At 34.2% G+C, this 72089-nt stretch overlaps 2 protein-coding genes across 2 annotated transcripts; both read right to left on the bottom strand.

Moving 5' to 3' along the window:
• Positions 1-29719: 29719 nt before the first annotated feature.
• Positions 29720-34815, bottom strand: LOC143250400 (uncharacterized). The gene is made up of 3 exons (XM_076500853.1): positions 34705-34815; positions 31574-31651; positions 29720-30425 (listed from the first exon to the last, which is right to left on the bottom strand). The coding sequence occupies exons 1-3, from the start codon at positions 34714-34716 to the stop codon at positions 29970-29972; spliced, it is 546 nt and encodes a 181-aa protein (XP_076356968.1). The 5' UTR covers positions 34717-34815; the 3' UTR covers positions 29720-29969.
• A 29248-nt stretch (positions 34816-64063) lies between these two features.
• On the bottom strand, positions 64064-66658 carry LOC143250216 (uncharacterized). Its single transcript, XM_076500702.1, has 3 exons — positions 66413-66658; positions 65681-65758; positions 64064-64889 (listed from the first exon to the last, which is right to left on the bottom strand). Exons 1-3 carry the CDS (start codon positions 66419-66421, stop codon positions 64305-64307), a joined length of 672 nt encoding a protein of 223 aa, XP_076356817.1. The 5' UTR covers positions 66422-66658; the 3' UTR covers positions 64064-64304.
• Positions 66659-72089: the final 5431 nt, after the last annotated feature.

Raw genomic sequence — 72089 nt, 5'->3', positions numbered from 1 at the left:
TTCAGTCTTTATGAATGGTGGAAATTTGGTGAAATTGTTTGTTGTTTGTTTTGAATTTCGCGTAAAGCTACACTAGGGCTCCCTTCGCCAGCTATCCCTAATTTACCAGCGTAACACTAGAGAGAGGGCACCTACCGCCAATAATATTTTGAATCTTACTGTTCGTTAGGTTATTAATTAGTATAGGTATAAAGGTGCTCCTTTATAAAGGTTTAATTTTGGTTTTAGTTGTTGTATAAGTAGGGCTTCTTTGAGTTTTGCTTTTGTTTATATTTGTTTCCCTATTTAGTAACATAGATGTTTTCTATGGTTATGTTGTGTTTATTTTATTTGTAGTGTTCAAAAACGTGTGAAAGTGTTTTTTGTGTTCTTTTAATTTAGTTTCCATTTTTCTACTTGTTTCTTCAATATAGAAGTCGTGGCAGTTGTTGTATTGTATTTTATAAATTATGTTGGTGTTGTGTTTGTCAGTGTAGTTTTTACACAGTATGGCCTTTAGTTTTGTACGTGGTTTTTGAATACATTTGGTATTAACTGGAATGTCATATTTTGTTACTAATTTTTGCCAAATGTTGGTTATTTGTTTGCTGATGTCAGGAATATATGGTATACAGCAGTATATGCTTTCGTAATTTTTTAAATCGTGGGATATATTTACTTTTGTTGGTTGTTTTTGCTTTCTGTCTAGATGTGTGCGTATAATGTTTTCTACGGTTTGTGAAGGAAACTTATTGATGTTTAAGAGTATTGTTTTATTTTGTCTAATTCGTCGTTAATTTTATCTGGCAAGCATAGTTTTATGGCTGTGTTTATTTGGTTTCTTAGTATGTTGAGTTTTTGCTTTGAGTTTCATGTGCTGAGTCCTGGGGAATGTATAGTCCAGTATGGGTGATTTTTTTCTGTTGATTTCTGCTTTGAATTTTGTATCAGTTTCAGTGATCTTGAGGTTAAGAAATGCTATTTGGTTAGTTTTTTCCTGTTCACAGGTGAACTTAATGTTGAGGTGTATCGAGTTAATGTGATTGAAAAAACTAAGTGTGTGTTCTGTAGATGTGAATCCAGCAATTGTATCATCAACATACCTGTACCAGTATAGTGGTGGGTGTAATGTATCATCAACATACCTGTACCAGTATAGTGGTGGGTGTAATGTATCATCAACATACCTGGACCAGTATGGTGGTGGGTGTAAGGCTGAACTGATCGCTTGTGATTCAATCTATGTCATAAAAATGTTAGCTAGAACTGGTTACAAAGGATTCCCAATACTTAGGCCATTTATTTGTAGATAATTTTGGTTATTGAACGTAAAATTAATTTTGATGGTAGTAAATTCTGTAAGGGTTGCTAATTGGTTGCTGGAGATGTGTACCAATGGGTTGGGGTCTTGGATATAAAGTTTTAAAGCTATCTTACAGGCTTCAGTCGTTGGGACTTCTGTGAACAGAGAAATTACGTGAAAACTGTTCATTAAGGCTTTGTGCTTCAGTTGGTCAAGAATATATTTAAAGTTAAAATTCTTTGAAAAAGGGGCCGGTTGATGTTACATATTTAGAAAAGGCTCACACTATATATTTACCAAGGCTGTAGTTAAATGATTCGTAGGTTGACATTTTGGGTCGTAGTGGACAATTGGGTTTGTGAGGTTTGGAAGTGCCGTATAGTCGTGATGTGCATGAGTCGGTAAGATTAAAGGTTTTCTGATATTGTGTTGTTTTTTTCACTTGTAGTAATATTTTGTTTGACTGGTTTTCGTGTGTTTTTGTTGGTTTGTGTTTATTAGTTTAAATTTGTTTGGATCTGATAAGATGTTCTTGATTTTTTGAATATATTCATTTGTGCTCATTTAAACTATACCATTGGCTTTATCTGCTTTATAGTACAGCGATAATACAGCGGTATATCTACAGATTTACAACGCTAAAATCAGGGGTTCTATTCCCCTTTATGGGCTCAGCAGATAGCCCGATGTGGTTTTGCTATGAGAAAACACACACTTATCTGCTTTAAGAACTTTGTTAGATTGTTCATAAAATTAATGTCTTTTCGTGTGAGGTTGTTTTTTTAGTTTTCTTTTCTGTGAAATTATGCTGATGGTTTTGTGTGACAATTCTTTGAAAAAGTTGTTTATTGTTTAAGATACTGTTTTGAGGTATTTCGGGGAAATAGAAGTTTACAGTTCTACCTGGAAAGATAGATTGTTGGTTGTCGAGGGAATTGTTGTTGGTGTTGTCTTCTTTCTATTGGTTGTTTTCCATTGTTTTGTTGCTGGTTTCGGTTTGTGTAGAATGGATCACCAGTCTTCTAGCTACGTCTTCCAGACATTTCAATATATGGAATATTTCTAGATGTTACTGTGAAGTTGGGTCCTTTGTTCAATAGATGTATTTCTTCATTGCTTAATTGTCCGTCTGATCTGTTAATTACGAGGTTAGTTGGTGGTTCGTTGTGTTGGCGTCTTTTTTGTTGTTGCCACCTTAGTTTATCTAGTTTCTTGTTGTTGCCACCTAAGTTTATCTACTTTCTTGTTGTTGCCACCTTAGTATATATAGTTTCTTGTTGTTGCCACTTTAGTTTATCTAGTTTCTTGTTGTTGTTACCTTAGTTTATCTAGTTTCTTGTTGTTGCCACCTTAGTTTATCTATTTTCTTGTTGTTGCTAAATTAGTTTATCTAGTTTTTTGTTGTTGCTACCTTAGTTTATCTTGTTTCTTGTTGTTGCCACCTTAGTATATATAGTTTCTTGTTGTTACCACCTTAGTTTATCTAGTTTCTTGTTGTTGCCACTTTAGTTTATATAGTTTCTTGTTGTTGCTACCTTATTTTATCTAATTTCTTGTTGTTGTCACCTTAGTTTATCTAGTTTCTTGTTGTTGCCACCTTAGTTTATCTAGTTTCTTGTTGTTGCTACCTTATTTTATCTAATTTCTTGTTGTTGTCACCTTAGTTTATCTAGTTTCTTGTTGTTGTCACCTTAGTTTATCTGGTTTCTTGTTGTTGCTACCTTATTTTATCTAATTTCTTGTTGTTGTCACCTTAGTTTATCTAGTTTCTTGTTGTTGCCACCTTAGTTTATCTAGTTTCTTGTTGTTGCTACCTTATTTTATCTAATTTCTTGTTGTTGTCACCTTAGTTTATCTAGTTTCTTTTTGTTGCCACCTTAGTTTATCTGGTTTCTTGTTGTTGCCACCTTAGTTTATCTAGTTTCTTGTTGTTGCCACCTTAGTTTATCTGGTTTCTTGTTGTTGCCACCTTAGTTTATCTAGTTTCTTGTTGTAGCGGACCATCTTTCCCTTGTCATTCCTACTATTCGTTTGATAGATGTTGTGTTGTACGAGTCCATAAATGTCTGGTTGAATGCAGCAGGCCAGTTGATAGTCTAGATTCATTTTTTGTTTCTGTAGGCCATTTAGTTCTTTATATTTCCAGTTTAACATGGTTTTTAGTAGTTTTTTATATAAATTATAGATAATATTCGTTTGTTTGTTTTGGATTTTCGCGCAAAGCTACACGAGGGCTATCAGCGTCACCCGCCCCTAATTTAGCAATGTAAGACTAGAGGGAAGGCATCTAGTCATCACCACCCACCGCCAACTCTTAAGCTACACGTTTACCAATGAATAGCGGGATTGACCGTTATATTATAACGCCCCCACGGCTGAAAGGGCGAGCATGTTTGGTGCGAAGAGGAATCGAATCCGCGACCCTCAAATTACGAGTCAAACACCTCAACCCTCCTGGCCTTATAGATAATGTTTGTGCTCTGATTAAAATACTTGGATGGTTTTATCAACACAAAATCAGGGATTAGTTTTTCCTTTCTTCACTGTTGGATGAAATTAATGTGATTTCTTCTATTAACGATTTTTGGTTTAAGTTTCTTAGTTTCGTTAGGATCGCACGAGCGTGTACAATAGTGAACGAATATAAATATTTAATTATTACTGTTGAATCTAATTAGTCATTCCCTGTAAATTTTACCCGAAGGAAAATAATAAACATAACATTTATGACTGAACTAGTCAAATCTTTTAATGTATACTGTGAAATAAGGTAAGTTTAGAAGCATATTGGAATTCAAACACATAACACAGAACACTAAGAAATACTGTACACATACGGAGAGCTCAGATTGTGTAGATTTGTGCTTAACTTCAAACAACCAGATCGATAGGGTACAGGTCCCCATCGGCTTTTAAAATGCATTTTATAAAATAATCAAATCTCTTGTGAATCTACGATTTTTTTTTCCTCTAATAACAACTGTAAAATAATTTTTTTTTAAATATCACCAATACTTTATCTTGTCACACTAACTAATAATATGTCAGCCTTTGATTTGTTTTAAATTTTGCGCTAAGCTGCATGAGAGCTATCTGTGCCTAATTTAACAGTGAACAATTAAAATGAAGACAGCGATTCAACATCACTCACCGCCTACTTTATGTAGCACTCTCGCGCTAAAAGAGAGAGCATGTTTTGGTGAGACGGGGATTCGAATCCGCCACCCACTAATTACTGTCGAGCGTCTTAGCTAGCCACCAGACCAAGACTTGGGAGTTGTCTCTGTATTTTACACAGGAAATAAGTGTTGTCGCTTGTTTTGAGGCCCGGCACGGCCAAGTGTGTTAAGGCGTTCGACTCGTAATCCGAGGGTCGCGGGTTCGAATCCCGGTCGCACCAAACATGCTCGCCCTTTCGGGTGTTGGGGCGTTATAAAGTGACGGTAAATCCTACTATTCGTTGGTAAAATAGTAGCCCAAGAGTTGGCGGTGGGTGCCTTCCCTCTAGTCTTACACCCCTAAATTAGGAACAGCTAGCGCAGATAGCCCTCGTGTAGCTTTCTGCGAAATTCAAAATCAAACAAAGCTTGTTGTGATGACAGTACTTTACACGGCGATATAAACAAAAAACTACACGATGGGTAACTTGAATGTTGGTGCCACTTTTAGGTTGTCATGGCATGGTTCAACTGTTCTTCATCTAATGATTGGTGTAGTAATTTCTATGTATTTATATAAGTAACATGATTTTAATTTAAAACAACCAGATGATTACGTTAATAGGAACTTACTTAGGGCGTCTCTTACCAAGGTAGTTTCTCATTAAATGTAACAATAGAGCTACACAAGCATAGTGCCTGTCAAGGAGAAATACACATTTACCATTTTAACTTTTCAACTAATAGAGGGCGTCTGCATTTTTTCCACGAGTAGTATTTTCAAATAAGGCCTAACTTCTAGATTACTCCTTCTCTAATGTAATTAGATCTCTCAGATGTCCAGTATTATTTGGAAACACCTAATAATATTTATTTATTACAGTCGAATCTTATTAACCATTCCCCGTAAATTTTACCCGAAGGGAAAGAATAAACATAACATTTATGACTGAATTAGACAAATCTTTTAATGTATACTGAGAAATTCATACAGATAAGTAGACTGGTTTCATTTGGTAAAGGTGAAATATAGCTTCGTGTGAGATACCTCAGGGAGGATTATATCATATTCTTGAAACGGATCATCTGACGTTGTCATAAAGTTCGAGTTTTTATCTAACAGCAACTTCCAAGTGTGTTACTTTCTGTGTCGATATCTCAGGTTTTGACAAATATTACAGTAAACGTGTAGGAAACTTATTATCACATTCTATAGGGTAAAGGTAACGGTTCTAGTATCTCTCAACCTATACACATTAGTAAGACCAGTTACTGACATTCAGTTCTTTGACTGATATTCAAGTTCCCTACTTCAGTAGCCAGAGGAACTTATACCCCACTTCATATTGTTTCCTTCATTATCCTATCTAACAGATTAGTTGTTGTTTTAATTACATGGTGCATGAGTGAAAGTTTCGTTATGAGATATTTCTAAGATTGCTTGTAAAACATAAACATTTTTCGACCACCTGTGCAATATACCACATGAAATCTGGATGTTCTGAAATTGATATTACACTAATTGTAACAGTCAGCTTCTGGTGCAGGTCAAAATCTATAACATTGATAATAGTGTATCTAGAAGTGATACACAACAACATTGATGGATGTGAGTCTACAAGTGATACACAATAACATTGATAATAGTGTGTTTAGAAGTGATACACAACAACATTGATGGTTGTGTGTCTACAAGTGATGCACAATAATATTGACGGTTGTGTGTCGAGAAGTGATATACAACATTGATGGTTGTGTGTCCAGAAGTGATACACAACAACATTGATGGTTGTGTGTCTAGAAGTGATGCACAATAACACTGATAGTTGTGTGTCTAGAAGTGATAAACAACATTGATAGTTATGTGTCTAGAAGTGATGCACAACAACATTGATGGTTATGCGTGGAGAAATGATACACAATGTTATGTGTTTTATCCCGACTGACTAAATTGTGCACTATTATGTAAACATCACAGTAGCTTGCTTGTATTGCACTCTGTACGTTTTATATAATGGAAACATTACACCAACCCTTACTGTGTTCTACTTTGTACAGATTAAATATTCTACTTCGTGTTTTGTTTCAAAACGTGTATTGCTGCATTTGAAATGTGCTTTTATTATTTGTCTCACTACATCATTACAATTCACAGTATGGCTTTAGTTAAGATAGAAACTCGTCGGGAAGAATTTTGCTTTCACTGATTCGAGTTGCAGACATAAAAAAGTTGTATTTGTTACAAGTTCAGACACTTGTATTAAACCAGAAGCGGTCTCATTCAGAGAAATCTAAAGGATACGTTGTCTTAGTATGTTTGTTTTATTTTAACTTATCTTTGTACAAGAGACTTTACCCAGACATTCGTCACATTGAAGAGGAAATTCACTGAGCAACCACACTGTAATGGATTTTATGTTTTCATATCTTCTTCCTTACTTGTATAAACCATTTGTTCTTTACTGGTATATGCCCTTATCACACCTTGTTCGTCACTTGTACGTTCCATTTTTACACCCTATTGAAAACATTGGTCTTCTAATAGCTTCCTATTTAAGAAATAGTGTATTATTTCATTTCTCTCTTTTGATGGCAGCATTGTGTATTTTACCTGTAATAATATATGTTATACAAAATCAAATGTTATCTCTTTAATGGAAAATTCATTTCGTTCTGTTTACAGAATACAGTGTGGGTGATTCATTATTTACGTTCTGTATACAGAATACAGTGTGGGTGATTCATTATTTACGTTCTGTATACAGAATACAGTGTGGGTGATTCATTATTTACGTTCTGTATACAGAATACAGTGTGGGTGATTCATTATTTACGTTCTGTATACAGAATACAGTGTGGGTGATTCATTATTTACGTTCTGTATACAGAATACAGTGTGGGTGATACATTATTTACGTTCTGTATACAGAATACAGTGTGGGTGATACATTATTTACGTTCTGTATACAGAATACAGTGTGGGTGATACATTATTTACGTTCTTTATACAGAATACAGTGTGGGTTATTCATTATTTACGTTCTGTATACAGAATACAGTGTGGGTGATTCATTATTTACGTTCTGTATACAGAATACAGTGTGGGTGATTCATTATTTACGTTCTGTATACAGAATACAGTGTGGGTGATTCATTATTTACGTTCTGTATACAGAATACAGTGTGAGTGATTCATTATTTACGTTCTGTATACAGAATACAGTGTGGGTGATACATTATTTACGTTCTGTATACAGAATACAGTGTGGGTGATTCATTATTTACGTTCTTTATGCAGAATACAGTGTGGGTTATTCATTATTAACTGAAGAAGCGTTGTTTTTTATATTTTTTTCATTTTCTTTTATCTCTGACAAACAAGTAAACCTTATACAAACCTTTGTTTTATTTGACAAACTGGTTTTCTCCAGTAATATCTAAGGAGATACAGTCAAGTTCAGAAATTAAAAAACAAAGAGCAGCCATAGAGTAATATTATTGGACAATAACTTCCGGAAGTTACATCTGACGGAAGTAAATAAATTATAATATTATTGGACAATAACTTCCGGAAGTTACATCTGACGGAAGTAAATAAATTGTAATATTATTGGACAATAACTTCCGGAAGTTACATCTGACGGAAGTAAATAAATGGACTCTACATCTGAATTAGACACTTAAACAGAGAAATTACAAAATTCATAACAAGAAAGTAAATGTAATTAATATGAATTGAAATATGGCTTTGTGTGTTTGTGTTTTTCTTATAGAAAAGCCACATTAGGCTATCTGCACCGAGTATGGTGTTGAATAATGTAAAACGAAAAATTAAAACAAATTAGAAAAATAAATATAATACAAGTAAAAGAAAATTACTAATATTTTAAAATACGGTTATTGTGTCTGACAGATGTGTCGGAACTGTTCGGAAATCACTACGACGATAAGTGTTTAGTTCCAGCTTCAAAACCTGCCACAACGTGTTGTACACGTTTTCCACAAGAACATTTCTATTTCAGCACATATTAACAAAATAAACAAACCTTTAGAATGTATAACTGGTTATTGTTTGTTCTTGAGTCATATTGGGCTGTCTTGTTTGTTTGTTTTTGAATTTCGCGCAAAGCTACACAAGGGCTGACTGCGCTAGCCGTCTCTAATTTAGTACTGTAAGGTTAGAGGGAAGGCATCTAGTCATCACCACCCACCGCCAACTCTTGGGCTACTCTTTCACCAACAAATAGTAGGACTTACCGTCACATTATAACGCTTCCACGACTGAAAGGACAAGCATGTTTGGTGCGACGGAGATTCGAATCTATGAATCTCAGATTACGAGTCGAACACTTTAACTCACCTGGCTATGCCAGGCCTGTTTGGACTATCTACTATGTCCGTTAAAGGTAGTCAAACCCCGGTTTAAGCGTTCTGTAAACTAATTCTTGACCCATCGAAACTCAGTGTTTTGTTGTCATTCTTTTAATTAGGTACAAACCTACACATTGGGTTATCTGTGCTCTACCAGTCACGGGCATAGAAACACAATTTTTAGTAGTATGAGTCCAAAGACATACCGCTGTGCCACTGGAGGAATGCGGTGAAGTTATATCATTACTAATGCATTTTCTATTATAAAATATATATATAGTTACGAACAATAACTCGGTGTACACACGGGTTATATATATATATATAATTATGAACAATAACTCGGTCTATACACGGGTTATATATATATATATAATTATGAACAATAACTCGGTATACACACGGGTTATATATATATATAATTATGAACAATAACTCGGTCTATACACAGGTTATATATATATATAATTATGAACAATAACTCGGTATACACACGGGTTATATATATATATATAATTATGAACAATAACTCGGTATATACACGGGTTATATATATATGTAATTATGAAGAATAACTCGGTCTATACACGGGTTATATATATATATATATATATATAATTATGAACAATAACTCGGTCTATACACGGGTTATATATATATATATATATATATATATATATAATTATGAACAATAACTCGGTCTATACACGGGTTATATATATATATATAATTATGAACAATAACTCGGTATACACAGGGGTTATATATATATATATATAATTATGAACAATAACTCGGTCTATACACGGGTTATATATATATATATAATTATGAACAATAACTCGGTATATACACGGGTTATATATATATATGTAATTATGAAGAATAACTCGGTCTATACACGGGTTATATATATATATAATTATGAACAATAACTCGGTCTATACACGGGTTATATATATATATAATTATGAACAAAATCTTGGTATACACACGGGTTATATATATATAATTATGAACAATAACTCGGTCTATACACGGGTTATATATATATATATAATTATGAACAATAACTCGGTATACACAGGGGTTATATATATATATATATAATTATGAACAATAACTCGGTCTATACACGGGTTATATATATATATATAATTATGAACAATAACTCGGTATATACACGGGTTATATATATATATGTAATTATGAAGAATAACTCGGTCTATACACGGGTTATATATATATATAATTATGAACAATAACTCGGTCTATACACGGGTTATATATATATATAATTATGAACAATAACTTGGTATACACACGGGTTATATATATATAATTATGAACAATAACTCGGTCTATACACGGGTTATATATATATATATATATAATTATGAAGAATAATTCGATATACACACGGGTTATATATATATATATAATTATGAAGAATAACTCGGTCTATACACGGGTTATATATATATATATAATTATGAACAATAACACGGTCTATACACGGGTGCTTTTTGTTTTTATAATATACAAAATTTGTTTGTTTGAATCCCAAGTGATTTCTAAGATGTGGGAACAGCTGCTCTGAGAAAACAAAACAAACATAGCGATATTTGGTATTCTCTGGTGAGAACAAAGTACATTCTCTGTAATATTATTGTACTTGTTTTTTTCAGAGTTTACTTTAACCGGATAGATTTTGTTTGCTGTGATATCCACTACATAAATCTTATTTAATCCACGATTTGTATTATTCAGACGGCCCCACTCTTCAAAGTATGCGTGTGTCTGGGGAACTGAGAAGCGACTCAGATAACAGAAATATATAAAATCGAATAAAAGTGGACGTCTTTAAAAGAATAAAAAACACTTTAAACTATTCCATAATCCTGTTATAAACGTTAATGGGATGAGTTGAGTGTCTTTAGGGTTAATATATATAACACTAAAACGACACACGTATTGGAAACAATATAAATCGAAAACATAAAATGTTTTTAATACATAAAAAAGGCTTCAAATTGGTTGTGTTTCTTGTGTGTTCTCTATGTAGGCTAAAAACTTTAGTTACAGATATCTTAAACTATAACTTCGTTCAGAAGTTGTTGGAGATAGAAATTATATTGTAAAAGCATCTAAAAATACACTCTTACCTTCAACATGTACTCAAAATTCCAATTCAGTTCCTTATCGGGATAACTAGAACAGCACAGTTTCTTCACCACATATTCATGGTTCATGATGTTGAAATAAATCACCGTAACCTCTGTATAAACAACTCATGTTTCAAACTAATTTCATCACAGACGGCACCAGACTTTCTTCGAACCAACATTTTAAAAAGACAGTTTCTTTCGACAATCATTAAAAGTGTGACTTCTACAAGCTAACATCAACATAGAACACCAGACTTTCTTTGAACCAACATTTTAAAGAGTGAGACATGGTGAAAATACTCTGGATAACTATTGTTGTGACACACGATCATCAGAAACAACAGGACTGAACATGGTGAAATTACTCTGTACGGCTATTGTTGTGACACACGATTATCAGATAAAACAGGACTGGACATGATGAAATTACTCTGCATGACTATTGTTGTAACACACGGTCATCAGATACAACAAGACTGGACATGGTGAAAGTACTCTGTATGACTATTGTTGTGACACACGGTCTTCAGTTACAACAGGACTGGACATGGTGAAAGTTTTCTGTATGAATATTGTGGTGACACATGGCGATCAGATACAACAAGACTGGACATGGTAACTTAGGTTAGGACTGCATGCTGTTGATCCATATATTACATTTTAATATAACAGTATAATATTGTGGTGACACATGGCGATCAGATACAACAAGACTGGACATGGTAACTTAGGTTATGACTGCATGCTGTTGATCCATATATTACATTTTTAATATAACAGTATAATATTGTGGTGACACATGGCGATCAGATACAACAGGACTGGACATGGTAACTTAGGTTATGACTGCATGCTGTTGATCCACATATTACATTTTTAATATAACAGTATAATATTGTGGTGACACATGGCGATCAGATACAACAAGACTGGACATGGTAACTTAGGTTATGACTGCATGCTGTTGATCCACATATTACATTTTTAATATAACAGTATAATATTGTGGTGACACATGGCGATCAGATACAACAGGACTGGACATGGTAACTTAGGTTATGACTGCATGCTGTTGATCCACATATTACATTTTTAATATAACAGTATAATATTGTGGTGGCACATGGCGATCAGATACAACAGGACTGGACATGGTAACTTAGGTTATGACTGCATGCTGTTGATCCACATATTACATTTTTAATATAACAGTATAATATTGTGGTGGCACATGGCGATCAGATACAACAGGACTGGACATGGTAACTTAGGTTATGACTGTTGATCCACATATTACATTTTTAATATAATTACAGGCAGGTAGTAAAGTAACCCGTCCATAAGTTATTAATTTTAGAAATTGAATACTTATTATGGTAGCTATTTATTATGAAAGATACTATTTATCAAGACATTTTATGCCTCAGAAATAACCCGTCATCATAGGATGCACCACCTTGGTAATTAGGGAGACATCAGAATCCAAATTTTATAACGAAACTTAAAAGACCTCTTGCCTCACAACCGTATAACCAAATCCTTGATAAGACTTAACTGGATATTTTTTCGAGTTTTGTCAGTTTTTCAAAATTTGAATTTGCCTCTCCTGTAAAAAATTGTCCTTAGAGTGACCGTTGACCTAATATAATGTTTTTCAATTAATTCTAGTGAGATATTCGATCCTTGCATCAAATATGGACAAAATGTAATTGGTTCTCACACAAATCCAGGACTGCCAATAATACCCCAGCATGGGGAAAAGACAAAAATGGAATCTCATTTTTCCAAATACTCTCTGAACGATTATGTGAGTTCATCTGAGAGACCGTTTCTCTATCTGTCTGACAAATTACCATTTCTACTTCAAATTCCACAGAACCTTATTTATGTGACAAGACACGGGAAGTTCGATCTGTAGTTACAAACAGATTGAAGACACAGGAAATTCAATCTGTAGTTACAAACAGGTTAAAGACACAGGAAGTTCGATCTGTAGTTACAAACAGATTGAAGACACAGGAAATTCAATCTGTAGTTACAAACAGGTTAAAGACACGGGAAGTTCGATCTGTAGTTACAAACAGATTGAAGACACAGGAAATTCGATCTATAGTTACAAACAGGTTAAAGACACGGGAAGTTTGATCTGTAGTTACAAACAGGTTGAAGATACAGGAAGTTCGCTCTGTAGTTACAAACAGGTTGAAGATACAGGAAGTTCGATCTGTAGTTACAAACAGGTTGAAGAAACAGGAAGTTCGATCTGTAGTTACAAACAGGTTGAAGACACAGGAAGTTCGATCTGTAGTTACAAACAGGTTGAAGACATAGGAAGTTCGATCTGTAGTTACAAACAGGTTGAAGACATAGGAAGTTCGATCTGTAGTTACAAACAGGTTGAAGACATAGGAAGTTCGATCTGTAGTTACAAACAGGTTAAAGACACAGGAAATTCAATCTGTAGTTACAAACAGGTTAAAGACACAGGAAGTTCGATCTGTAGTTACAAACAGATTGAAGACACAGGAAATTCAATCTGTAGTTACAAACAGGTTAAAGACACAGGAAGTTCGATCTGTAGTTACAAACAGATTGAAGACACAGGAAATTCGATCTATAGTTACAAACAGGTTAAAGACACGGGAAGTTTGATCTGTAGTTACAAACAGGTTGAAGATACAGGAAGTTCGATCTGTAGTTACAAACAGGTTGAAGATACAGGAAGTTCGATCTGTAGTTACAAACAGGTTGAAGAAACAGGAAGTTCGATCTGTAGTTACAAACAGGTTGAAGACACAGGAAGTTCGATCTGTAGTTACAAACAGGTTGAAAACATAGGAAGTTCGATCTGTAGTTACAAACAGGTTGAAGACATAGGAAGTTCGATCTGTAGTTACAAACAGGTTGAAGACATAGGAAGTTCGATCTGTAGTTACAAACAGGTTAAAGACACAGGAAATTCAATCTGTAGTTACAAACAGGTTAAAGACACAGGAAGTTCGATCTGTAGTTACAAACAGATTGAAGACACAGGAAATTCAATCTGTAGTTACAAACAGGTTAAAGACACAGGAAGTTCGATCTGTAGTTACAAACAGATTGAAGACACAGGAAATTCGATCTATAGTTACAAACAGGTTAAAGACACGGGAAGTTTGATCTGTAGTTACAAACAGGTTGAAGATACAGGAAGTTCGATCTGTAGTTACAAACAGGTTGAAGATACAGGAAGTTCGATCTGTAGTTACAAACAGGTTGAAGACACAGGAAGTTCGATCTGTAGTTACAAACAGGTTGAAGACACAGGAAATTCGATCTGTAGTTACAAACAGGTTGAAGACATAGGAAGTTCGATCTGTAGTTACAAACAGGTTGAAGACATAGGAAGTTCGATCTGTAGTTACAAACAGGTTGAAGACATAGGAAGTTCGATCTGTAGTTACAAACAGGTTAAAGACACGGGAAGTTTGATCTGTAGTTACAAACAGGTTGAAGATACAGGAAGTTCGATCTGTAGTTACAAACAGGTTGAAGATACAGGAAGTTCGATCTGTAGTTACAAACAGGTTGAAGACACAGGAAGTTCGATCTGTAGTTACAAACAGGTTGAAGACACGGGAAGTTCGATTTGTAGTTACAAACAGGTTGAAGACATAGGAAGTTCGATCTGTAGTTACAAACAGGTTGAGTGATTTACTTGCACAAAAAAGGATGTTTCAGATAAACATTTTATCTTAAGTTTTGTTTCAAATTATAGATATTGATCAGCCACGGGCTCTGTTTACTCATGATACTAGGTCGACAAAATATTGAGTAGAATGATATATATACCATTATCCGCTCAGCTTCTTTTGAAGATCATTATATATGTATATTGAAAAATATATTATTATTTAGGGCTAAACTTTACTTCAATCGATACTAACATATAATAAACATATAATGTTACTATACAACATAATGATTTTACAAACTTTCATAAATTTTTAATATGTTGTAAAAAACCTCTGCCTAAATATATGGCCAGGTGAATAGAGCGCTCAACTCGAAATCCGAGAGTCGAAAGCTAGAATCCTCGTCACATCTAACATGCTCCCCCTTACAGCAATGGGAGAGTTGTTATGTGCGGCCAGTCACAATATTAGTTGATAAAAGAGTGGCCAAGAGGCGTAGGTGAAAGATGAAGACAATTAGCTGCCTTCCCTCAAAATCAGGGACGACTAGGACAAATAGCTCTCCTATAGCTAGAGACGACTTGGACAATTAGCTCTCCTGTAGCTAGGGACGACTTGGACAATTAGCTCTCCTGTAGCTAGGGACGACTTGGACAATTAGCTCTCCTGTAGCTAGGAACGACTTGGACAAATAGCTCTCCTGTAGGTAGGGACGACTTGGACAATTAGCTCTTCTGTAGCTAGGGATGACTTGGACAATTAGCTCCCCTCTACCTAGGAACGACTTGGACAATTAGCTCTCCTCTACCTTGGGACGACTTGGACAATTAGCTTTCCTCTACCTAGGGACGACTTGGACAATTAGCTCCCCTCCACCTTGGGACAACTTGGGCAATTAGCTCTCCTGTAGCTAGGGACAAATTGGACAATTAGCTCTCCTGTGTGATATTCATAACAAGTTATATATACATCAACATTTTGTTTACACACCTATTAAAGTGTGTCCGCATCGGATAAACCAAAACTGAATGTTAATAGTGATAATCTTCTATAGAAGTTACACCGTTCTTATAATTAGTTTTGTCTGTGACTTTTATACGTCACCCATACGGTTTGTTGCAGGCTAAGATATGTCGTACTGTTTATCCTACGGTTTGTTGCAGGCTAAGTTATGTCGTACTGTTTATCGTACGGTTTAATATTTTGGTCCCGTTGCTGCAAGGTTTATCACTCACTGTAAAATTCTGAAAGTGACCGTCAAAGCTCACTATTCTATTATAGTGTGCTGGAAGTGGACGATAGGTAGTCTTTACCAGCTGCCTTTATATTACTCTCTCAAATAAGCACTTATACAATTTTACGCAAAAATGTAAAGGAAAACAAGGATTGCGTTTCTGTCTCTATCCAATTTACCGTCTAATTTCCAAGTCATGACATTGAATGACCTCAAGTGACCGATCTGTGTATCGTAATGCTACAAACACGATCTAACCTTGAACTCGGGGAACATAAGACTACACGTAACTGACAAATAATGATATTGAAATTTCGCTTGCTAGTTACTTCATTACTGATTTGAAAATAAAATAGTTCGTTATTTATCAACGGTTACTGCAACACTGCCTTTATTGTCTATATTGTGTGAAATAGAGGTGCCTTTAGAAGTCGCTAGGAACCAACATGTTACTACTGACTACAGCAAAACATGAACGAACATGTTACTGTTAGTGAAAGTAAGGTTTTAACCAACATGTTTAAGATATAAACGAACATGTTAATCTCTACAGAAAAAACATGAAGCATTATGATACTTTAACTAGAGCAAGACATGAACCAACGTGTTATTGTTGACTAGAGCAAGACATGAACCAACGTGTTATTGTTCACAAGAGCAACACATGAACCAACGTGTTATTGTTGACTAGAGCTAGACATGAACCAACGTGTTATTGTTAACTAGAGCAACACAGGAACCAACGTGTTATTGTTAACTCAAACAAGACATGAACCAACGTGTTATTGTTGACTAGAGCAACACATGAACCAACGTGTTATTGTTGACTAGAGCAAGACATGAACCAACGTGTTATTGTTAACTAGAGCAAGACATGAACCAACGTGTTATTGTTGACTAGAGCAAGACATGAACCAACGTGTTATTATTAACTAGAGCAAGACATGAATTAACGTGATATTGTTGACTAGAGCAAGACATGAACCAATGTGTTATTGTTAACGAGAGCAAGACATGAACCAACGTGTTATTGTTGACTAGAGCAAGACCTGAACCAACGTGTTATTGTTAAATAGAGAAAGACATGAACCAACGTGTTATTGTTAACTAGAGCAAGACATGAACCAACGTGTTATTGTTGACTAGAGCAAGACATGAATCAAAGTGTTATTGTTGACTAGAGCAAGACATCAACCAACGTGTTATTGTTGCCTAGAGCAAGACATGAACCAACGTGTTATTGGTAACTAGAGCAAGACATGAACCAACGTGTTATTGTTGACTAGAGCAACTAATGAACCAATGTGTTATTGTTGACTAGAGTAAGACATGAACCAACGTGATATTGTTGACTAGAGCAAGACATGAACCAACGTGTTATTGTTGACCACAGTAAAACATGAACTAAAGTGTGATTGTTGACTAGAGCAACACATGAACCAACGTGCTATTGTTGACTAGAGCAAGACATGAACCAACGTGTGATTGTTGACTAGAGCAAGACATGAAGCAACGTGCTATTGTTGACTAGAGCAAGACATGAACCAACGTGTTATTGTTCACCACAATGAAACATGAACCAACGTGTTATTGTTGACTAGAGCAAGACATGAACCAACGTGTGATTGTTGACAAGAGCAACACGTGAACCAACGTGTGATTGTTGACTAGAGCAACACATGAGCCAACGTGTTATTGTTGACTAGACCAACACCTGAACCAACGTGTGATTGTTGACTAGAGCAAGACATGAACCAACGTGTTATTGTTGACTAGAGCAAGACATGAACCAACGTGTGATTGTTGACTAGAGCAAGACATGAACCAACGTGTTATTGTTGACTAGAGCAAGACTTGAACCAAAGTGTGATTGTTGACTAGAGCAACACATGAACCAACGTGTTATTGTTAACTAGAGCAACACATGAACCAACGTGCTATTGTTGACTAGAGCAAGACATGAACCAACGTGTTATGGTTGACCACAGTAAAACATGAACCAACGTGCTATTGTTGACTAGAGCAAGACATGAACCAACGTGTTATTGTTGACTAGAGCAAGACATGAACCAACGTGTTATTGTTGACAAGAACAACACATGAACCAACGTGTGATTGTTGACTAGAGCAACACATGAGCCAACGTGTTATTGTTGACTAGACCAACACATGAACCAACGTGTTATTGTTGACTAGAGCAAGACATGAACCAAAGTGTGATTGTTGACTAGAGCACCACATGAACCAACGTGTTATTGTTAACTAGAGCAACCCATGAACCAACGTGCTATTGTTGACTACAGTAAGACATGAACCAACGTGTTATTGTTGACTAAAGCAAGGCATGAACCAACGTGTTATTGTTGACTAGAGCAAGACATGAACAGACGTGTGATTGTTGACCACAATAAAACATGAACCAACGTGTTATTGTTGACTAGAGCAAGACTTGAACCAAAGTGTAATTGTTAACTAGAGGAACACATGAACCAACGTGCTATTGTTAACTAGAGGAACACATGAACCAACGTGATATTGTTGACTAGAGCAAGACATGAACCAACGTGTTATTGTTGACAAGAGCAACACATGAACCAACGTGTGATTGTTGACTAGAGCAACACATGAGCCAACGTGTTATTGTTGACTAGACCAACACATGAACCAACGTGTTATTGTTGACTAGAGCAAAACATGAACCAAAGTGTGATTATTGACTAGAGCACCACATGAACCAACGTGTTATTGTTAACTAGAGCAAACCATGAACCAACGTGCTATTGTTGACCACAGTAAAACATGAACCAACGTGCTATTGTTGACTAGAGCAAGACATGAACCAACGTGTTATTGTTGACCACAATAAAACATGAACCAACGTGTTATTGTTGACTAGAGCAAGACATGAACCAACGTGTTATTGTTGACAAGAGCAACACATGAACCAACGTGTGATTGTTGACTAGAGCAACACATGAGCTAACGTGTTATTGTTGACTAGACCAACACATGAACCAACGTGTTATTGTTGACTAGAGCAAGACATGAACCAAAGTGTGATTGTTGACTAGAGCACCACATGAACCAACGTGTTATTGTTAACTAGAGCAACCCATGAACCAACGTGCTATTGTTGACTACAGTAAGACATGAACCAACGTGTTATTGTTGACTAAAGCAAGGCATGAACCAACGTGTTATTGTTGACTAGAGCAAGACATGAACCAACGTGTGATTGTTGACCACAATAAGAGATGAACCAACGTGTTATTGTTGACTAGAGCAAGACATGAACCAACGTGCTATTGTTGACTAGAGCAAGACATGAACCAACGTGTGATTGTTGACCGCAATAAAACATGAACCAACGTGTTATTGTTGACAAGAGCAACACATGAACCAACGTGTGATTGTTGACTAGAGCAACACATGAGCCAATGTGTTATTGTTTACTAGACCAACACATGAACCAACGTGTTATTGTTGACTAGAGCAAAACATGAACCAAAGTGTGATTATTGACTAGAGCACCACATGAACCAACGTGTTATTGTTAACTAGAGCAAGACATGAACCAACGTGTGCTTGTTGACTAGAGCAACACATGAACCAACGCGCTATTGTTGACTAGAGCAACACATGAACCAACGTGTGATTGTTGACTAGAGCAAGACATGAACCAACGTGTGATTGTTGACTAGAGCAAGACATGAACCAACGCGCTATTGTTGACTAGAGCAAGACATGAACCAACGCGCTATTGTTGACTAGAGCAAGACATGAACCAACGTGTCATTGTTGACTAGAGCAAGACATGAACCAACATGTTATTGTTGACTACAGTAACAAATGAACCAACGTGTTATTGTTAACTAAAGCAAGGCATGAACCAACGTGTTATTGTTGACTAGAGCAAGACATGAACCAACGTGTTATTGTTGACTACACCAACACATGAACCAACATGTTATTGTTGACTAGAGCAAAACATGAACCAAAGTGTGATTGTTGACTAGAGCACCATATGAACCAACGTGTTATTGTTAACTAGAGCAACACATGAACCAACGTGCTATTGTTGACTAGAACAAGACATGAACCAACGTGTTATTGTTGACTAGAGCAAGACATGAACCAACGTGTTATTGTTGACTAAAGCAAGGCATGAACCAACGTGTTATTGTTGACTAGAGCAAGACATGAACCAACGTGTTATTGTTGACTAGAGCAAGACATGAACCAACGTGTGATTGTTGACTAGAGCAAAACATGAACCAACGTGTTATTGTTGACTAGAGCAAAACATAAACCAACGTGTGATTGTTGACTAGAGCAAGACATGAACCAACGTGTTATTGTTGACCATAGTAAACATGAAACAACGTGTGATTGTTGACTAGAGCAAGACATGAACCAACGTGTTATTGTTGACCATAGTAAAACATGAACCAACGTGTGATTGTTGACTAGAGCAAGACATGGACCAACGTGTTATTGTTGACCACAGTAAAACATGAACCAACGTGTTATTGTTGACTAGAGCAAGACATGAACCAACGTGTTATTGTTGACCACAGTAAAACATGAACCAACGTGTGATTGTTAACTAGAGCAAGACTTGAATCAACGTGTTATTGTTGACCAGAGCAGGACATGAACTAACGTGTTATTGTTGACTACAGTAAGACATGAACCAACGTGTTATTGTTGACTAGAGCAAAACATGAACCAACGTGTGATTGTTGACTAGAGCAAGACATGGACCAACGTGTTATTGTTGACCACAGTAAAACATGAACCAACGTGTGATTGTTGACTAGAGCAAGACATGAACCAACGTGTTATTGTTGACCACAATAAAACATGAACCAACGTGTTATTGTTGACTAGAGCAAAACATGAACCAAAGTGTGATTGTTGACCGCAATAAAACATGATTCAACGTGTTATTGTTGACAAGAGCAACACATGAACCAACGTGTGATTGTTGACTAGAGCAACACATGAGCCAACGTGTTATTGTTGACTAGACCAACACATGAACCAACGTGTTATTGTTGACTAGAGCAAAACATGAACCAAAGTGTGATTATTGACTAGACCACCACATGAACCAACGTGTTATTGTTAACTAGAGCAACACATGAACCAACGTGCTATTGTTGACTAGAGCAACACATGAGCCAACGTGTTATTGTTGACTAGACCAACACATGAACCAACGTGTTATTGTTGACTAGAGCAAGACATGAACCAAAGTGTGATTGTTGACTAGAGCACCATATGAACCAACGTGTTATTGTTAACTAGAGCAACACATGAACCAACGTGCTATTGTTGACTAGAGCAAGACATGAACCAACGTGTTATTGTTGACTAGAGCAAGACATGAACCAATGTGTTATTGTTGACTACAGTAAGTCATGAACCAATGTGTTATTGTTGACTAAAGCAAGGCATGAACCAACGTGTTATTGTTGACTAAAGCAAGACATGAACCAACGTGTTATTGTTGACTAGAGCAAGACATGAACCAACGTGTTATTGTTGACTAGAGCAAAACATGAACCAACGTGTTATTGTTGACTAGAGCAAAACATGAACCAACGTGTGATTGTTGACTAGAGCAAGGCATGAACCAAAGTGTGATTGTTGACTAGAGCACCATATGAACCAACGTGTTATTGTTAACTAGAGCAACACATGAACCAACGTGCTATTGTTGACTAGAGCAAGACATGAACCAACGTGCTATTGTTGACTATAGCAAGACATGAACCAACGTGTTATTGTTGACTACAGTAAGACATGAACCAACGTGTTATTGTTGACTAAAGCAAGGCATGAACCAACGTGTTATTGTTGACTAGAGCAAGACATGAACCAACGTGTTATTGTTGACTAGAGCAAGACATGAACCAACGTGTGATTGTTGACTAGAGCAAGACATGAACCAACGTGTTATTGTTGACCATAGTAAACATGAACCAACGTGTGATTGTTGACTAGAGCAAGACATGAACCAACGTGTTATTGTTGACCATAGTAAAACATGAACCAACGTGTGATTGTTGACTAGAGCAAGACATGAACCAACGTGTTATTGTTGACTACAGTAATACATGAACCAACGTGTTATTGTTGACTAGAGCAAGACATGGACCAACGTGTTATTGTTGACCACAGTAAAACATGAACCAACGTGTGATTGTTGACTGGAGCAAGACATGAACCAACGTGTTATTGTTGACTACAGTAAGACATGAACCAACGTGTTATTGTTGACTAGAGCAAGACATGAACCAACGTGTTATTGTTGACTAGAGCAAAACATGAACCAACGTGTTATTGTTGACTAGAGCAAAACATGAACCAACGTGTGATTGTTGACTAGAGCAAGACATGAACCAAAGTGTGATTGTTGACTAGAGCACCATATGAACCAACGTGTTATTGTTAACTAGAGCAACACATGAACCAACGTGCTATTGTTGACTAGAGCAAGACATGAACCAACGTGTTATTGTTGACTAGAGCAAGACATGAACCAACGTGTTATTGTTGACTAGAGCAAAACATGAACCAACGTGTTATTGTTGACTAGAGCAAAACATGAACCAACGTGTGATTGTTGACTAGAGCAAGACATGAACCAACGTGTTATTGTTGACCATAGTAAACATGAACCAACGTGTGATTGTTGACTAGAGGAAGACATGAACCAACGTGTTATTGTTGACCATAGTAAAACATGAACCAACGTGTGATTGTTGACTAGAGCAAGACATGAACCAACGTGTTATTGTTGACTACAGTAATACATGAACCAACGTGTTATTGTTGACTAGAGCAAGACATGGACCAACGTGTTATTGTTGACCACAGTAAAACATGAACCAACGTGTGATTGTTGACTAGAGCAAGACATGAACCAACGTGTTATTGTTGGCTACAGTAAGGCATGAACCAACGTGTTATTGTTGACTATAGCAAGACATGAACCAACGTGTTATTGTTGACTAGAGCAAGACATGAACCAACGTGTGATTGTTGACCATAATAAAACATGAACCAACGTGTTATTGTTGACTAGAGCAAAACATGAACCAACGTGTGATTGTTGACTAGAGCAAGACATGGACCAACGTGTTATTGTTGACCACAGTAAAACATGAACCAACGTGTGATTGTTGACTAGAGCAAGACATGAACCAACGTGTTATTGTTGACCACAATATAACATGAACCAACGTGTTATTGTTGACTAGAGCAAAACATGAACCAACGTGTGATTGTTGACTAGAGCAAGGCATGAACCAACGTTTTGAAGTGTCTAGTAACTTTACAGAGCGGAAGTTAACACAACATAATTTTTAGAACTGTCTTGTAGCTATACAGATCGGAAGTTAACACAACATAACTTTTAGAAGCGTCTAGTAACTATACAGATCGAAAGTTGATACGACATAGCTTTAACAAGTGTCTAGTAACTATACAGATCGGAAGTTAACACAACATAACTTTTAGAAGTGTCTAGTAACTATACAGATCGAAAGTTGACACGACATAACTTTAACAAGTGTCTAGTAACTATACAGATCGAAAGTTAACATAGCATATCTTTAAGAAGTGTCTAGTAACTATACAGATCGGAAGTTAACACAACATAACTTTAACAATTGTCTAGTAACTTTTCAGATCGGAAGTTAACAAAACATAACTTTAGCAAGTGTCTAGTAACTATACAGATCGGAAGTTAACACAACATTACTTTTAGAAGTGTCTAGTAACTATACAGATCGAAAGTTGACACGACATAACTTTAACAAGTGTCTAGTAACTATACAGATCGAAAGTTAACATAGCATATCTTTAAGAAGTGTCTAGTAACTATACAGATCGGAAGTTAACACAACATAACTTTAACAATTGTCTAGTAACTTTTCAGATCGGAAGTTAACACAACATAACTTTAGCAAGTGTCTAGTAACTATACAGATCGAAAGTTAACACAGCATAAATTTAAGAAGTGTCTAGTAACTATATAGATCGGAAATTAACACAACATAACTTTTACAAGTGTCTAGTAACTATACAGATCGGAAGTTAACACAGCATAACTTTTACAGTTTACTCTTCTCATTACAGATGGCAGCAGGGAGTTGAAAAAATGTGAACTCAGAGTTACCCAATGGAGTCTGCTCACCAGGGTATTGAGCTCAGAGTTACCCAATGGAGTCTGCTCACCAGGGTATTGAGCTCAGAGTTACCCAATGGAGTCTGCTCACCAGGGTATTGAGCTCAGAGTTACCCAATGGAGTCTGCTCACCAGGGTATTGAGCTCAAAGTTACCCAATGGAGTCTGCTCACCAGGGTATTGAGCTCAGAGTCACCCAATGGAGTCTGCTCACCAGGGTATTGAGCTCAGAGTTACCCAATGAAGTCTGCTCACCAGGGTATTAAAACCCCTTTTATAGAATTGAAAAGAAGTGAAACTTTTCCATGAGTCGATTTGGGAAGAAGTATGAGTGTTGTTTAGATTAGTGTAAATGGGATACGTAAACAATTGTGTTTCTTATAGTCTGGAAATGGTTCTCATTTTGTTGTAGTATATGATTCATTGGGCTATGGATCACAGAATCCACTTCTATTTTATTGAAGTGTAGGCACGTTATGAAAGTGGTTTGAATCAAATAATCTTTCACAGTAGTTATATAAGTGGTCCGAATGAGAGACTCTTTCAGACATTTGTAAATGTTTTCTCTGTTGTAGTACTTTGGAGTAGGGCCTCTGTTGTAGTACTTTGGAGTAGGGCCTCTGCTGTAGTACTTTGGAGTAGGGCCTCTGCTGTAGTACTTTGGAGTAGGGCCTCTGCTGTAGTACTTTGGAGTAGGGCCTGTGTTGTCTGGTACGTGTAATCCACGTTCGTTGAATATCTTTTTATATTAAAAATTACTTATTTTATTAGTTTCATTTGTAACACTACAAATGATTGTAGAACGGCATGGTGGATTTGTTAATTTAAAGTAAGAAATTTTATTTTTTTGAATAATTTATTTGTTTATTCATGTGTGAGTGTGTCTTATAGCAAAGCCACATCGGGCTATCTGCGGAATCCACGTGTATTCATACAAAAGTATAGTAAACAGTGAAGGGTTACTTTCATTGTTATTGTTGGTATTTATATTTACAAGGGGTTCAAATAAGATCTGCTACGAGCATAGCCACATCTGAGTCAATTGTTTAATCTATACGGTTAGATACAGAATTTGGTTCTGTTGTTGAAACTATACTGTTAGATACAGAATTTGGTTCTGTTGTTGAAACTATACTGTTAGATACAGAATTTGGTTCTGTTGTTGAAACTATACTGTTAGATAGAGAATTTGGTTCTGTTGTTGAAACTATACTGTTAGATACAGAATTTGGTTCTATTGTTTAATCTATACGGTTAAATACAGAATTTGGTTCTGTTGTTGAAACTATACTGTTAGATACAGAATTTGGTTCTATTGTTGAAACTATACGGTTAGATACAGAATTTGGGGTTTCTATCGTTGAAACTTTACGGTTAGATACAGAATCTGGATCTATTGTTGAATCTATAGGGTTGGATACAGGATCTGGTTCTATTCATCAAATGGGAACTTCGTTACCCAGTGGCTCAGCGGTGACTCTGCGGACTTACAACGCTAGAAATCGGATTTCAATACCCGTGGTGAACAAAACACCTAGAGCCACTTGTATAGCTTTGTGCTTAACTTCAAATAAATGAACAGATAACAAGTGGTAATACATTTAAACAAGTAGCAGCAATATCTTGTAAATAACATCCTAAAATAAAAATATAAACTTTTTTGGTACAGAGGTGTTTCTTTAATAAGTGCGTTCCTCACAAAGTATTGAGTTAATAAAGTATGTTATTTGTAATACTTATAAAACGGTGAAAGGTTTAATTAAATATGTCAAATACGATTTTTTATTTAAAGTAACGTTAAAATTTATGTCCAATATTAGGCTTTTTGAAAATTTTGAGTTTCATCAAATACATATTTGTCATGATTCGACCCAGTATGCAACATTATTTATTTCAAGAACATTTCAGTAGAAACGATTTTGTATATCAACATTGTAGTAGTAATCTTAAAGTAATATATATGTATATATAAATTCCTACTCTGTGAACATCACTTTATCATCATTTCTTACATAAGAAAATCCGTTAACATCACTTGATGTACATCTCTTACAGCAGATAATCTGTCAACATTCATTCATGATCAGTTCTTACACAAGATAATCTGTCAACATTCACTCATGATCAGTTCTTACACCAGATAATATGTCAATATTCATTTATGATCAGTTCTTACACAAGATAACCTGTCAACATTCATTCATGATCAGTTCTTACAGCAGATAATCTGTTAACATTCATTCATGATCAGTTCTTACAGCAGATAATCTGTCAACATTCATTCATGATCAGTTCTTACACAAGATAACCTGTCAACATTCATTCATAATCAGTTCTTACACAAGATAACCTGTCAACATTCATTTATGACCAGTCCTTACACAAGATATTCTATCAACATTCATTCATGATGAGTTCTTACACAAGATAACCTGTCAACATTAATTTATGATCAGTACTTACAGCAGATAATCTGTCAACATTCATTCATGATGAGTTCTTACACAAGATAATCTGTCAACATTCATTTATGATCAGTTCTTACACAAGATAATCTGTTAACATTCATTTATGATCAGTTCTTACACCAGATAACCTGTCAACATTCATTTATGATCAGTTCTTACACAAGATAATCTGTCAACATTCACTCATGATGAGTTCTTACACAAGATAACCTGTCAACATTCATTCATAATTAGTTCTTACACCAGATAACCTGTCAACATTAATTTATGATCAGTTCTTACACCAGATAATCTGTCAACATCACTTAATTATCAGTTCTTACACCAAATAATCTGACAACATCACTTAATTATCAGTTCTTACACCACATGTCCTGTTAATATACCTTAATGTTAATTTCTTTCATTAAGAAACCTCTCGGTGTCTCTTGACAGTTAGGAATCATAGAATTCCCTGATATATATTTGTTACACTAAACTACATTTTAGTATAATCTAGAACTTAACTTTCGAACACTTAGTTTTAAATAAATTAATTAATTAACAAATTTTCTGCGATTGATACACTTTCCATTTTTTGTTACAGCTTCAAACAGGTAACTTTGAAATTAAAACTTTGTGTCATTTTTGAAAGTTTGCCCGGCTCGACCAGGTGGTTAAGGCACTCGACTTGTAATTTGAGGGTCGCGAGTTCGAATCGCTGTCGCACCAAACATGCTCGTCCTTTCAGCCCTGGAGGTGTTTTAATGTTTCGTTCAATCCCACTATTCGTTGTTAAAAGAGTAGCTCAAGAGCTAGCGGTGGGTGGTGATGACTAGCTGCCTTTCCTCTAGTTTTACGCTGCGAAATTAGAGACGGCTAGCGCAGATAACCCTCGTGTAGCTTTGCGTAAAATTCAAAACAAACAGACAGACAAATCTTTGAAAGTCATTTTACTGCAATAAGTCGCTACTTGTTGAACAATTTGAATAAGAACACGTGTCACGTAACTAAAGAAAACACGTGTCACGTAACTAAAGAAAACACGTATCACGTTACTGAAGAATACACATGTTACGTAACTAAATAATTATTTGTTCTAACCAGGAAATAAACCGTGTTCATCTTTGAAAACGGAATACTTTACACGTCATATTGTAGCTGTAACAATGAAGTTAGATATAAACAAAAAACGGTAATATGTGTGTTAGTAAAACTGGGCACAACAGGTAACGTGCTTGTCAGTAGAGGTTTACATCAGAATTATGGTTTACTGTTAATATGAGGACAGTAGTTTACAAACTAATATTAATGTACTGGGAATTGGGTGTTTTGAACTCGCAATCTGCTCGTCGCCGGTTTGAATCCCATTACTAAACATGCTTACCTTTTTAATCTAGGGTCGTTATAGCATGACGGTCAATCACAATTTCTAGTGGTAAACAGTAGCCCAAAAATGGGCCGTAAGTAATTTTGACAAGGTGTCCTCCTTCTAGTTTATCGCAACCTGATGAGATAGTTCTTAGTTTACGGATTTATAGCACTAAAATCAGGGATTCGATTACCCTCAGTGGACACAGCAGGTAGTTTCTCAAAATTATCGACAGCTAGTGGAATTAGCCTTTTGAATGCTTGGCGAGAAATTCGATAAATAAAACGACACGATGGATTAAAGTTTAACCTGTTATTATGGAGCCTGATGAAGCTGATAGGTCACTGTGTTTCCTGCTGTAACAAAGAATAGGTTTATACGAAAAGTTATAACTGCTCCATATTAATAAATAAAATATAATCTAGATAAACTAACTTTTATTAGTTGTTTTTAACCCTAATATACATATATATACGCTCTTCCTTGATAAGACTAAACTAACTAGTCCTAACTTGATAAAATAAAATTACCTAGTCCTAACGTAATCAATAACATCAAACTAACTAGTCCAAACTTGATAAGACTAAATTAACTAGTCATAATTGATGACATCAAACTAAGCAGTCCTATCTTTTCAAGATAAAACAGCATCAACTGTCTATTACACAAGATCGGATAACAGGGAGTATTTATACTCCAGTTCGGTAAAAAGGGATTTTTACCGACCAGATCGTGTAACATCTTTCCGGAATAACATCAAACAACGTAAATTACAAGCCCAAACCAGGTAGGTTCTTTAAGAATACCAAGCCAGGTAGGTTCTTCAACAAGACCAAGTCAGATAAGTTATTTAACAAGACCAATCCAGATAGGTTCTTTAACAAGACCAAGCCAGGTAGGTTCTTTAAGAATACCAAGCCAGGTAGGTTCTTTAAGAATACCAAGCCAGGTAGGTTCTTCAACAAGACCAAGTCAGATAGGTTCTTTAATAAGACCAAGCCAGGTAGGTTCTTTTAAAAGACCAAACGAGATAGATTCTTTATCAAGACCAAGCCAGATAGGTTCTTTAAAAAGACCAAGCCAGGTATGTTTTTTAAAAAGACCGAGTCAGATAGGTTCTTGAACAAGACCAATCCAGTTAGGTTGTTTAACAAGACCAAGCCAGTTAGGTTATTTAACAAGACCAAGCCAGTTAGGTTTTTTTACAAGGCCAAGTCAGTTAGGTTCTTTTACAAGACTAACTCAGGTAGGTTCTTTAAGAAGAAGGGTTCATAATATCTGTTCTCCCAGGTCGTGAATCAGGATTAAAAGAATTCCTTTTTTTTAAAAAAGAAACAAATATTACGAAATCAATTTACATAAAATTTTCCGTAAAAACGTATTTACTTAAATGAACACTAATTGTCAAAACTATACGTCTAAGTTCTAGACGTCTAAGTTCCTCAGATTCCTTAGCGAGTTCAAATAATAACAAATATTTTAGTAGAAATTTAATGTCGATAAATAATAAATATTAAGTTAAATAATTTGGAAAAAAAAAAGAATTTTTTTGACAATATATTCTTAAAAGTGAGATCCTTTCGATGAACGACGTTTGTTTATGAAGTTAATTTTGAAATAAAATTATACATAAATACAATTATATTTTGATGCGGGTATTAAATGTGTGAAAGAATGCTTTAACTAAAGACAGTCGATTTACTTTCATATTTTCACGTAGAAGATTCTTAAGAAATGTTTTGTTTCGGAGTACACTCCGCCGTATCATCAATTACTGCTACGAATTTAAACAATAATAAATAACATAGAGTCAGAGTTTCGTAAACAACTAACTGTTAGCTAATATTTATTGCAATAAATAATTCCACAACACATATTCAAACTAAACTTTTCTGTACAGACGAATAGTCCGTTCGTTTTGGGACGTGATGCGAAGCAAAGCAATTTGAAATTTTTCCGTTTTAAAACAGTCGTGCCGATCAGTTCAACATTGAAAGCATCCTTATCACCAGCATGTGCCCAAGCAGTCGGTGTTTGTCTTTTGGGAAGGTGGTTTTTCCGGTTTATTAATACCAAGGTTTCTTCCAGTATTCAGGATAAGCTGGATAGGGGTAGCCGGCTTTAAGAGCTGGAACCACAGGTGCGGTTACAGGAACCTTAGGAACGGCTGGGGCGGCTGGAACGGCTGGGACAGCAGGAACGGCTGGGACAGCTGGAACTGCTGGGACAGCCAACTTTTTAACGACGGGAGCTGGAGCTGGAGCTGGAACGGCTGCAGAGTTGATCTCGACATCAGCGGGGTTCTGGTTGGCTGTGCCGGCCTCATTAGTAGAAACTGAGGCACGGAAACCTCCCTCGTCAGCGGTGTATTCTACTTGACGGAAGGTACCCCAAGGGTCCCAGTAACCGTAGGAACCAGTTACTCTGCCGGCACCATCACCACTCTCCTGGCGTTGTAGCCTTGTTCCGAACTCGTCGACGGTGTCATAGCCAGTGTCATAAGGTATGGGGACGTCTATGTCCTGAAAACATCGTTATAACATACTGATTATTTACAGAAGGGTATGTCATCTTTACGTTACATACTGATTATTTACAGAAGGGTATGTCATCTTTACGTTACATACTAATTATTTACAGAAGGGTATGTCATCTTTACGTTACATACTGATTATTTACAGAAGGGTATGTCATCTTTACGTTACATACTGATTATTTACAGAAGGGTATGTCATCTTTACGTTACATACTGATTATTTACAGAAGGGTATGTCATCTTTACGTTACATACTGATTATTTACAGAAGGGTATGTCATCTTTACGTTAAGACGGTCTCTTAGTTATAAGTGTTTATTGTTAAGAACAAACAACGTTTATTTTAGTTTTATTGTAACCTACGTGGACCAATTCAATAAAATCTAATACTCGTATTTGTTTATGAATTGAGTGTATAAAACAAATGAACCTTCAACGTATATATCGACTTGTTTTTGTCGCATTGTTAATAGTATGAATGGAACATCAGTTATTACTAATTATAACGCCAATATAAAGTTCTTTATCCAAATTAAACAATTTGGTTTAGATTCGGCCTGCCAGTCACTCCTTACAATGTAGTGACACAGTTTCCGGGATTCAAGGTTAAAAATATTTACTTCCATTAAAAGGTTCTATTTGTGAAATTAAAAAAAAAACAAAAACACACACACACTCGACTGACAAAGATGTTAGGTTTAGGTGGTTGACAACACAGAGATCCTTTGGGTCCGATTAGTTTAGGTTTAATATGGTTGAATTGAGCCTTCGTCGGCCATCTCAGTCAACAGAACCCATGATAACCGCGTAGTAAATATACATATCTGAAGAACCAGCTATTTCATTTCTCAGCATGTGCGATAACCAGCGTGCTTCTATGAGATTTCAGTTGGGATATAGGTTTAAATCCCTTCTAGCGATGAAAGTAGTGTGAATTCAGCCAATTAAGATTTCAAATGGTTATTCAGAATTTCGGAAAAAAAAAAACAACTCAAAAATCTTTAGTTTTAGAATCATCCAGAAAATGTGTTTCCTTGAGTCGCGGTCTGTGTGTTTAATCGAAACAAAAGAGAGTAATTATTTTAAATATCTAAGATTAAATATTAGAACAAGGTTTAAGTGAAACAGACTTACAGGTGCAGGCGCGACAACGTGACCAGGATATATATATCCTGCGAAAGATCCCACGACGAGAGTAAATAAAATGACGGCCTGAAACCAACAAACATGAAATTACGTGCATGAATAAGACGTCTTACAAACACAACACGGTTAAAAAACAACTCGATGGATTTGTAAATTATTTTTACATGTAGAAATAAATACATCACTTGATGTATATTGCAACATTGTAATGTAGTCAACATTTGAACATAAGAACGTAGAAGTTACACTTTATACACTGAGGGAGAATTTAAGCACAATAGGTCAAAGGTCACATCTTAAAAATCATTGGGTTGAACTTAAATGATTGACATCATGGAGTAATTACATTATAAACTGGCAGACAACAGCTTACAACCATGATGGAATAGTTTATTTGTGGGGAAACGTAGGGACGGTTTCATACCTGAAGAACCTTCTATCTAACACTCGTAGTACGTTTTCCCATAGATATATCACTTCGTCATGGTTGTGAAACGTTGTGTACTTATATGTGATTAAATAAGAATAACGTGATATCTCATTCAGAAGTAGTTATACGTTAAACAGTAGAGTTGAAGTGAAATGTTACGCAATAAACAATATCGTAGAGGTTATATGTTACGCATCGAATAGTAGTTACATGTTAAACAGTAGAGCTGAAGTTACATGTTACATAACAAACAACAGTTACATGTTAAACAATACGGTAAAAGTTATATGTTACATATCCTATAGTAGTTACATGTTAAACAGCAGAGTTCAAGTTACACGTTACACATTATACAGTTGTTATATGTTAAAGAAGAGGCTAGACGTTACATATTAAGCGGCAGAGTTCAAGTTACATGTTACACATTATATCTAGTTATATGTTAAACAAGAAGGTAGAGGTTACATGTTACACATCAAACAATAGTTCATGTTACACATTAAGCAATACTTACGTGTTACATATCATACATCAGTTGCACATATATTATTCATTATCATTCACTCACTCTTAGATCTAAAAAAATTCAACTTCTCTCTCGTCAATTTAAGTAAATACTGTAATATTTAACAAACAGTCTGAGGAACATATACCACTTGGAAACAGTCAAGGAACATTAACTACCTGGAAACAGCCTGAAAAACATTAACAACTTGGAAACAGTCGACGAACATTAACCACTTGGAAACAGTCGAGGAACATTAACTACTTGGAAACAGTCTGAAAAACATTAACTACTTGGAAACAGTCTGAGGTACATTAACACTTGGAAACAGTCCGAGGAACATTAACCACTTGGAAACAGTCTGAGGAACATTAACCACTTGGAAACAGTCGAGGAACATTAACCACTTGGAAACAGTCAGAGGAACATTAACAGCTTGGAAACAGTCTGAGGAACATTAACACTTGGAAACAGTCTGAGGAACATTAACCACTTGGAAACAGTCTGAGGAACATTAACCACTTGGAAATAGTCGAGGAACATTAACTACTTGGAAACAGCCAAGGAACATTAACTACTTGGAAACAGTCTGAAAAACATTAACCACTTGGAAACAGTCTGAGGAACATTAACCACTTGGAAACAGTCGAGAAACATTAACACTTGGAAACAGTCTGAGGAACATTAACCACTTGGAAACAGTCGAGAAACATTAACACTTGGAAACAGTCTGAGGAACATTAACCACTTGGAAACAGTCTGAGGAACATTAACCACTTGGAAACAGTCGAGAAACATTAACACTTGGAAACAGTCTGAGGAACATTAACCACTTGGAAATAGTCGAGGAACATTAACCACTTGGAAACAGTCGAGGAACATTAACTAGTTGGAAACAGTCGACGAACATTAACCACTTGGAAACAGTCGAGAAACATTAACACTTGGAAACAGTCTGAGGAACATTAACCACTTGGAAACAGTCTGAGGAACATTAACTACTTGGAAACAGTCGAGAAACATTAACACTTGGAAACAGTCTGAGGAACATTAACCACTGGAAACAGTCTGAGGAACATTAACCACTTGGAAATAGTCGAGGAACATTAACCACTTGGAAACAGTCGAGGAACATTAACCACTTGGAAACAGTCGACGAACATTAACCACTTGGAAACAGTCTGAGGAACATTAACCACTTGGAAACAGTCGAGAAACATTAACACTTGGAAACAGTCTGAGGAACATTAACCACTTGGAAACAGTCTGAGGAACATTAACCACTTGGAAACAGTCGAGGAACATTAACTAGTTGGAAACAGTCGACGAACATTAACCACTTGGAAACAGTCTGAGGAACATTAACCACTTGGAAATAGTCGAGGAACATTAACTACTTGGAAACAGTCTGAGGAACATTAACACTTGGAAACAGTATGAGGAACATTAACACTTGGAAACAGTCTGAAAAACATTAACCACTTGGAAACAGTCTGAGGAACATTAACACTTGGAAACAGTCTGAAAAACATTAACCACTTGGAAACAGTCTGAGGAACATTAACCACTTGGAAACAGTCGAGGAACATTAACCACTTGGAAACAGTCAGAGGAACATTAACTGCTTGGAAACAGTCTGAGGAACATTAACCACTCGGAAACAGTCTGAGGAACATTAACTGCTTGGAAACAGTCTGAGGAACATTAACTGCTTGGAAACAGTCTGAGAAACATTAACCACTTGGAAACAGTATGAGGAATATTAACTAGTTGGAAACAGTATGAGGAACATTAACTGCTTGGAAACAGTATGAGGAATATTAACTAGTTGGAAACAGTATGAGGAACATTAACCACTTGGAAACAGTATGAGGAATATTAACTAGTTGGAAACAGTATGAGGAACATTAACCACTTGGAAACAGTATGAGGAATATTAACTGCTTGGAAACAGTATGAGGAACATTAACTTCTTGAAAGTGTAATTATTAGAAAATTTACGCCAGCTTGTATCAAAACATTAATCCATATGATTTAGGTAAATCTGAACAGTGACTGTAAAACAACTACCATAGGAACTTAGTATGGTCTGAGGTATTCGAACACCCTGTCATAATTTTCGTAGCTTACTACAGTCAGATAATTGTGGGTATCTTTAGTCAGTTATTTCGATAAAGCTCCTACCTTTGAAAGCATGGTGAACCACAACTCCCTGAGATTAGGTATGCTAGAGTTATTGGACTGTGAGTGAAGATAGATACTTATATAGTGTGGACAATATGGGTCGAAGTGTTGTCTAGCAGCCCCACCCTCCTCTGACACGCTTCTCATCAGGTTGGTGGTTTATTCAAAGAGCAAATCACCTCAAACGATGAAAGTCTTACGTCATTACAATCTTATGTGGCATGTGCTTCAGCTATTCAATTATTACCAGAATCCATCCCTTACGGCTTAGAAAACAAGTCTTACAAAGCCGAAGTCTTGTGTTATTCTTCGGCCAAAAATTGGGCGGGGTTTGGACTGTTTGCCACAAGAGACTTGTCTGTTGTTTTCCTAGCGAACTCCTATTTTAGACAATAGTTCACCAGCCACGATTATGGTTTTAATCTATATTCTATTTTATTGAAGCAATCCACGCCCTTTAAATATAGGGGAAAAACGAATTTTATTTTTACAAACTGAGTTAACCCTTTTTTATTCGATTCCATGAACGGATTTACTTTCTTGATATTTCTGGTTAAAAAACCATTTTAGAAAGTGTAGAATTTTTTTTTATTTTTCTTCTTAGTATCAAATCATATTGACTTCACTAAACACCAAAGGAAACATATTTCTCATGTGTATATTAAGTTTATTCGAGTCTTCTAATGTTTCTAAAACAAGTGTAAAAACTGTTGAACGATGGCTATAGTTCTTAGAAGTCACCTTAAGCGTTAAGTAGGAAAGTAATTATAAAATCTGGCTGATAAAGAAAAATTACTGAAGAGGTTTTAAACACTTACTGAGCATAAGAAACTAGAGCCTAATGTGTGTTCTAATCAAAGTTTGGTTCATCTTATAATGAGTGTTGTAATCACAGTTTGGTTCATCTTATGTGTTGTAATCATAGTTTGGTTCATCTTATGTGTTGTAATCATAGGTTGGTTCATCTTATGTGTTGTAATCATAGTTTGGTTCATCTTATGTGTTGTAATCATAGTTTGGTCCATCCTATAATGTATGTTGTAATCATAGTTTGGTTCATCTTATAATGTATGTTGTAATCATAGTTTGGTTCATCTTATGTGTTGTAATCATAGTTTGGTTCATCTTATGTGTTGTAATCATAGTTTGGTTCATCTTATGTGTTGTAATCATAGTTTGGTCCATCCTATAATGTATGTTGTAATCATAGTTTGGTTCATCTTATAATGTATGTTGTAATCATAGTTTGGTTCATCTTATGTGTTGTAATCATAGTTTGGTTCATCTTATGTGTTTTAATCATAGTTTGGTTCATCTTATAATGTGTATTGTAACCACAGTTTGGTTCATTCTACATACAAAAACAGTACTATGTCTCCATCATGAAGAAACCTCGATGAGGATGTAATATGATGAAGTCGAAAACAAGAGGAACATTCGAGATCTTCCTAGGAAGACGCCTGAAACTATACAGCTGATGAGTTAATGTTGAAACATTAACATATTCTGAAGAATTGTGTTGGTTTGTACCTGAGCACAGAACTACATAATGTTCTGGTACTGAAACCGGTTTTTAATGTGATGAGCCTCCAGGCTTACTGAACTACGAGAGATAATGGTGAACAGCTATTGACCAATACATCCAAAACTTATGATAAAAATCATGTAAACTGTCTACATTTGAGAAACTAACGCGCTTGAATAATACATTTTAACGTCTTATAACACATATTCAAGTGATACTTTCTTCCTTATTCTCAAACCCAACCGACAAATTATGGTATTAACATATTCTCATTGAAACAGGAGACAGATCTGAAAAGTTAATCTCACAATCTCTCAATTTTAATACAAAACAAAAAATAACGAAGAATTTAAAGAAAAATGAAACACTTGTAATTTACATTATTTTATTAACAAAGTTAAACAATTAAGTGCGGAATTTAGTAAAGATAACAAGTCCAAACACTGTTCCATTTAACATATAAAATCACTTCATTTCCACTGTATTAACAGTAAACTCACAAATGTCCAATTAGGCTTAGCTTTAATGATCGTTTTTCCCTTTCATGTAACTTACGGAACTAAAACAATTCTTTTCTCATAAACAATACCCTTCACTCGAATGTATGAGAAACACTGACACTAATGACTCTAAAGAATGATTAATGTTTTACATTTTGAATGTATAGGGAACACAAACATTACATCACTCCATATATAGAATGGTTAATGTTTTACATTTTGAATGTATAGGAAACACAAACATTACATCACTCCATATATAGAATGGTTAATGTTTTACATTTTGAATGTATAGGAAACACAAACATTACATCACTCCATATATAGAATGGTTAATGTTTTACATTTTGAATGTATAGGGAACACAAACATTACATCACTCCAAATATAGAATGGTTAATGTTTTACATTTTGAATGTATAGAGAACACGAAAACTAATCACTCCAAGAAATGACTAATGATCTATATTTACAATTTATAGGAAATACTGATCACTCCAAGGAATGCTTAATGTTTTACGTTTAGAAGGTATAGCACACACTAACATTACATTACTCCAAGGAAGGGTTAATGTTCTACATTTAGAAGGTATAGCACACACCAACATTACATTACTCCAAGGTATGCTTAATGTTTTACGTTTAGAAGGTATAACACACAATAACATTACATTACTCCAAAGAAGGGTTAATGTTCTACATTTAGAATATATATAAAACGCTAACACTAATTACTCCAAGGAATTGTTAATCTTTAATTTACAATGGAGAAGACACAATATTTTACATCCCTGCAAGGAATGCTTCATGTTCTACATTTTGAATATATAGCAAACATTAACATTACATCACTTCAAGGAATAGTTAATGTTATACATTAAGAATGTAGAGAAAGTCTTACACTTATTACTCCAAGGAAAGCTTAATGTTCTACGTTTAGAATGTATAGGAAAATTAACATAACATTACTCCAAGGAATAGTTAATGTTCTACACTTAGAATATCTACGAAATACTAACATTACATCACTTCATGGAATGGTTATATTCTACCTTTAGAATGTATAGGAAAAACTAACACTAATCACTCCAAGCAAGAATTAATGTTCTACATTTAGAATGTATAGGAAACACTTATATTACATTACCTTGATGTTCTAAAATTAGAATGTATGGGAAACGCTAACATTAATCACACAAAGAAATGTTTAACGTTCTACATTTATAATGTAGAGGAAACACCAACACTAATCACTCCAAGGAATGGTTAATATTTTATAATTTGAATGTATAGGAAACATTAACATTACATCACTCGATGGAATAGTTAATGTTCTATACTTGAAATGTATAGGAAACTAACACTAATCACTCAAAGCAATGGTGAATGTTCTAAATGTAGAATGTACAAGACACAATAACCTTACATCACTCCAAGGAATGGATAATATTCTACACTTAAAAAGTATAACAAACATTAACATTACATATCTCAGAGGAATTGATTATGTGCTACATTTAGAATTTATTGGAAACACTAACCCTAATCTCTCCAGGGCATATTTATGTGCTACATTTAGAATTTATTCGAAACACTAACCCTAATCTCTCCAGGACATGTTTATGTTCTACATTTAGAATGTGTATGAAACACTAATACTAATATCTCCAGGGCATGTTTATATTCTACATTTAGAATGTGTATGAAACACTAACACTAATCTCTCCAGGGCATGTTTATGTTCCACATTTAGAATGGGTATGAAACACTAACCCTAATCACTCCAGGGCATGTTTATGTTCTACATTTAGAATGTGTATGAAACACTAACACTAATCTATCCAGGATATGTTTATGTTCCACATTTAGAATGTGTATGAAACACTAACCCTAATCTCTCCAGGGCATGTTTATGTTCTACATTTAGAATGTGTATGAAACACTAACACTAATCTCTCCAGGGCATGTTTATATTCTACATTTAGAATGTGTATGAAACACTAACACTAATCTCTCCAGGGCATGTTTATGTTCCACATTTAGAATGTGTATGAAACACTAACACTAATCTATCCAGGATATGTTTATGTTCCACATTTAGAATGTGTATGAAACACTAACCCTAATCTCTCCAGGGCATGTTTATGTTCCACATTTAGAATGTGTATGAAACACTAACCCTAATCTCTCCAGGGCATGTTTATGTTTTACATTTAGAATGTGTATGAAACACTAACCCTAATCTCTCCAGGGCATGTTTATGTTCTACATTTAGAATGTGTGTGAAACACTAACCCTAATCTCTCCAGGGCATGTTTATGTTTTACATTTAGAATGTGTATGAAACACTAACCCTAATCTCTCCAGGGCATGTTTACGTGCTACATTTAGAATTTATTGGAAACACTAACCCTAATCTCTCCAGGACATGTTTATGTTCTACATTTAGAATGTGTATGAAACACTAATACTAATATCTCCAGGGCATATTTATGTTCTACATTTAGAATGTGTATGAAACACTAACACTAATCTCTCCAGGGCATATTTATGTTCTACATTTAGAATGTGTATGAAACACTAACACTAATCTCTCCAGGGCATGTTTATATTCTACATTTAGAATGTGTATGAAACACTAACACTAATCTCTCCAGGGCATGTTTATGTTCCACATTTGGAATGTGTATGAAACACTAACACTAATCTATCCAGGATATGTTTATGTTCCACATTTAGAATGTGTACGAAACACTAACCCTAATCTCTCCAGGGCATGTTTATGTTCCACATTTAGAATGTGTATGAAACACTAACCCTAATCTCTCCAGGGCATGTTTATGTTTTACATTTAGAATGTGTATGAAACACTAACCCTAATCTCTCCATGGCATGTTTATGTTCTACATTTAGAATGTGTGTGAAACACTAACCCTAATCTCTCCAGGGCATGTTTATGTTTTACATTTAGAATGTGTATGAAACACTAACCCTAATCTCTCCAGGGCATGTTTATGTGCTACATTTAGAATTTATTGGAAACACTAAACCTAATCTCTCCAGGACATGTTTATGTTCTACATTTAGAATGTCTATGAAACACTAATACTAATATCTCCAGGGCATATTTATGTTCTACATTTAGAATGTGTATGAAACACTAACACTAATCTCTCCAGGGCATGTTTATATTCTACATTTAGAATGTGTATGAAACACTAACACTAATCTCTCCAGGGCATGTTTATGTTCCACATTTAGAATGTGTATGAAAAACTAACCCTAATCACTCCAGGGCATGTTTATGTTCTACATTTAGAATGTGTATGAAACACTAACACTAATCTATCCAGGATATGTTAATGTTCCACATTTAGAATGTGTATGAAACACTAACCCTAATCTCTCCAGGGCATGTTTATGTTCCACATTTAGAATGTGTATGAAACACTAACCCTAATCTCTCCAGGGCATGTTTATGTTTTACATTTAGAATGTGTATGAAACACTAACCCTAATCTCTCCAGGGCATGTTTATGTTCCACATTTAGAATGTGTATGAAACACTAACCCTAATCTCTCCAGGGCATGTTTATGTTTTACATTTAGAATGTGTATGAAACACTAACCCTAATCTCTCCAGGGCATGTTTATGTTCTACATTTAGAATGTGTGTGAAACACTAACCCTAATCTCTCCAGGGCATGTTTATGTGCTACATTTAGAATGTGTATGAAACACTAACCCTAATCTCTCCAGGGCATGTTTATGTGCTACATTTAGAATTTATTGGAAACACTAACCCTAATCTCTCCAGGACATGTTTATGTTCTACATTTAGAATGTGTATGAAACACTAACACTAATATCTCCAGGGCATGTTTATGTTCTACATTTAGAATGTGTATGAAACACTAACACTAATCTCTCCAGGGCATGTTTATGTTCTACATTTAGAATGTGTGTGAAACACTAACCCTAATCTCTCAAGGGCATGTTTATGTGCTACATTTAGAATTTATTGGAAACACTAACCCTAATCTCTCCAGGACATGTTTATGTTCTACATTTAGAATGTGTATGAAACACTAACACTAATATCTCCAGGGCATATTTATGTTCTACATTTAGAATGTGTATGAAACACTAACACTAATCTCTCCAGGGCATGTTTATATTCTACATTTAGAATGTGTATAAAACACTAACACTAATCTCTCCAGGGCATGTTTATGTTCCACATTTAGAATGTGTATGAAACACTAACCCTAATCTCTCCAGGGCATGTTTATGTTCCACATTTAGAATGTGTATGAAACACTAACACTAATCTATCCAGGATATGTTTATGTTCCACATTTAGAATGTGTATGAAACACTAACCCAAATCTCTCCAGGGCATGTTTATGTTCCACATTTAGAATGTGTATGAAACACTAACCCTAATCTCTCCAGGGCATGTTTATGTTTTACATTTAGAATGTGTATGAAACACTAACCCTAATCTCTCCAGGGCATGTTTATGTTCTACATTTAGAATGTGTGTGAAACACTAACCCTAATCTCTCCAGGGCATGTTTATGTGCTACATTTAGAATTTATTGGAAACACTAACCCTAATCTCTCCAGGATATGTTTATGTTCTACATTTAGAATGTATATGAAACACTAATACTAATATCTCCAGGGCATATTTATGTTCTACATTTAGAATGTGTATGAAACACTAACCCTAATCTCTCCAGGGCATGTTTACGTGCTACATTTAGAATTTATTGGAAACACTAACCCTAATCTCTCCAGGACATGTTTATGTTCTACATTTAGAATGTGTATGAAACACTAACACTAATCTCTCCAGGGCATGTTTATGTTCCACATTTGGAATGTGTATGAAACACTAACACTAATCTATCCAGGATATGTTTATGTTCCACATTTAGAATGTGTACGAAACACTAACCCTAATCTCTCCAGGGCATGTTTATGTTCCACATTTAGAATGTGTATGAAACACTAACCCTAATCTCTCCAGGGCATGTTTATGTTTTACATTTAGAATGTGTATGAAACACTAACCCTAATCTCTCCATGGCATGTTTATGTTCTACATTTAGAATGTGTGTGAAACACTAACCCTAATCTCTCCAGGGCATGTTTATGTTTTACATTTAGAATGTGTATGAAACACTAACCCTAATCTCTCCAGGGCATGTTTATGTGCTACATTTAGAATTTATTGGAAACACTAAACCTAATCTCTCCAGGACATGTTTATGTTCTACATTTAGAATGTCTATGAAACACTAATACTAATATCTCCAGGGCATATTTATGTTCTACATTTAGAATGTGTATGAAACACTAACACTAATCTCTCCAGGGCATGTTTATATTCTACATTTAGAATGTGTATGAAACACTAACACTAATCTCTCCAGGGCATGTTTATGTTCCACATTTAGAATGTGTATGAAAAACTAACCCTAATCACTCCAGGGCATGTTTATGTTCTACATTTAGAATGTGTATGAAACACTAACACTAATCTATCCAGGATATGTTAATGTTCCACATTTAGAATGTGTATGAAACACTAACCCTAATCTCTCCAGGGAATGTTTATGTGCTACATTTAGAATTTATTGGAAACACTAACCCTAATCTCTCCAGGACATGTTTATGTTCTACATTTAGAATGTGTATGAAACACTAACACTAATATCTCCAGGGCATATTTATGTTCTACATTTAGAATGTGTATGAAACACTAACACTAATCTCTCCAGGGCATGTTTATGTTCTACATTTAGAATGTGTGTGAAACACTAACCCTAATCTCTCAAGGGCATGTTTATGTGCTACATTTAGAATTTATTGGAAACACTAACCCTAATCTCTCCAGGACATGTTTATGTTCTACATTTAGAATGTGTATGAAACACTAACACTAATATCTCCAGGGCATATTTATGTTCTACATTTAGAATGTGTATGAAACACTAACACTAATCTCTCCAGGGCATGTTTATATTCTACATTTAGAATGTGTATAAAACACTAACACTAATCTCTCCAGGGCATGTTTATGTTCCACATTTAGAATGTGTATGAAACACTAACCCTAATCTCTCCAGGGCATGTTTATGTTCCACATTTAGAATGTGTATGAAACACTAACACTAATCTATCCAGGATATGTTTATGTTCCACATTTAGAATGTGTATGAAACACTAACCCAAATCTCTCCAGGGCATGTTTATGTTCCACATTTAGAATGTGTATGAAACACTAACCCTAATCTCTCCAGGGCATGTTTATGTTTTACATTTAGAATGTGTATGAAACACTAACCCTAATCTCTCCAGGGCATGTTTATGTTCTACATTTAGAATGTGTGTGAAACACTAACCCTAATCTCTCCAGGGCATGTTTATGTGCTACATTTAGAATTTATTGGAAACACTAACCCTAATCTCTCCAGGACATGTTTATGTTCTACATTTAGAATGTATATGAAACACTAATACTAATATCTCCAGGGCATATTTATGTTCTACATTTAGAATGTGTATGAAACACTAACCCTAATCTCTCCAGGGCATGTTTACGTGCTACATTTAGAATTTATTGGAAACACTAACCCTAATCTCTCCAGGACATGTTTATGTTCTACATTTAGAATGTGTATGAAACACTAATACTAATATCTCCAGGGCATGTTTATGTGCTACATTTAGAATTTATTGGAAACACTAACCCTAATCTCTCCAGGACATGTTTATGTTCTACATTTAGAATGTATATGAAACACTAATACTAATATCTCCAGGGCATATTTATGTTCTACATTTAGAATGTGTATGAAACACTAACCCTAATCTCTCCAGGGCATGTTTACGTGCTACATTTAGAATTTATTGGAAACACTAACCCTAATCTCTCCAGGACATGTTTATGTTCTACATTTAGAATGTGTATGAAACACTAATACTAATATCTCCAGGGCATATTTATGTTCTACATTTAGAATGTGTATGAAACACTAACACTAATCTCTCCAGGGCATGTTTATGTTCCACATTTGGAATGTGTATGAAACACTAACACTAATCTCTCCAGGATATGTTTATGTTCCACATTTAGAATGTGTACGAAACACTAACCCTAATCTCTCCAGGGCATGTTTATGTTTTACATTTAGAATGTGTATGAAACACTAACCCTAATCTCTCCATGGCATGTTTATGTTCTACATTTAGAATGTGTGTGAAACACTAACCCTAATCTCTCCAGGGCATGTTTATGTTTTACATTTAGAATGTGTATGAAACACTAACCCTAATCTCTCCAGGGCATGTTTATGTGCTACATTTAGAATTTATTGGAAACAGTAAACCTAATCTCTCCAGGACATGTTTATGTTCTACATTTAGAATGTCTATGAAACACTAATACTAATATCTCCAGGGCATATTTATGTTCTACATTTAGAATGTGTATGAAACACTAACACTAATCTCTCCAGGGCATGTTTATATTCTACATTTAGAATGTGTATGAAACACTAACACTAATCTCTCCAGGGCATGTTTATGTTCCACATTTAGAATGTGTATGAAAAACTAACCCTAATCACTCCAGGGCATGTTTATGTTCTACATTTAGAATGTGTATGAAACACTAACACTAATCTATCCAGGATATGTTTATGTTCCACATTTAGAATGTGTATGAAACACTAACCCTAATCTCTCCAGGGCATGTTTATGTTCCACATTTAGAATGTGTATGAAACACTAACCCTAATCTCTCCAGGGCATGTTTATGTTTTACATTTAGAATGTGTATGAAACACTAACCCTAATCTCTCCAGGGCATGTTTATGTTCCACATTTAGAATGTGTATGAAACACTAACCCTAATCTCTCCAGGGCATGTTTATGTTTTACATTTAGAATGTGTATGAAACACTAACCCTAATCTCTCCAGGGCATATTTATGTGCTACATTTAGAATTTATTCGAAACACTAACCCTAATCTCTCCAGGACATGTTTATGTTCTACATTTAGAATGTGTATGAAACACTAACACTAATCTCTCCAGGGCATGTTTATATTCTACATTTAGAATGTGTATGAAACACTAACACTAATCTCTCCAGGGCATGTTTATGTTCCACATTTGGAATGTGTATGAAACACTAACACTAATCTATCCAGGATATGTTTATGTTCCACATTTAGAATGTGTACGAAACACTAACCCTAATCTCTCCAGGGCATGTTTATGTTTTACATTTAGAATGTGTACGAAACACTAACCCTAATCTCTCCATGGCATGTTTATGTTCTACATTTAGAATGTGTGTGAAACACTAACCCTAATCTCTCCAGGGCATGTTTATGTTTTACATTTAGAATGTGTATGAAACACTAACCCTAATCTCTCCAGGGCATGTTTATGTGCTACATTTAGAATTTATTGGAAACACTAAACCTAATCTCTCCAGAACATGTTTATGTTCTACATTTAGAATGTCTATGAAACACTAATACTAATATCTCCAGGGCATATTTATGTTCTACATTTAGAATGTGTATGAAACACTAACACTAATCTCTCCAGGGCATGTTTATATTCTACATTTAGAATGTGTATGAAACACTAACACTAATCTCTCCAGGGCATGTTTATGTTCCACATTTAGAATGTGTATAAAAAACTAACCCTAATCACTCCAGGGCATGTTTATGTTCTACATTTAGAATGTGTATGAAACACTAACACTAATCTATCCAGGATATGTTAATGTTCCACATTTAGAATGTGTATGAAACACTAACCCTAATCTCTCCAGGGCATGTTTATGTTCCACATTTAGAATGTGTATGAAACACTAACCCTAATCTCTCCAGGGCATGTTTATGTTTTACATTTAGAATGTGTATGAAACACTAACCCTAATCTCTCCAGGGCATGTTTATGTTCCACATTTAGAATGTGTATGAAACACTAACCCTAATCTCTCCACGGCATGTTTATGTTTTACATTTAGAATGTGTATGAAACACTAACCCTAATCTCTCCAGGGCATGTGTATGTTCTACATTTAGAATGTGTGTGAAACACTAACCCTAATCTCTCCAGGGCATGTTTATGTGCTACATTTAGAATGTGTATGAAACACTAACCCTAATCTCTCCAGGGCATGTTTATGTGCTACATTTAGAATTTATTGGAAACACTAACCCTAATCTCTCCAGGACATGTTTATGTTCTACATTTAGAATGTGTATGAAACACTAACACTAATATCTCCAGGGCATATTTATGTTCTACATTTAGAATGTGTATGAAACACTAACACTAATCTCTCCAGGGCATGTTTATGTTCTACATTTAGAATGTGTGTGAAACACTAACCCTAATCTCTCAAGGGCATGTTTATGTGCTACATTTAGAATTTATTGGAAACACTAACCCTAATCTCTCCAGGACATGTTTATGTTCTACATTTAGAATGTGTATGAAACACTAACACTAATATCTCCAGGGCATATTTATGTTCTACATTTAGAATGTGTATGAAACACTAACACTAATCTCTCCAGGGCATGTTTATATTCTACATTTAGAATGTGTATAAAACACTAACACTAATCTCTCCAGGGCATGTTTATGTTCCACATTTAGAATGTGTATGAAACACTAACCCTAATCTCTCCAGGGCATGTTTATGTTCCACATTTAGAATGTGTATGAAACACTAACACTAATCTATCCAGGATATGTTTATGTTCCACATTTAGAATGTGTATGAAACACTAACCCAAATCTCTCCAGGGCATGTTTATGTTCCACATTTAGAATGTGTATGAAACACTAACCCTAATCTCTCCAGGGCATGTTTATGTTTTACATTTAGAATGTGTATGAAACACTAACCCTAATCTCTCCAGGGCATGTTTATGTTCTACATTTAGAATGTGTGTGAAACACTAACCCTAATCTCTCCAGGGCATGTTTATGTGCTACATTTAGAATTTATTGGAAACACTAACCCTAATCTCTCCAGGACATGTTTATGTTCTACATTTAGAATGTATATGAAACACTAATACTAATATCTCCAGGGCATATTTATGTTCTACATTTAGAATGTGTATGAAACACTAACCCTAATCTCTCCAGGGCATGTTTACGTGCTACATTTGGAATTTATTGGAAACACTAACCCTAATCTCTCCAGGACATGTTTATGTTCTACATTTAGAATGTGTATGAAACACTAATACTAATATCTCCAGGGCATATTTATGTTCTACATTTAGAATGTGTATGAAACACTAACACTAATCTCTCCAGGGCATGTTTATGTTCCACATTTGGAATGTGTATGAAACACTAACACTAATCTCTCCAGGATATGTTTATGTTCCACATTTAGAATGTGTATGAAACACTAACCCTAATCTCTCCAGGGCATGTTTATGTTCCACATTTAGAATGTGTATGAAACACTAACCCTAATCTCTCCAGGGCATGTTTATGTTTTACATTTAGAATGTGTATGAAACACTAACCCTAATCTCTCCATGGCATGTTTATGTTCTACATTTAGAATGTGTGTGAAACACTAACCCTAATCTCTCCAGGGCATGTTTATGTTTTACATTTAGAATGTGTATGAAACACTAACCCTAATCTCTCCAGGGCATGTTTATGTGCTACATTTAGAATTTATTGGAAACACTAAACCTAATCTCTCCAGGACATGTTTATGTTCTACATTTAGAATGTCTATGAAACACTAATACTAATATCTCCAGGGCATATTTATGTTCTACATTTAGAATGTGTATGAAACACTAACACTAATCTCTCCAGGGCATGTTTATATTCTACATTTAGAATGTGTATGAAACACTAACACTAATCTCTCCAGGGCATGTTTATGTTCCACATTTAGAATGTGTATGAAAACTAACCCTAATCACTCCAGGGCATGTTTATGTTCTACATTTAGAATGTGTATGAAACACTAACACTAATCTATCCAGGATATGTTTATGTTCCACATTTAGAATGTGTATGAAACACTAACCCTAATCTCTCCAGGGCATGTTTATGTTCCACATTTAGAATGTGTATGAAACACTAACCCTAATCTCTCCAGGGCATGTTTATGTTTTACATTTAGAATGTGTATGAAACACTAACCCTAATCTCTCCAGGGCATGTTTATGTTCCACATTTAGAATGTGTATGAAACACTAACCCTAATCTCTCCAGGGCATGTTTATGTTTTACATTTAGAATGTGTATGAAACACTAACCCTAATCTCTCCAGGGCATGTTTATGTTCTACATTTAGAATGTGTGTGAAACACTAACCCTAATCTCTCCAGGGCATGTTTATGTGCTACATTTAGAATGTGTATGAAACACTAACCCTAATCTCTCCAGGGCATGTTTATGTGCTACATTTAGAATTTATTGGAAACACTAACCCTAATCTCTCCTGGACATGTTTATGTTCTACATTTAGAATGTGTATGAAACACTAACACTAATATCTCCAGGGCATATTTATGTTCTACATTTAGAATGTGTATGAAACACTAACACTAATCTCTCCAGGGCATGTTTATGTTCTACATTTAGAATGTGTGTGAAACACTAACCCTAATCTCTCCAGGGCATGTTTATGTGCTACATTTAGAATTTATTGTAAACACTAACCCTAATCTCTCCAGGACATGTTTATGTTCTACATTTAGAATGTGTATGAAACACTAACACTAATATCTCCAGGGCATATTTATGTTCTACATTTAGAATGTGTATGAAACACTAACACTAATCTCTCAAGGGCATGTTTATATTCTACATTTAGAATGTGTATAAAACACTAACACTAATCTCTCCAGGGCATGTTTATGTTCCACATTTAGAATGTGTATGAAACACTAACACTAATCTCTCCAGGGCATGTTTATGTTCCACATTTAGAATGTGTATGAAACACTAACACTAATCTATCCAAAATATGTTTATGTTCCACATTTAGAATGTGTATGAAACACTAACCCAAATCTCTCCAGGGCATGTTTATGTTCCACATTTAGAATGTGTATGAAACACTAACCCTAATCTCTCCAGGGCATGTTTATGTTTTACATTTAGAATGTGTATGAAACACTAACCCTAATCTCTCCAGGGCATGTTTATGTTCTACATTTAGAATGTGTGTGAAACACTAACCCTAATCTCTCCAGGGCATGTTTATGTGCTACATTTAGAATTTATTGGAAACACTAACCCTAATCTCTCCAGGACATGTTTATGTTCTACATTTAGAATGTATATGAAACACTAATACTAATATCTCCAGGGCATATTTATGTTCTACATTTAGAATGTGTATGAAACACTAACACTAATCTCTCTTGGGCATATTTATGTTCTACATTTAGAATGTGTATGAAACACTAACACTAATCTCTCCAGGGCATCTTTATATTCTACATTTAGAATGTGTATGAAACACTAACACTAATCTCTCCAGGGCATGTTTATGTTCCACATTTGGAATGTGTATGAAACACTAACACTAATCTATCCAGGATATGTTTATGTTCCACATTTAGAAGTGTATGAAACACTAACCCTAATCTCTTCAGGGCATGTTTATGTTCCACATTTAGAATGTGTATGAAACACTAACCCTAATCTCTCCAGGGCATGTTTATGTTTTACATTTAGAATGTGTATGAAACACTAACCCTAATCTCTCCAGGGCATGTTTATGTTCTACATTTAGAATGTGTGTGAAACACTAACCCTAATATCTCCAGGGCATATTTATGTTCTACATTTAGAATGTGTATGAAACACTAACACTAATCTCTCCAGGGCATGTTTATATTCTACATTTAGAATGTGTATGAAACACTAACACTAATCTCTCCAGGGCATGTTTATATTCTACATTTAGAATGTGTATGAAACACTAACACTAATCTCTCCAGGGCATGTTTATGTTCCACATTTAGAATGTGTATGAAACACTAACCCTAATCACTCCAGGGCATGTTTATGTTCTACATTTAGAATGTGTATGAAACACTAACACTAATCTATCCAGGATATGTTTATGTTCCACATTTAGAATGTGTATGAAACACTAACCCTAATCTCTCCAGCGCATGTTTATGTTCCACATTTAGAATGTGTATGAAACACTAACCCTAATCTCTCCAGGGCATGTTTATGTTTTACATTTAGAATGTGTATGAAACACTAACCCTAATCTCTCTAGGGCATGTTTATGTTCTACATTTAGAATGTGTGTGAAACACTAACCCTAATCTCTCCAGGGCATGTTTATGTGCTACATTTAGAATGTGTATGAAACACTAACCCTAATCTCTCCAGGGCATGTTTATGTGCTACATTTAGAATTTATTGGAAACACTAACCCTAATCTCTCCAGGACATGTTTATGTTCTACATTTAGAATGTGTATGAAACACTAACACTAATATCTCCAGGGCATATTTATGTTCTACATTTAGAATGTGTATGAAACACTAACACTAATCTCTCCAGGGCATGTTTATATTCTACATTTAGAATGTGGATAAAACACTAACACTAATCTCTCCAGGGCATGTTTATGTTCCACATTTAGAATGCGTATGAAACACTAACCCTAATCTCTCCAGGGCATGTTTATGTTCTACATTTAGAATGTGTATGAAACACTAACACTAATCTATCCAGGATATGTTTATGTTCCACATTTAGAATGTGTATGAAACACTAACCCTAATCTCTCCAGGGCATGTTTATGTTCCACATTTAGAATGTGTATGAAACACTAACCCTAATCTCTCCAGGGCATGTTTATGTTTTACATTTAGAATGTGTATGAAACACTAACCCTAATCTCTCCAGGGCATGTTTATGTTCTACATTTAGAATGTGTGTGAAACACTAACCCTAATCTCTCCAGGGCATGTTTATGTGCTACATTTAGAATTTATTGGAAACACTAACCCTAATCTCTCCAGGACATGTTTATGTTCTACATTTAGAATGTGCACGAAACACTAATACTAATATCTCCAGGGCATATTTATGTTCTACATTTAGAATGTGTATGAAACACTAACACTAATCTCTCCAGGGCATGTTTATATTCTACATTTAGAATGTGTATAAAACACTAACACTAATCTCTCCAGGGCATGTTTATGTTCCACATTTAGAATGTGTATGAAACACTAACCCTAATCTCTCCAGGGCATGTTTATGTTCTACATTTAGAATGTGTATGAAACACTAACACTAATCTATCCAGGATATGTTTATGTTCCACATTTAGAATGTGTATGAAACACTAACCCTAATCTCTCCAGGGCATGTTTATGTTCCACATTTAGAATGTGTATGAAACACTAACCCTAATCTCTCCAGGGCATGTTTATGTTCCACATTTAGAATGTGTATGAAACACTAACCCTAATCACTCCAGGGCATGTTTATGTTCTACATTTAGAATGTGTATGAAACACTAACACTAATCTATCCAGGATATGTTTATGTTCCACATTTAGAATGTGTATGAAACACTAACCCTAATCTCTCCAGCGCATGTTTATGTTCCACATTTAGAATGTGTATGAAACACTAACACTAATCTCTCCAGGGCATGTTTATGTTTTACATTTAGAATGTGTATGAAACACTAACCCTAATCTCTCTAGGGCATGTTTATGTTCTACATTTAGAATGTGTGTGAAACACTAACCCTAATCTCTCCAGGGCATGTTTATGTGCTACATTTAGAATGTGTATGAAACACTAACCCTAATCTCTCCAGGGCATGTTTATGTGCTACATTTAGAATTTATTGGAAACACTAACCCTAATCTCTCCATGGCATGTTTATGTTCTACATTTAGAATGTGTGTGAAACACTAACCCTAATCTCTCCAGGGCATGTTTATGTTTTACATTTAGAATGTGTATGAAACACTAACCCTAATCTCTCCAGGGCATGTTTATGTGCTACATTTAGAATTTATTGGAAACACTAACCCTAATCTCTCCAGGACATGTTTATGTTCTACATTTAGAATGTGTATGAAACACTAATACTAATATCTCCAGGGCATATTTATGTTCTACATTTAGAATGTGTATGAAACATTAACACTAATCTCTCCAGGGCATGTTTATATTCTACATTTAGAATGTGTATGAAACACTAACACTAATCTCTCCAGGGCATGTTTATGTTCCACATTTAGAATGTGTATGAAACACTAACCCTAATCTCTCCAGGGCATGTTTATGTTCTACATTTAGAATGTGTATGAAACACTAACACTAATCTATCCAGGATATGTTTATGTTCCACATTTAGAATGTGTATGAAACACTAACCCTAATCTCTCCAGGGCATGTTTATGTTCCACATTTAGAATGTGTATGAAACACTAACCCTAATCTCTCCAGGGCATGTTTATGTTTTACATTTAGAATGTGTATGAAACACTAACCCTAATCTCTCCAGGGCATGTTTATGTTCTACATTTAGAATGTGTGTGAAACACTAACCCTAATCTCTCCAGGGCATGTTTATGTGCTACATTTAGAATTTATTGGAAACACTAACCCTAATCTCTCCAGGACATGTTTATGTTCTACATTTAGAATGTATATGAAACACTAATACTAATATCTCCAGGGCATATTTATGTTCTACATTTAGAATGTGTATGAAACATTAACACTAATCTCTCTTGGGCATATTTATGTTCTACATTTAGAATGTGTATGAAACACTAACACTAATCTCTCCAGGGCATGTTTATATTCTACATTTAGAATGTGTATGAAACACTAACACTAATCTCTCCAGGGCATGTTTATGTTCCACATTTGGAATGTGTATGAAACACTAACACTAATCTATCCAGGATATGTTTATGTTCCACATTTAGAATGTGTATGAAACACTAACCCTAATCTCTTCAGGGCATGTTTATGTTCCACATTTAGAATGTGTATGAAACACTAACCCTAATCTCTCCAGGGCATGTTTATGTTTTACATTTAGAATGTGTATGAAACACTAACCCTAATCTCTCCAGGGCATGTTTATGTTCTACATTTAGAATGTGTGTGAAACACTAACCCTAATCTCTCCAGGGCATGTTTATGTTTTACATTTAGAATGTGTATGAAACACTAACCCTAATCTCTCCAGGGCATGTTTATGTGCTACATTTAGAATTTATTGGAAACACTAACCCTAATCTCTCCAGGACATGTTTATGTTCTACATTTAGAATGTGTATGAAACACTAATACTAATATCTCCAGGGCATATTTATGTTCTACATTTAGAATGTGTATGAAACACTAACACTAATCTCTCCAGGGCATGTTTATATTCTACATTTAGAATGTGTATGAAACACTAACACTAATCTCTCCAGGGCATGTTTATATTCTACATTTAGAATGTGTATGAAACACTAACACTAATCTCTCCAGGGCATGTTTATGTTCCACATTTAGAATGTGTATGAAACACTAACCCTAATCACTCCAGGGCATGTTTATGTTCTACATTTAGAATGTGTATGAAACACTAACACTAATCTATCCAGGATATGTTTATGTTCCACATTTAGAATGTGTATGAAACACTAACCCTAATCTCTCCAGCGCATGTTTATGTTCCACATTTAGAATGTGTATGAAACACTAACACTAATCTCTCCAGGACATGTTTATGTTTTACATTTAGAATGTGTATGAAACACTAACCCTAATCTCTCTAGGGCATGTTTATGTTCTACATTTAGAATGTGTGTGAAACACTAACCCTAATCTCTCCAGGGCATGTTTATGTGCTACATTTAGAATGTGTATGAAACACTAACCCTAATCTCTCCAGGGCATGTTTATGTGCTACATTTAGAATTTATTGGAAACACTAACCCTAATCTCTCCAGGACATGTTTATGTTCTACATTTAGAATGTGTATGAAACACTAACACTAATATCTCCAGGGCATATTTATGTTCTACATTTAGAATGTGTATGAAACACTAACACTAATCTCTCCAGGGCATGTTTATATTCTACATTTAGAATGTGTATAAAACACTAACACTAATCTCTCCAGGGCATGTTTATGTTCCACATTTAGAATGTGTATGAAACACTAACCCTAATCTCTCCAGGGCATGTTTATGTTCTACATTTAGAATGTGTATGAAACACTAACACTAATCTATCCAGGATATGTTTATGTTCCACATTTAGAATGTGTATGAAACACTAACCCTAATCTCTCCAGGGCATGTTTATGTTCCACATTTAGAATGTGTATGAAACACTAACCCTAATCTCTCCAGGGCATGTTTATGTTTTACATTTAGAATGTGTATGAAACACTAACCCTAATCTCTCCAGGGCATGTTTATGTTCTACATTTAGAATGTGTGTGAAACACTAACCCTAATCTCTCTAGGGCATGTTTATGCTCCACATTTAGAATGTATATGACACAATAACATTACTTTTCTCCAAGGATTTTTAATGTTTTACTTTTAGAATTTATATGAAACAGTAACGGTAAATCAATACAAGGAATGGTTAATATTCTATATATTTATAATGAAAATGAAACTCTAACATTAATCTCTCCAAGAAATGGTTAATGTTCTACATATATGTATAGAAAAACCTAACACTAATAACTTCAAAGAACTGTTAATATTCTACATTTAGAATGTATAGGACAAGTAACATTGCATCACACCATAGAATGGTAAATGCACTACATTTAGAATATTTATAAAACACTAGCATTATATCAGTCCAAGGAATGGTTAATGTTCTACATTTAGAATATATTATAAACAGAAACAATAATCACTACATGGAATGGTTAATGTTCACATTAAAATGTATAGGAAACACTAAAACTAAATACTCCACGGAATGGTTAATGTTTTACTGTTAAAATGTGTAGCAAACATTAACATTACATCACTCGAAGAGATGGTTAATGTTCTACATTTATAATGTATAGGAATCACTAACACCAATCTCTCCAAAGAATGGTCAGTGTTCTGCCATTAAAATGTATAAGAAACATTATCATTACATACCTCCAAGTAATGTTTATTATTCTACATTTGGCATGTGTTAGAAACACTAATACTAATCACACCCAGGAACAGTAATGTTTATTATTCTACATTTGGCATGTGTTAGAAACACTAATACTAATCACACCCAGGAACAGTAATGTTTATTATTCTACATTTGGCATGTATTAGAAACACTAATACTAATCACTCCCAGGAACAGTAATGTTTATTATTCTACATTTGGCATGTGTTAGAAACACTAATACTAATCACTCCCAGGAACAGTAATGTTTATTATTCTACATTTGGCATGTGTTAGAAACACTAATACTAATCACTCCCAGGAACAGTAATGTTTATTATTCTACATTTGGCATGTATTAGAAACACTAATACTAATCACTCCCAGGAACAGTAATGTTTATTATTCTACATTTGGCATGTGTTAGAAACACTAATACTAATCACTCCCAGGAACAGTAATGTTTATTATTCTACATTTGGCATGTGTTAGAAACACTAATACTAATCACTCCCAGGAACAGTAATGTTTATTATTCTACATTTGGCATGTGTTAGAAACACTAATACTAATCACTCCCAGGAACAGTAATGTTTATTATTCTACATTTGGCATGTGTTAGAAACACTAATACTAATCACTCCCAGGAACAGTAATGTTTATTATTCTACATTTGGCATGTGTTAGAAACACTAATACTAATCACTCCCAGGAACAGTAATGTTTATTATTCTACATTTGGCATGTATTAGAAACACTAATACTAATCACTCCCAGGAACAGTAATGTTCTGCACTTAGAATGTATAGGAAACACTCAAACTCATCTTTGTAAGGAATTGTTAATGTTCTAAGTGTAGAATGTTTTTGGAAATTCTAAAACTAGTCCCTCCAAGGAATCGTTAATGTTCTAGGTTTAGAATGTATAGGAAATACTGACACTAATCACTCAAACCAATGGTTAATGTGTTCTACATTTAGAATGTATAAAATACACTAAGACAAATCACTCTAAGGAATTGTTATTGTTCTAGATTTTGAATGTATAGGAAACACTAAAATAACATCATTCCAAAAAATATTTAATGCTCTACATTTAGAATATTTAGGAAACATTACCATTATATCACTCCAAGGAATGCTTAATGTTTTACGTTTAGAATGTATAGTAAACATAAACATTACATTACTTCCAGAGATGATTAATGATCTATATTTAGAATGTATAGGAACGGTAACATTACATCACTCCCACGAATTAATAATATTCTACATTTACAATGTATTGGAAACAGTAACATTAATCACGCCAAGGAATGGTTAATATCCTACATTTGGAATGTATATGAAACAATGAAACTAATCACTTCAAAGAATGGTTAATGTGTTCTATGTTTAGAATATAAAGGAAACACTAACACTAATCACTCGAAACAATGGCTAATGTTCTACATTTACATTGTATAGGAAACTCTAACACTAATCACTACAAGAAGTGGTTAATGTTCTACATTTATATTGTATAGGAAACTCTAACACTAATCACTACAAGAAGTGGTTAATGTTCTGCATTTAGAATGTATAGGAAACTCTAACACTAATCACTCAAAGAAATGGTTACTGTGTTCTACATTTAGAATGTATAAGAATCATTAAGACCAATCACCCAAGGAATGGTTATTGTTCTAAATTTTGAATGTATAGTAAATACTAAAATACCACATTTCAGAGAATGGTTAATGTTCTACATTTAGAATGTATAATAAACACCAACACTAATCAGTCGAAGGTATTATTAATGTTCTACATTTAGAATGTATAATAAAATTTTCTGTTTGTTCTCTGTGAACTTATTAATTTGGTCACAAACTGTGGACGCCATTAAGGTGGTAACTCGATTCAAACTCGTTTGCAACTTGTCTAAGCACAAACTAATTTGGTCACATCGGTTAAGCCCCTCTAAGAAGTCATAATTGAAACTCCTATCTATTAAACATAAGATTACGTTTAACGTTTGTAAGGTGACACAAAGAAATTTCGTTTGTTAGTTCTCCTTAGACTAAGAAACTTGTGACATACGGTTGACGTCTGTACAGTATCATAATTAAAATTTTGTTTGTAAGTTTTCTATCGACTAAGGAATTTATGTAGTGCTGAAGGCAGTGTCTTAAAACTGTTGTTTATAGCCAGTTCTTATATATTGTTATAGATAGTTTGTTAAATGTGTAGTTTATAACTAGCTCTTATATAATGTTTAAGGTTCTTTGTTAAAACTGTAGTTTATAACTAGTTTTCACATACGAAATAATGTTTAAGACAATTTCTTAAAATATGTTTATAGTGAGTTATTACAAAATATTCAAAGTAGTTTCTTAAAACTGTTGTTTACAGTACTTTTTATTATAATATTCAAGATCATCGAATGTTCTATTCATTTAAAACAATTATGGACACAGCAGAAGAATAATTTGTCGTGTATTCTGAAAATTACTGATAAGTTAAGTAATAATTTCTCGTGTATTCTGAAAATTACTGATAAGTTAAGTAATAATTTGTCATGTATTCTGAAAATTATTGACAAGTTAAGTAATAATTTGTCGTGTATTCTGAAAATTACTGACAAGTTAAGTAATAATTTGTCGTGTATTCTGAAAATTACTGATAAGTTAAGTAATAATTGGTCGTGTATTCTGACAATTACTGATAAGTTAAGTAATAATTGGTCGTGCATTCTGAAAATTACTAATAAGTTAAGTAATAATTGGTCGTGTATTCTGAAAATTACTAATAAGTTAAGTAATAATTGGTCGTGTATTCTGAAAATTACTGATAAGTTGTTTTAAGTTGATATTTATATTTTTAAAAAAACTGTTAATTATGATGAGTAACTGTAGCGATTAAAGAAAAACCGATATTCTGTTGGAATTTACCAAAACCAGACATGTAGTGTTGCAACAGAAGAAATAAAATACCTCAGAAGACCCTGATTAAAGTTAATTTTAGTCACTGTGACATTGGTCTGGTTTTCCTGTTTCTTCTGTTGTTAGGCCCATGAAAAAACCTTCTTGGTTTTTGTTATGTCATTACTTATATTATAGGTGGCTAATTACCTGGTAAAGCGAATGTATTTTTTCTTGTCGTACAGATAAGTTGTCACCAACTATAATAGTAATGTCACTTGACTGTCACATACAGTAACAGTAATGTCACTTGACTGTCACATACAATAAAAGTAATGTCAATTGACTGTCACATACAATAATAATAATGTTACTTGAGTGTGGCATACAATAATAGTAATATCACTTGACTGTCACTTACGATAATAGTAATGTCACTTGACTGTCACATACAATAAAAGTAATGTCACTCGTCACATATAATAAAGTAATGGTGGAAATAAAATGACCATGTCTGTAGAATTGGAATTTCATGTTTTGCTTTTCTAATTGAACTCTTACATTGTTTTTAATATCTGGATCGCCTTTAGTGAGAAGTAGGTAAATACACAGTTCAAGTTTGAATCCATACTCATTTTCGAAATATTCTAAAAATCCGTGGCTATCGAACTGTGTCGTGAACTTGGATAACATTTGTTTTTGTTGCGCCTGTCTGGTGTATTATAAATGTAATAGTTTGAAATGTACGTGGCTTCAATCATGACAACATTTTTATTTTCTTTCCTCTGGAGGGTTAAATATAACTTTGGAAACGTTGAATAGGTTTTAGGAATCAGTTATCAGATAAGTGAATAACTACCACATGAGTTGTTAATGTCACAGTTCAACACAAACTAAATAAATAGAAAAATAAAAGGATATAATAATCTTAACTGAAAAACGTTTTCAATTCCACCCCCCTCCCAAAAAAAAACAAAACAACTCAGGTGAATAAGAAAACATTATTTATTGGTAACACGTTTTCTCCTAAAGTTAATCATCCTAATATAGAGGAACATCTTACAATATTAAATAAACTGATACACTTTAGAACTTCGTAGTGTAGAATGTGGCCAGATATAAATTACACGTAACAGTGTATATCCTATTAAGGATACAATACTGTTTTTATCTTATATGCGTTATTAAGTTAAATATAGTAATACTGTTTATATCCTTATATGTGTTACTAAGTTAAATACAATAATATTGTTTATACCATTACATCTGTTACTAAGTTAAACATAGTAATATTGTTTATACCATTACATCTGTTACTGAGTTAAACATAGTAATATTGTTTATACCCTTACATCTGTTACTGAGTTAAATATAATAATATTGTTTATACCCTTGCATCTGTTACTGAGTTAAATATAGTAATATTGTTTTTACCCTTACATCTGTAACTGAGTTAAATATAGTAATATTGTTTTTACCCTTGCATCTGTTACTGAGTTAAATATAGTAATATTGTTTTTACCCTTACATCTGTAACTGAGTTAAATATAGTAATATTGTTTATACCCTTGCATCTGTCACTGAGTTAAATATAGTAATATTGTTTTTACCCTTACATCTGTAACTGAGTTAAATATAGTAATATTGTTTTTACCCTTGCATCTGTTACTGAGTTAAATATAGTAATATTGTTTTTACCCTTACATCTGTAACTGAGTTAAATATAGTAATATTGTTTATACCCTTGCATCTGTCACTGAGTTAAATATAGTAATATTGTTTTTACCCTTACATCTGTAACTGAGTTAAATATAGTAATATTGTTTTTACCCTTGCATCTGTTACTGAGTTAAATATAGTAATATTGTTTTTACCCTTATCTGTGTTATTATTTTGTATACAGTAATTATTATCGCACATATTTACTATATTTTATATGGTACATATCATTTACTTTTACCTTGTTATTATATGAATGTTTAAGTTTTCACCTTGCATGAAAGGAAAAGTTAAGACTTTATTTCATATGATCTTGAAAACAAAGCTTCCAGACACATAGGCCTCATGGGTAATGTTCTAAATGTATCCATATACAGAACATAAACAGTGTTTAATCATAAAAACCATTTCTAAACAGCATTATGTCTGATCTATTATTTAACGAATAATCGCACGGTCACCTGAGTGTTTCTCTGTTAAAAGTTTTACTCGTTTAGTTTCATTGAAATCCTAAACTCACTGTGAATGGATTTCTGAGAATAAAAGTCCCACTTAATGCGGCATCTGGTGATTGATTATAAAAACGAAAAAAAAATTATAAAATGATTATTAAACCATTCACTACCAATACTTTTATAGAATAAACCTAAAGACTGAACATTATTTTCTGTCACGCATTACATGTTTTGCGTTTGCTTAAGCCTAATTTCAATGACGAGCTAAGTCTTGCAACTGTGATTCTTAGTTTTTCGACTGAAGTAACAAAAATGTGCTACTCTATTAGTCAGCTATATTCTTTGATATTCCTATTCGCAGGCTATTTGTAAGCAAGGAAAGTTCGACCACTAAACTAACATTTAAGCTAAACTCTATGTTATACCTATTAAATTATAAGATTACCTAATATATCAATGGTGAACATAAAGAAATCTGGAGATTAGTGAAAGCGGTTTTAAAATATAGATCGGCGACATGTTCGTTTCGCGCCATCTGGTTGAATGTGGTTCATATTTTCAGAGAACTAGACTAAACCTAATGTAACATTTTCAGCTCTTGAACGTAACACACACACATAAATGTTTTTCACATACTTCCCTACTGGTTTTTTAAAAAATATAAAGATATAACCTGATTTTCCAGTCTAGACAATAAGGGAATGTCACATTCTTTACGTTATGCTATGTTAAAACTTATGTGAGTTGAACTGTTTGTGAAACTTGAAAATATTAAGTAACACATGTTCTTTGTCTAAGGTGTTTATCAACATATAAACTCAAACCGATAGAGCAGTGTTTATTGTAACTTTATGTGTGATTAAATTAAAGTATTTTGTTGTTTGTTTGTTTTTTACAATCCTTGAAAGCGTTAATTTCATAATGTCTTTCTTCGACCTAGTTATTTAGTCAATGGTTTCTCAGACATTGATATAACCTGTCTCTCTTGCTCTAATTAATATTACTCTAGGAACTTGTCAGTAATTCCTGTCTCTATTGTTGTTATTAATATCATACTCAGATTTGTCATTTCTGATGTGAATCTCGGGTTTTATTATAAGCCTCATTTTACTGATTTTTAAATAGTATTACCTGATATTGTTTCTCTAATAATTTTCAGTTTTATCAAATTTATTGTGTTTCTTATTACTAGTTTCTCGTAATGATTACACTATGTAACAAAATTTTTACTTTTTTTTGTTCCTGGTCAGAAAGTTTTATTTCCTAATTGCTTATGACAAAAGTAAATGGAAATGACCTATGACTCTCTTCAAACTTTGCTTTTTTGACCTGAGTAATGAAATTTTCAATTTAACCATTTTCTAGAACATTCCAGGTAGATTCAGTGCTGAGTAGCTGATAGAGAGTTTTCTCTAACTTACGTTGTTTTATTCAAATTTTATGTAAATGAAAATGTGCTGATTTGCCAGTTTTTACATAGCAAATAGGTTAATTTCTAACTTTCATTATACAAGTCACAAAAGTAAAGTTTGAAGGGAATAATGGCCATTTTCTGTACTTTTACAACATGAGCAATTAAGAAATAACATATACTATCTAGGACATAATTTGTGTTACATAGAGTTATTATTAACATTGTGTTTGATGTATTATCTGATATTGTTTTTCTCTAATAATTTTCAGTATTGTTATTATCAAATTTATTGTGTTTCTTATTACTATTTTCTAATACTGCTATTATTAAGTTTTCTTTTATTATTTACTTCTTTATCTTATCGGTGTTGTATTGTGTTCTATCTCTGGATGTACTTTCTGGTAAAGGTAATGGCGAGTCCAGACCACTGAACAATAACGGGTTAGTTAACCTCTTTCTTAATCTTCGTTAGAGCAACGATAACTTAGAATCTCTCAAACGAATGTAAGCCTAGCATACTCATAATGTAGGCCTAGCATACTCATTATTAAACTTGTAAAATTAACGCGTTATTTTAGTAACTGATAACAGAATAAACGTGATAACTACAACGTCTAATACTTAATAACTGAACTTATTAAGTACTTCATTAGTTTCCATACTTAAAACCTGCTTGTATTTCTGCATATTTCACAAACCTACTTGATCATTATTACATCGACGTGAATTTTCTAGATTTTACGTCATCATCATTATTAACAGCTCTCTCTAGCGAGCAACAATATTATCAAATCATGTTTTATTATGTTTAATATTAAATGTTGTTTTTATTATTAGTCTCAAAGCTTGTTATTATTAACATCGGTTTCAACTTTTTTTATGTCAATCTTAATTTATTTTTATTAAATTATGTCTTCATAGCCATTTGTATTATCAATTTGTTTTAACCAATTTCTTATAGCGGACTCCGAGCTAGTTATCTATATAAATATAATAAGAGTGACTATTGTATGTACATGTAGCTACTTATCTATATAAATGTAATAGTACTCTCTGTTCTATGTCCACGTAACTATTTATCTATATAAATATAATAGTTCTGTCTGTTGTATGTGCATGTAACCACTTATCTATATACATATAATAGTAGTTTGTTGTATATCCACGCAAGTAATCTATATAAATATAATAGTACTATCTGTCTGTCCACGTGACTACTTATTTATATAAATATAATAGTACTATTTGTCTGTCCATGTAACTACTTATTTATATAAATTTAATAGCACCATATGTTTTATGTCTATGTAACCACTTATCAATATAAATATAAGAGTAATGTTTGGTATGTTCATGTAACTACTTATCTATATAAATGTAAGAGTACTGTCTGTTCTTCATCTGTGTAATTACTTCGCATGGTGTGGATGGATCTTCATCAAGTTTGGTCTGTAGGTTCACTGGGTCCATGAAGGGGAACATACACACAATTATTTCGTTTTGAATTGCGTTTTACATTTTTATGGGCGTTTATTTTATTTCTTACTATTACTTCGCCCCAGTTTATGGATCTTTATCAAATTTGGCCTGAATCTTTGCTAAGACCGTTGAGAGATATATACAAATTTTCACTTTCACATATTTTTGGTTTTCTCTGTTTTTGTTGAAGTTTTGCATTTTTAGCAGCTACATATAAGGAAAGCAGCTTTTGATGTCCTACAGTGTCCAACCGATCAACCATGGTTATTACAATTGGTCTATGGTATCCACACTGGTCATCCATGATGATCGGTATGTTACGCCACACACTAATGAGCTAGTCTCGCGAGTTCTAATATCGATCAAAAGCCTTGTCGGTAACGACATAGAGTACACTGGTGGTTTTATATTCCTCTCATTGGAAATACACACTAAATATCATAGAGTACACTGGTGGTTTTATATTCCTCTCATTGGAAATACACACTAAATATCATAGAGTACACTGGTGGTTTTATATTCCTCTCATTGGAAATACACACTAAATATCATAGAGTACACTGGTGGTTTTATATTCCTCTCATTGGAAATACACACTAAATATCATAGAGTACATTGGTGGTTTTATATTCCTCTCATTGGAAATACACACTAAATATCATAGAGTACATTGGTGGTTTTATATTCCTCTCATTGGAAATATACACTAAATATCATAGAGTCATTGGTGGTTTTATATTCCTCTCATTGGAAATACACACTAAATATCATAGAGTACATTGGTGGTTTTATATTCCTCTCATTGGAAATATACACTAAATATCATAGAGTCATTGGTGGTTTTATATTCCTCTCATTGGAAATACACACTAAATATCATAGAGTACATTGGTGGTTTTATATTCCTCTCATTGGAAATATACACTAAATATCATAGAGTACATTGGTGGTTTTATATTCCTTTCATTGGAAATACACACTAAATATCATAGAGTACATTGGTGGTTCTATATTCGTCTCATAGGAAATATACACTAAATATCATGGAGTACACTGGTGGTTTTATATTCCTCTCATTGGAAATACACACTAAATATTAAAGTTATAAACAATTGAAATATCACACAAGAATAATCCACATGGAAACATTTAGTGTCCAGTAATGATTTTCCTTTATTGAATAAATATGAAGCTATCTATTTACATACAAACAAAACAGTTGAAATAATACAGTAGAACCTTAGCCAAGCATCTAAACGAGCACCTGAACAACACATAAAGCTTTGATTAGCAAAACCCACGTAATGGTGTTAATAAACACCAAATAATAGAATTAATAGGGTGAGCTTAACCCAGTTTGACTGTTGCAGTGTTTCCTTGGTGATTTCTTTACGTGTTTAGTTAATGCAGAACTTTTACGACACGGTGAGCGGGAAGTGCGTATCTGCCAGTAGCTGGCCATACAGATCCAGCGTAGTACGGGGCTCCGACAATGCGACCCCCGTAATAGGAAGCTCCGATCCCAGCTCCATAGTATGGAGCCCCAGCTCCGTAATAGGAAGCTCCGACCCCAGCTCCGTAATATGGAGCTCCAACCCCAGCTCCATAGTAACCTCCATAATAAGCAGGGGCAGGAACCCTTTTGACGACAGGAACGGCAGCAACACGTTTTACGGCAGGAACGACGGCTTTAGGAGCAGAAGGAACGACGACTGGCTGGACTCCAGCTGGAGGCTCCTGAGCTGAGACTTCGACGTCAGCGGGGTTCTGGTTGGCAGTTCCGGGTTCGTTGGTAGAAACACTGGCGCGGAAACCACCCTCATCGGCCACGTATTTTACGTCACGCCATATTCCTTGAGCATCAGCGTAACCATAGGAACCTTGCACTCGGCCAGCTCCGTCCCCAGTCTCTTGACGAACAAGTCTGGTTCCAAATTCATCCACTGTATCATAACCGGTTTCGTACGGTGTGGGAACGTTGATATCCTGTGACAGTTAATAAAGAGTTTCTGAGTGTTAACATTTCACGTTTACTTTTAGGTGATAGATGTTTGGTTTGCTTTAGTTTTCATCGAGTTAAAAATGTTGTTACAAAAAATACGTGTGTATGATACCAACTTCTGATCACACCTAGTTTTATAATTTGGACCAAAACTAAATATCACCCAGGTAATGCGTATAGCTAACTCAATATACTTTTTATTTCTTATAAAGATTAAAATGAATAGTTTCGTCAGTTGAATGCTCTCTCTGTTAAAGACATTTTCGGCCGTAATCCCAATAATATATGAAGAAATTCGGCTGTTTTTTTTTTACACTACACAGGATTATCTGACGACTGTTAAAGGTTATTGTAGATAACATAAGAGTGGATTGAGTTATTTCTCAACAACATATGAAATGCTGTATTAAAGAGAAAAGCACTTCAAATATATTGATCAAAATTTGATTTGGTGAAAATGAAACAAGGTAACGTTAGCTAAAGAAAATGCAAATTACACTGACAACGATATAAGATACATATAAATCGATAAATACACCACAGAAACAGTAACATATGTGTATATATACACAATGATAAATATACTAGCAATGATATCTGCAAATAAATAGATAATAATAAATAAATGAATAACAAATATTCACTTCGTGGTCTTGAAGTAAAAGCACAAAAAGAAATTGTGCTTAAATTGTTTTCCTGAGTGGGTTCTTACAAGAGTACAGATTCAGATACTCTGGTTAGTGTTAGGCAAATGTCAATATTAAATGTTACTTACATACGCAGCTGAAACAGCTTGTGGAGCCACAAGATATCCGGCAAAACATCCGGCGATAAATGTCATAAACACCACGGCCTGAAACCGTAAACAAAACCTATTAGCTGGTTTGGAAAACTGACGATTTGATCAGTTTTTGATGTTTTAAATCGACGTAATCATCACAGTGCTTTGTGTAACATCATGGTGAACATGTAAAAACAACAACATATATTTTTAAGTAATACTTGTAAAATAATTATATAAGTTATTTGCTTTAGTATCTTGGACTATTTATATATGTAATCAGGTGAGGTATAAATTATCACGTACGAATTTCTCATATATTTTAATACTAAACATCTTGCCACCTAGTGGACCAACAGTAAACCTCAAGGCTGGTAACACTAAAAACCCGATATTCCAGACAGCCCATCGTACTATTTGGTGTTTAATTAACAAGGAACAGAATACCAGAGTTATAAAGTTGCATTAGTGTTAGGCTAAAGGGAATTTTGTTCCACTTATAAAAGTTGACAATTACAAATCAACTGTCAATAGACTTTAATTTATTTTGGTCCGAAAACATAGCGTATTGGGTGACGTCATAGTAGTAACACATATAAAAAACACACGGCTTCATGAACGTGTAATACCTTAAGATGACATGTAATAAATCTGGACAGTTTGGCAAACAAACAATGATTATACAATATTACTTTCTAATGAAACTTTTCCTAGTTGGACATCTACCTTCAACATCGTCGCTAAGGGTCTTCTATCAATAGGCTCTCGGTACTGTTGTAATAGACGGACTTCTCTTGTAGTTAGCACGAGCAATCTCTCCTTTTATACCAGAATAATCGGAAGACCTTAAAATAGTTTAGCAATGCCCGCCCCTTTTAGATATGTAACTGCATCCATAGGTGGTCAGGAGGATCAAACCTTCTATTTCTCACGTGAATTGGATTAACCAGAAGAAATCCAACGGGTTTCTTTCCCATATCTGTTACATCTTGATGGGCACGTATAAACGCCTTTCTTCACTCTGTATCCTGTGAAAAATCTAGTCTGTCAAGCTTATGTGTCCTACAGTTTCTGATGCAACCGGCCATGTTGTCCCCATTAGCTGATAAAGAAAGTTACAAACGACATTCATGGCTGTTCTTATCACAGTGCTTCAGTCGTCAGATGGACAATAAATTACAGGCTAAGAACCATTAGTTAATGTATCAGTTATCGCGTTTAATAAATTTCAATAAGTAAGAACGTAGTGACACAAAGTGAAATTATTATGAAAACAATTAACTTCTGACATTTTATCTTCCAGACGTTTGTCAATGTTGTGTGATATATTGTGATATATTGTGATACAGTGTGATATATTGTAACATATTGTGATATAGTGTGATATATTGTAACATATTGTGATATATCACCTCATGAATCAGATGTTTGTGTATAAGAACTAACATTATTTAATTTTCCTTCATTTCTATCTGTATTATTATCACGTGATCACTCAGGTATTATAAAGCGTTGTCTATATAAACTAACATTACTGACTTATCATAAGGCGTTTTATGTATAAACTAACATTACTGATTTATCACCAGGTGTTTTCTATATAAACTAACATTACTGATTTATCACCAGGTGTTTTCTATAAAAACTAACATTACTGACTTATCACCAGGTGTTTTCTATATGACCTAACATTATTGATTTATCATTAGGTGTTTTCTATATAAAGTAACATTACTGAATATCATTAGATATTGTTTGTATAAAGTAATATTATTGACTTATCAGCAGGTATTGTCTGTATAAAGTGATATTACTGACTTATCACCAGATATTGTCTGTATAAAGTAATATTACTGACTTACCACTAGATATTGTCTGTATAAAGTGATATTACTGACTTATCACTAGGTATTGTTTGTATAAAGTAATATTACTGACTTATCACTAGGTATTGTCTGTATAAAGTAATATTACTGACTTATTACTAGGTATTGTCTGTATAAAGTAATATTACTGACTTATCACTAGGTATTGTCTATATAAAGTAATATTACTGACTTATCACTAGGTATTGTCTGTATAAAGTAATATTACTGACTTATCACCAGGTATTGTCTGTATAAAGTAATATTACTGACTTATCAGCAGGTATTGTCTGTATAAAGTAATATTACTGACTTATCACCAGGTATTGTCTGTATAAAGTAATATTACTGACTTATCACCAGATATTGTCTGTATAAAGTAATATTACTGACTTATCACCAGGTATTGTCTGTATAAAGTAATATTACTGACTTATCACTAGGTATTGTCTGTATAAAGTGATATCACTGACTTATCACTAGGTATTGTCTGTATAAAGTAATATTACTGACTTATCACCAGGTATTGTCTGTATAAAGTAATATTACGGACTTATCACCAGATATTTTCTATGTAAATTAATATTATTGTTTAATCACATATATTAGTGTGAATAGAAAATAAAATTATTGTTTTCTATAAAAACTGTATATGTTTTCCACATTCTAACACTGCAAAGGTTATTTCACTCGAACTATGTACAATGGTAAAAAAGTAAAAACAGTAAAAAAAACTGTAAAATGCATATTATAAACGTAAATAACTGGTGTATGGTTTCTAATAGCGAGGCCACATTGGGTTATCTGCTGAGACCATAGAAGGGATTCGAATCCCTGATTTTAGCATTCTATATCCGATGACTTACAGCTGTACCAGCGGGGAACAAAATAACTCTGAAAGTGTCTATAGTTTTTGGAAGGCAGTATTTTTCTATCAGACTTCTGTCTATCCGAATACATACTTATATCACAGTCTCATGAATCTCACAAAGATATTAATGTATTCCTTAATAACCTCAAGAAGTCATAGTCAATATAGTTTGAACATTTCAATAATTTATAACTAATATTCAATCACTAATGGAACATATAATAAGCAATACGCATATTCAACATGAAACTATTGACGACTGATCTGTATGGTTTCTCAGTCTTTCTTTATTATATTCTGAGCTTCATAAAAAGAATAATAATAGTGACACATTATGTGCTGATCCTTATACCAATATGTTCCAACAGAAACAATAATGTAAATATAAAACTAACATTACGATCTGAGAACAAGAAACAGCAGATGAACTGGATGATACCAACAGTGAAATAAGAAATTAAAACACACACAATAGACTATTAGAAAAAATATTATAGCAACAAAACTTGTGTTTTAGCAACGAAATCTACAAAAACGCATTGTTCCAACAATATCAAATGTACAATATAAATAACTGTAAAACAATATTGTATCTATAATAACTTTTAAACTAATGGTGACAATAGTAGTTCATATATAAACAACATTGTTCAAACATAAAAGAGAGGTGTTCGGTTTGGTGTTAAATAGTGTTCTCTTAATTAAAACTTAGTTAAGGTTGGAATAAAGTAATATTGTACTACTAAAAACATAGAGAGACTTAGCTTATATATAAAGTTGTACTGGTGAGAACTTAGTCAGACTTGATTTATATATAAAGTTGTACTGGTGAGAACTTAGTCAGACTTGATTTATATATAAAGTTGTACTGGTGAGAACTTAGTCAGACTTGATTTATATATAAAGTTGTACTGGTGAGAACTTAGTCAGACTTGATTTATATATAAAGTTGTACTGGTGAGAACTTAGTCAGACTTGATTTATATAAAGTTGTACTGGTTAGAACTTAGTCAGACTTGATTTATATATAAAGTTGTACTGGTGAGAACTTAGTCAGACTTGATTATATATAAAGTTGTACTGGTGAGAACTTAGTCAGACTTGATTTATATATAAAGTTGTACTGGTGAGAACTTAGTCAGACTTGATTTATATATAAAGTTGTACTAGTGAGAACTTAGTCAGACTTGGTTTATATATAAAGTTGTACTGGTGAGAACTTAGTCAGACTTGTCAGTGATGTCGAGAAACTTGTTGAGTGAGCTCGTTTGGGTTGAGAAAATATTTTATATAGAAGGTCGAAACTTAGTCAGACTTGATTTATATATAAAGTTGTACTGGTGAGAACTTAGTCAGACATGGTTTATAAATAAAGTTGTACAAGTGAGAACTTAGTCAGACTTGGTTTATAAATAAAGTTGTACTAGTGAGAACTTAGTCAGACTTGGTTTATAAATAAAGTTTACTGGTGAGAACGTAGTCAGACATTATTTCTAAATAAAGTTGTACTAGTTAGAACGTAGTCAGACATGGTTTCTAAATATAGTAGTGCAAGTGAAAACTTAGTCACACCTGGTTTATAAATAAAGTTGTACTAGTGAGAACTTAGTCAAACATGGTTTCTAAGTAAAGTTGTACTAGTTAGAACTTAGTCAGACATGATTTCTAAATATAGTAGTACAAGTGAAAACCTAGTCACACCTGGTTTCTAAATAAAGTTGTACTAGTTAGAACTTAGTCAGACATGGTTTCTAAATAAAGTTGTACTAGTTAGAACTTAGACATGGATTCTAAATAAAGTTGTACTAGTTAGAACTTAGTCAGACATGGTTTATAAATATAGTAGTACAAGTGAAAACCTAGTCACACCTGGTTTCTAAATAAAGTTGTACCTGTGAGAACTTAGTCAAACATGGTTTCTAAATATAGTAGTACAAGTGAAAACCTAGTCACACCTGGTTTCTAAATAAAGTTGTACTAGTTAGAACTTAGTCAGACATGGTTTATAAATATAGTAGTACAAGTGAAAACCTAGTCACACCTGGTTTCTAAATAAAGTTGTACTAGTGAGAACTTAGTCAAACATGGTTTCTAAATATAGTAGTACAAGTGAAAACCTAGTCACACCTGGTTTATAAATAAAGTTGTACTAGTGAGAACTTAGTCAGACATGGTTTCTAAATAAAGTTGTACTAGTGAGAGCGTAGTTAGATTTAAGTTTATAAGTAAAGTTGTACCAGTGAGACTTGGTTTATGAGTAAAGTTGTACTAGTGAGAGCGTAGTTAGATTTAAGTTTATAAGTAAAGTTGTACTGGTGAGACTTGGTTTATAAGTAAAGTTCTTTTACTTAAGATTTAGTCATAGCTGTTATATACAGAACGTTGTATGAGTCCACACTAATACAATACTACATAACACCAACCGTGTTAGGTAAGTGTATTATAATGTTGTATTAGTTAGCCATGGTTGGTGTTAAGTAATATTGTATTACTGGGACTCAGCCATGGTTGGTGTTAAGTAATATTGTATTATTGGGACTCAGCCATTGTTGTTGTTAAGTAATATTGTATTACTGGGACTCAGCCATGGTGTTTGTGTCAGTAACGTTGTGTTGTTTATAACTTAGCCATAACTGGTGTACCCCTAACGTTGTATTGTTTATAACTTAACCATAACTGGTGTACCATTAACGTTGTATTGTTTATAACTTAGCCATAACTGGTGTACCACTAACGTTGTGTTGTTTATAACTTAGCCATAACTGGTGTACCACTAACGTTGTATTGTTTATAACTTAACCATAACTGGTGTACCATTAACGTTGTATTGTTTATAACTTAGCCATAACTGGTGTACCACTAACGTTGTGTTGTTTATAACTTAGCCATAACTGGTGTACCACGAACCTTGTATTGTTTATAACTTAGCCATAACTGGTGTACCACTAACGTTGACTTGTTTATAACTTAACCATAACTGATGTACCACTAACGTTGTATTGTTTATAACTTAGCCATAACTGGTGTACCACTAACGTTGTATTGTTTATAACTTAACCATAACTGATGTACCACTAACGTTGTATTGTTTATAACTTAGCCATAACTGATGTACCACTAACGTTGTATTGTTTATAACTTAGCCATAACTGGTGTACCACTAACGTTGTGTTGTTTATAACTTAACCATGACTGGTGTACCACTAACGTTGTGTTGTTTATAACTTAGCCATAACTGGTGTACCACTAACGTTGTATTAGTTGAAACGTGGTCAGGGCTGCTTTATTAGTTGACTTAAACTGCAGTGATTGTGTGAATTGGTCGTTTCTGTACTCACACTTCGTTGTTTAAAGTACAGTATATAACTGTTCTCCATTTTGACATAAAAGTTGATGAAAAGGAACCTTTGGTTTGTATATATTCAGGTTATTCGCTACATATATGGGTAGTACATGTAATAAATATTGTATTGCAATTTACCCCTAATCTAACTTGATTATTTCATTGCTAGTATTAAAGATCAAATCACATAAACGGATAAATTGTATAAAGAGGCTTAACTGGCTGTGTGTAAAGATAAAATTTACGTGTCTGTTTTAACTGAATATACCACGAGCAATGCATTTTCACACAGAGTTAACTATAACAACGTTACCTAACTTTATT

The sequence above is a fragment of the Tachypleus tridentatus genome, chromosome 5, assembly GCF_004210375.1.
Source record: "Tachypleus tridentatus isolate NWPU-2018 chromosome 5, ASM421037v1, whole genome shotgun sequence".
Classification (NCBI taxonomy): domain Eukaryota; kingdom Metazoa; phylum Arthropoda; class Merostomata; order Xiphosura; family Limulidae; genus Tachypleus; species Tachypleus tridentatus.
Note: the sequence above shows the minus strand (reverse complement) of the source record. Positions and strands in the feature narration are given on the sequence as shown.

Bases quoted from the DNA above. Each gene is read 5' to 3' on its own strand.
- LOC143250400 (XM_076500853.1), bottom strand. The intron at 30,426-31,573 runs GTAAGTCTGTTT...CGATGTTTTCAG, and splicing joins ACGTTGTCGCGCCTGCACCT to GACATAGACGTCCCCATACC.
- LOC143250216 (XM_076500702.1), bottom strand. The intron at 64,890-65,680 runs GTAAGTAACATT...TAACTGTCACAG, and splicing joins AAGCTGTTTCAGCTGCGTAT to GATATCAACGTTCCCACACC.